This window comes from Oncorhynchus gorbuscha, linkage group LG11, assembly GCF_021184085.1.
Source record: "Oncorhynchus gorbuscha isolate QuinsamMale2020 ecotype Even-year linkage group LG11, OgorEven_v1.0, whole genome shotgun sequence".
Taxonomy (NCBI): domain Eukaryota; kingdom Metazoa; phylum Chordata; class Actinopteri; order Salmoniformes; family Salmonidae; genus Oncorhynchus; species Oncorhynchus gorbuscha.
The window spans coordinates 57,482,677-57,543,624 of NC_060183.1; the positions used below are offsets into that span (position 1 = coordinate 57,482,677).

A 60,948-nucleotide genomic window follows, 5' to 3' on the forward strand; every position below is an offset into this window, starting at 1 on the left:
ATATACCACACCATTAAATATACAGCCTTTTCTTGCTCTGTTCTAAATGCATAGACAATTGTTGGTATGTATTTCTCTGTGTGATTTATTGACATGGAGAAGTACACAAGCAGTAAGATGGCGATGTGTTCACCCTAGCTGATCAGGTTCTGTTATGTTTTACAGTCAGCAACAGACAAGGAATAAACATCAAAAACATGTGTGTTTCATAAAGATTGCATGCATGTTGCCGCCCTGTCTTCTCCCTCTTCTTTTCACTGTAGAACAAATAATGAATCATTCCAGAACTAATAAGGACCTCACACAAGCATTGATCGAGGGAAAGAGAGCAAGGGCAAACATGAAGTAAAAGGCATATTCTAGTCGCTCCATTTATTTATATTCCAGTCACACTAAATGTAATCTCAGCGCTATATTTGGGATCCTTCTCAACGCCGGAGACATAGAAACAAAGGAATTACACTGACATCATGGTGGGGGTCTCACTCACTGCATAGTCTTAAGACAGCAGCCACTTGACCGGAAACACATTAGTCATATTTATTTACGGTTGCCATGAGCCAATATATCAGCACACCTGCATTCAACTGTCTGGCTTGAGAATGCAACTGAATTGCTTTGCTCATTCCAGTTAGCCTTAAGCATTAAATCAATACTGAGCATAGGGAACACATATTCAAATATATTAAACTGTGCATTCCTCAGCCAAGCATTTTTATTTAAAAGTGTTTCCCATTAAGGACTCATAGATGAATAGGGGATGTCTCCCTGGTGATCAAGCAATTTATTTATTGTCTGTGTGTGTGTGTGTGTGTGTGTGTGTGTGTGTGTGTGTGTGTGTGTGTGTGTGTGTGTGTGTGTGTGTGTGTGTGTGTGTGTGTGTGTGTGTGTGTGTGTGTGTGTGTGTGTGTGTGTGTGTGTGTGTGTGTGTGTGTGTGTGTGTGTGTGTGTGTGTGTGTGTGTGTGTGTACAGTATGTCAATAAAACCTGCATTGATTTGGGATCTTTCCATTCATCACTTCTTCATGTGTCATTCACTAGGGTACAAACTCCACCTACCACTACTGACACCAAGCAGGGAGGGAAATGCCTTTAGTGTGATTGACAGCTTTGGACTTTATTTTGACTGATGGTAATGGTCCCCAATCAACTGGAGGCAATAAACACTCCAAAATATGGTTCAATAGCCCCAGGAATAGAATGTCACATGGGAAATGGCATAGTAGGCACATCAATGTAGGCTAGGCAGTATATTTCCCCATGTGTCAAAAATGTCAATACACTATGAGAATATATGTTATACTTGCAAATAGTCTGGAATACTAAAATATGTTTAATACTGCCACCTACTGAAATGTTGGTGAATGATATCATATAAAAATATGTTTTAATAAGGACATAATGCATTTCAATTTACAACAATAAGACTACTGAACCTGTACTCACACCTCAAAAGCCTTCTATAAGTCCTCATCTAACCAACAACGCTACAGTCCAAACATTTGGACCTGTTCTATTGATTTCAGCATGATATCATGATATAGGGTACAAATAGGGTGGCAGGGTAGCCTAGTGGTTAGAGCGGTGGACTAGCAACCATAAAGGTTAAGTTAAGCAGAACTATACTTTTTGACCAAGCCATTGTCACGTGGACCGTCTCAAGGTATCTGGTTTGAGCGAGTTCACGTTAATCGGGATGAATTATTAATTGGCTAAGAGATGTAAATGATTTATCCAAGACCTCTAAAACCGATTTTGCGGTGCAGAATAAGAATAAGTTCAAATCCCTGAGCTGACAAGGTACAAATCTGTTGTTCTGCCCCTGAACAAGGCAGTTAACACAACTGTTCCTAGGCTGTCATTGAAAATAAGAATTTGTTCTTAACTGACTTGCCTAGGTAAAGTTAGAAAAATAATATTGATAATAATATTATATATATATATTATATATAATATTGAATATTGATATTGATGATGGTGTTAAAAAAAGTGTTGCTAGGCATGTCTACTTACCATGTTGGCAACCCACAATGCAACACTTCAAAATGTAGCTAGCTGTAGCCTACACATTATTACCAGATTCCATGTAGTTGTAGATCGGTGTTAGTTTTAACAGGACTTTATCTCCCCCTCGCGCAATTTATTTGAATGTGATATCAATATGAGTGATTGGAAAATAAGTGTTGCGTTTCTCTTTCTATTTTGGCGACCCCCAAATCAAATTGCCTCACTCCAAAATGTAGCTGTCTTCTGCAGGTTGTTCTCTAACCAGTGATGTAAAAAATATCTCCAGTTTCCGTGTTCTTTCAGTTGTGTTAGTTTCAACAACGCTACCACCTGACCCCCCCCCACCTAATCGATATCAGTGATTTATTGCCACTTGTCCAAACACCAGGGTTTTGATGCGTGTGCAGTTTATAAGGTGCTCATTTAAAAAAAATACAAGTAATATGATTACTGTTGTTGCACTTGTGTAGATAGTAGATTTTAGGTTTAGGTTTTCAATATATAACAAACTGTTTCTGCATATTGCTCATTGTTTTGGACACCAGGTGTCGCAGGAAGGCCAAGACGTTCCTCAGGGACCTCAGCCACCCGAGCCATGGCCTGTTCTTCCCGTTTCTATCACTCAGACGCAGGCAGAATAGGAGCACCATGGTAAAAAGTGTAAGACTGGCCAATAGCTCCTACCCCCAGACCATCAGGCTTCTACCACTCACCTCAAAGGACATTTCTACCCTACCCTCACCCCAATAGACATGTATTATGCTGAATGTAACTTTCAACATTAATTTCCAATGGTATTGTACGATTGACTTATTTAGATGATAGCCTATTCCAATAACAGAAATGTCCAAAAAATGTTATCCCTGCCGACAAGGAGCTCTTAAAATGGTTGCAAAACAGGATTCAACATGGCCATCTAGTGGTATAAACGTGTCTTGTATTGCTATTGCCTAGTAGAGTAGTTTGTAACCACCACACCGTGAGAAAATGGTTAGAAAACTTGCCAATTTACCCACAGACCGTGCACATTCGGAGTAGACATTAACCCTCGTTGAATTTATGAAAGCATCTGACTTAACATGTGATTTCAATTTAATTGAGAAACGAGAGAGTAGCCTAAGAAGTCATTATTACAATGCTAGTCAGCATATGACCACTGTGGCATAGTCATGGCCTTGTTCAAACTTGACTGAGTAGGATGGAGGAGCACCAGCATGGGACAATGTGGCATAGCACAAATCATCTTCACCTTCCTGTTATTGTAACAAAGGGATGAGGACAAATGTCTATTTGAAAGGAAACATCAAATCATCAAATCCTTTCAATAAACCACAATTCCAACTGTTACTCATTTATAACATGCTTATATGTTGTGTGCCAGCCCACTGTACTGTTTATGCACAGAAAACCAAAAAAGCACTATGGTGGCTATGTGGAGGAAAAGTGTGAGGCAGCTACATAAAAACATAATTATGTCATGGTATTGCCTTTTCTTCTTCTCTTCTTCATAATGACACTGGATGGTGACTTTTGACCACAGCACTCTGGGCTTCCACCCAGGCAGCTCTGACCCCTTTACTTGGAGGGAGCATTGGTTGTGGCTGGCATTTGATCGACCAAGCTCCTTGAGTTTAGAATCCACATAGAACAAACACTGCTGACCCTCTACAAAGGCAGAGGACTCACTGCTCAGCTCAACCACTTCAGTCAGGGTCACAAACTTCAGGCTTACTGAGATCTGGTGCTTCTTCTGGGTAATCCAAGTGTTTGTCTGTTTCTCCTTGTCCCCTTGAAGGATGAGGAAAGAGAGAGGTAGTTGAGGAAAGAGAGAAGTAGTTGAGGAAATAGAGAGGTAGTTGAGGAAAGAGAGAGGTAGTTGAGGAAAGAGAGAAGTAGTTGAGGAAAGAGAGAGGTAGTTGAGGAAAGAGAGAGGTAGTTGAGGAAAGAGAGAGGTAGTTGAGGAAAGAGAGAGGTAGATGAGGAAAGAGAGAGGTAGTTGAGGAAAGAGAGAGGTAGTTGAGGAAAGAGAGAGGTAGATGAGGAAAGAGAGAGGTAGTTGAGGAAAGAGAGAGGTAGATGAGGAAAGAGAGAGGTAGTTGAGGAAAGAGAGAGGTAGATGAGGAAAGAGAGGTAGTTGAGGAAAGAGAGAGGTGGTTGAGGAAAGAGAGAGGTAGTTGAGGAAAGAGAGAGGTAAATGAGGAAAGAGAGAGAGGGTTGAGGAAAGAGAGAGGTAGATGAGGAAAGAGAGAGGTAGTTGAGGAAAGAGAGAGGTAGTTGAGGAAAGAGAGGTAGTTGAGGAAAGAGAGAGGTAGTTGAGGAAAGAGAGAGGTAGATGAGGAAAGAGAGATGAGTTGAGGAAAGAGAGAGGTAGTTGAGGAAAGAGAGAGGTAGATGAGGAAAGAGAGGGGTAGTTGAGGAAAGATAGGTTTGATAACATCGTAGTGAAAAAACAACGATTTGTGTCTGTTCTAAAACAAATTCAACATGCAAGATTACTCCCTTCTTTAGAGCGCAACATTTATTTCCCAGCCTTTGATTACCATGCAAATCACACAAGTACATCCCTAATGTTGAATGACAAAACAAGCAAGAGAAGGGGAGAAACGTACCTGCATCTGTTAACTGTAGGTCAAGAGAGACGACAAGAAATGTCGTTCATTGTCATTCCGACCAAAAGTACAACTAGGGATATTGTTATGGAAGTCAATTATTTAACATTTTATTATACAGTACAATAATGATATTATGAATAATACATAACTCACACATAAGGCACCAGCAGCACATTCATTGGATCACATTTAAGAGTTCTTTAAACCTGCCACCTGTTATTATGTATAATGCAGAGAGAGAAGTGAAACAGGATATATGGAAATGAGAAATGCTTTCGGGGACGACTATCTTCACATGCTCTCGAAAATGTTTTTAAAAATATACACAGGATCTGTTGGCTGTAGATAATGACTCAGGCAATGCCACAGTAGTGAGTGTGAGAGTGACACACTGTATTTTGTGTCTCCCCTCTCTCCGTTTATGGTGAAACAATAGCTCCCACCTATGACCCTTCCGTGATGGTGCATCATTTTCATATACACTATCATACCTATAGCTGTCATAGGTTTGTAATGTGCTCCAATCTGGGTGGGCATATCTGTCCTATCTGTCCTAAGATCTGTAACGAACATGTTACGTCTGTCGGGAGCACAGAGGTTATGAGAGTTATGTTCATGCACGATTTTGTTCTGGGTATTCCAGATTAGGTTGGGCCTATACAGGCCTAACTGGTAGGAACTGCTTGTAATTGCAAAAAGTATATTTAAAATATTATTGAATTATTGCAATTATCATGTGGGTTTACAAATGGTCTGAGAGGAACAGATGTTGACAGACTACAGGAAGAGGGTAGCAGAAAATCAGAGAAAGGAAATATGAGGTAGTGTATCAACAGTAAAGTCACATACTGTAAGTAAACTGTGATATTAACAAAACATATTTTTTAAAGTAACAGTGGTGTAAAGTACTTAAGTAACAATACTTTAAAGTAATACTTAAGTAGTTTTTGGGGTATCTATACTATATTCATATTTGTGTCTTCTTTTACTTTTAGTTCACTACATTCCTTAAGAAAACATTGCAATTTTTACTTCATACATTTTCCTTGACACCCGAAAGTACTTCATTACATTTTGAATGCTTAGCAGGACAGAAAAATGGTCAAATTCACACACTTATCAACCGAACATCCCTTGTCATCCCTACTGCCTCTGATCTGGCGGACTCACTAAACTGACATGATTTGTTTGTAACTGATGGCTGAGTGATGGAGTGTGCCCCTGGCCTTCTGTAAAAACAAAAAAGAAGAAGAAAATGGTGCATTCTGGTTTGCTTAATATAAGGAATTTGAAATGAGTTATACATTCACTTTTGATACTGAAGTATATTTTAAATCAAATACTTATAGACTTTTACACAAGTAGAATTTTACTGGGTGATTTTTACTATTACTTGAGTCATTTTCTATGAAGGTATCTTTACTTATACTTAAGTATGTTTGTTGAGTACTTTTTACACCACTGAAAACTAATATACACCAGACATGGTTAAAGGAGAGAGATGTAGAGAGAGAGATGTAGAGATGTAACAAGCAAATTTTGATATGTGTTCTACCCTCTTGTTGCTTTGAGTCTATATTGACTCTTGTCAAGGAGTGAAATAGATTGGTGACTACTGATTGGTGACTGCTGACTAGATTCGGTAACTCAATTAAGGAAAATATTTATTTTATGTTTCAGACAGTGTACTTTTCATTTATTTCATTTAACCTAAAATGCAAATAGTTGAAGATGCTTGTTTTCAGAAAGGAGTAGATATCTTTAGTCTTTGATGTTGTGGCAGGATTTGTTTTTGTACTATGAGTAAATTATGGTCCAATATGAAAACAAAATATAGGATTGTAACTGTAAACTATGGCAAACATGTTATCCAGAAAAATTTATTCTTCTATGATTCTGCCAAGAGGGCGTACTCTCCAGCTATTTCAAACTTGATCTTGGTACGCCCAGGTTCAACTTGGTTACCGGTAGATGTCACTGTTGCATATTGATGACTAGCTCGGTCACCGGTATATGTCACTGTAGCGTATTGCAGACAAGTGTCCTCTTCCTGTAAGAGAGAGCTCAAGTCACTTTGAGCTGTGTGCACAGCAGGGTTGTCTTTGGTGCTATTTGCAATATTGCTTGATATTTTGGTAGTAAAGTGCATATTAGGCTACTTCACACTGCACTGGTTCAAACCAACTCACCTCATCCCTAGAAGGCTTTGTGATGACAGAATCTGTTTAATATGAGAGAATGAGGGAAAATAAAACACTGAACAAAAGGAGATAAAGGCAGTGGTGGTTTAGTTAACTCTCATACTCACAGACACATGCTGGGGTCTGGTCTTGCTGTTCAGGTGGGCTTCTGTTGAGACAATGCAGTACAGTCAGAAAGATATAGCCGTGCATGAATAAAGAAAAATAAAGCAAATCTAAAATGAATGAAGACACCAGTCTTACCCAGTATTTACAGGCCTGCCTTGAACCCCTTCAAAAGATACATAGAGATAATTTAGCAATTTTGAACATAAACTCAAAGTAGCATTTGGAGCAAAATAAGAATGTGTTATGAGTAGACCTATCTGAAAGCACGCACCACACTTGCTTTGGAGAACACACAGCACACACCCAGCTAGCAGAACCAGGAAAAGGGAACAAGTACCCAGACTGATGACGACGTGGAACCTTGTACCTGAAGAAACGGTTAGTGAATGAGGCTCCTAATGAAACTGACACTGAATCATCTGTACAGTATAACCTAACCTGACAATGACTAGTATGTTAGTGCAAATAAGCATTACTAATAGTGACTATTGAGATACTTAACAGTTTAGAGATGTTAGAAACGTATCAATAGCTGTACATTTCGAAGCAGAGTCATTCACTAAACTTGTATTTTGAAGTTCTTAGGACCACTAACAGCTCATTTAAAACCAAACCAATGATACTCACCTTTTCCTTGGGGTGTGACATTGCTGCTTGTCTTCTCCTGACCAGTTATGATTAAACTGAACGTTGGTGGGGAACTAGTAGCTCCTGGAGGATTTATAACCGAAATAAATAAAACATTGATATGTGTACAATAATAATATATTAGTCTTGCAGTACAACAGTAGACCAACAGAATATTGACACATTTGAAATCACAGAAATTGATGGGCTCTTGTCTTCCTCACCATCTATGGTGATACCTAGGGGTTCACTATGCTGTGATGTCACAGTATCTTCACCCTCTACCACCAGCTCCACAGCACAAGTGATGAAGATCTCTCCAGCACTGCTCCTCTTCCTCTGCAGTTCCTCTTCTGCCACTCTCCCCAAACAGACAACGTCTTTGTAGGGTAGTTTTTTAAAGTGTGAGTCACCATTGTTCAGATAAAAGTAGCAAGAGGTGCCAGCCTTGGCCTCACATCGAACAGTGAGGTATTTCCCAATCTTCAACACATGAACACTGGGCTTTCCAATTGGATCTGTTTGTAAATTGTGAAAGTAATTTATGAAGTCAATTAACAAGTGGGATGTGTACTATGGTTAACATGTGCTTTGGAGTACTGTAAAACTGCCACTTACCACTCACATTAAGTCTTCGAGCATCACTATGTTTTGAGGTTTTGATCGTTTCACCTTCTCTGTTCTGTAGAATTACACAGCTGAGATCTACTTCAGTCTTGTTCCACCTTTTGAACTCATTCCAGAACAACTTGAACTGGCAAGCACTCTGCTTGTAATCCAGTTTCCTTATAGGGTTGGGGTCGTGATCTTTGTGGAATTTGCACTCTGTGCCTTTTGGTGACTCACAGCGTACTGTAACAGGTGTAGCTACATTGATGTACCCAGGGGACAATACAATAGTGGGAGTGGGAACCAAATCTGTTAAGAGAAATAGAGAGAATCTATAAAATTATGAGTAATAAGAATCTTGATTCAGAATGTATTTGTATGTGGAGTATCACTTCCTTGTCTCTCTTATTGGCAACTAAATATATTTCTTAATAAAGATATGGCACTTTAAGCATTGTGCTACTCTACATTAGTTGTGAAAAGTAGTGTACAAATCTATCATCAAAAAAATACTTTTATGCCTAAAATAAATAAATAGCTGTTGAGCTGGACAATTAATGAAGTGACATTTGTTAATATGTACCTGCACAACTTTCTTTAACCGCAACACCGGCAGCATCTACGAACAAGATAAAAACAACTTAGTGAGACATTTTACAAGCCTTACTATAAGGCATAATAAAGGCTCATACATACTTAGAACAAGTTATAAAGCATACATTCAGTAACATACTACCAAAACTTAAAATCCATGTACAGAGATATTGATCCAAAGACCAAAATAACCGAATACTCACAAATGAGAAGAATAAAAGAAAAATACATATTTTCCACTTTCTTCCGTCAGTGAAGTGAACTCCACACATAGATTGTCATGTGAGAAAACTGATGTGTGTTTGGTAGGACACAGAAAAACCTACAGAGGAGGATATGGAGACTCACGAGTGATGTTGTGACAGATCACTAGTGACGCTGAAGAAAATGACCTAATTTTCATTGACCACTAAGGGGCTGTCCATGTGGTCCACCCTACATTAAACTTACTGAAAATATAGGTAACTACAGCACAGCTATTTAAAATATGAGAACTCCTGTGATTAATTGATCAAATAAACTTGTTTGTTGGTCACGTTATGTTGACAAATCCACCGGAAATAGCGGTCATGACAACGGCGAAAAAAAATCAAAATTATATCCATAATATCGACAGAAACATGGCAAACGTTTTTTATAATCAATCCTCAAGGTGTTTTTCAAATATCTATTAGATAATATATCAACCGGGACAATTGGCTTTTCAGTAGGAGCGAGAGGACAAATGACTACCTCTGACTTGTACGCAAGAATCACTCTGAGAGCCCTCAGCTGGCCACTTACGCAATGTAGTCGTTTATGCTCATTCTTCAACATAAAGGCGTGAAACTACGTCAAAATGCTGTAGACACCTTAGGGAATACGTAGAAAAATGAATCTCATTGATATCCCTTTCAATGGCCAATAGGGGTGCATAGGAACACAACGGTTTCAAAATAAGAGGCACTTCCTGATTGGATTTTCCTCAGGGTTTCACCTGCAATATCAGTTCTGTTATACTTATACTTTATACTTTTGACAGTTTTGGAAACTTTAGAGTGTTTTCTATCCTAAACTGTCAATTATATGCAGATTCTAGCATCTGGCCCTAAGAAATAGTGCCCCCTAGTTTCAAGAGGTTAGGTGACCTGACTTGACCTCAACCCCCCTCCATCAGTTATCCACGGCTCTCTCCCTTCATCAATACCTGCCACATGTATTTTGCTTCCCTGCACTCAACACATTCCAAGCTTAATTGCACACACTATATACCTTCCTCCTATAACCATTAACTTCTGGTGTAGACCCTCTAAACCTCAGCACTCCATCAGTGACATGAATAAGTATATTTTCATATTCTCCGAATCCAACACAACACACTAGTTGACATGATCAAATGAGTTCAGTTAGTGATGTATTGTGTTTATTTGAATTTGGATAATTTTATGGATAATTTCTTGTTTTAGATTAATTCACCCCACAACTTTTATAGCTTTGTAATGGAGGTGACTAATGCTTCTCCAAATGAGGAAATGGCAGATACCTTGATCCATGTCTGTTTAGTTAACATAATACATATTTCCAGTCAGAGTAACCAGTCTGTGCCAACTAAGTCATGGCTTGGATTGCATCCATAGATCACATTACTTTTGTGAATTTTTGGCAAACTTTGTTTTTTTTAGATGCAAATCTAAGCATTGAAGAAATGCAAAACAGGAATCAAAATATATTTTAGTTGTTTTTGATTTCATCACCAATAAATTGTTTCATGTTTTTTGGTAAATCACAGGAGGAAAGGTAATGGATTGTTTCTCAAATAATTAAGATTTCTGTGATAGTACTGGATAACATTGACATCAACTCCTTGTAAGACGCACCAGTTTCTTTTAAAGGTTGGAATTTTTTTACGTGAATCTGGCAATATATACAGAAATTATACAATTGACATGTTATTTATTTAAATTGTAGTATGATAGATATTGTTCTCATCCATCTGGGTTTGAGGGCTAGGGACAGAGTGTTAGAGGACCAGTTGCAGCACAATGTCTTATTGTAGCACATCTCAGCTTAGATCATGACCACAAATCCATTACTGTGTCTTTCCACACCTCTTCATGTTCTCTGACAAGTCATTTCTGTTGATGGATATAGACATGAGCTTCATACAGTATGAAGATGTGAATAGCAAGCCGTATGCTGGGTTGTTTGCAGGGGGGATGTTGGTGCTTCTCCTCATCTCTAGAAATAGAAGTGTACCTGTATGATCAGTACCCTCACTGTGGTCACATCTACGTGACAAACAGACTCGACACACTCTGCTAAATCTCAGGTACAACAGTGAACATCATGAGTCATCGGACCGTTGAAGAACGTTGAAGACCTTTGAAACTCAACTGCTGTGTAATCTGAACACAATGCTGTCTCCTCTCAGAGTGGCTCCTCAACTTCCAACGAAAATAAACATTTACAACAAGATTTACAATATACTGTACAAGCTTTATTTCCACTGGAAAACACAACATCCATGAGCAGAACAAAATGAAATGCTAATAAAATTTCTGTATTTTAGACATACAGTATAAACTCATTACACATGAAACACTTTTTTGTCTTGCTCACATTGAGGGAGAGGTTGTTGTCCCGGCACCACACTGACCTCCTCCCAATAGGCTGTCTCATTGTGGTCGGTGATCAGGCCTACCACCGTTGTGTCATCAGAAAACTTAATGATGGAGTCGTGCTTGGCCACGCAGTCGTGGATGAACAGGGAGTACAGGAGGGGACCAAGCATGCACCCCTGAGGGTCCCTGTGTTGAGGGTTAGTGTGGCGGATGTGTTATTGTCTATCCTCACGACCTGGGGTAGCCCGTCAGGAAGTCCAGGATCCAGTTGCAGATGGAGTTGTTTAGTCCCAGGGTCCTTAGCTTAGTGATGAGCTTTGTGGCCACTATGGTGTTGAATGCTGAGCTGTAGTCAATAAACAGCATTCTCACATAGGTGTTCCTTTTGTCCAGGTGGGAAAGAGCAGTGTGGCGTGCGATTGAGATTGTGTCATCTGTGGATCTGTTGGGACGGTATGTGAATTGGAGTGGGTCTAGCGTATCCTGGAGGATGCTGTTGATGTGAGCCATGTGAGCCTTTCAACACACTTCATGGCTACTGACGTGAGTGCTACAGGGCGGTAATAATTTAAGCAGGCTACCTTCGCTTCCTTGGGCACAGGGACTATGCTGCTTGAAACATGTAGGTATTACAGACTCGGTCAGGGAAAGGTTGAAAATGTCAGTGAAGACACTTGCCAGTTGTTCCGCACATGGTCTGAGTACACGTCCTGGTAATCTGTTAACAACACACATTGACATGATCAATTGAGTTCAGTTACTGATCTATTGGTTTTATTTGAAATTGGACAATTTGATGGATATTGTCTTGTTCAAGCTTTTTCACATCACGACTTTTATAGCTTTGGTGGCTAATGCTTCTCCAAATGAGGAAATGGCAGATACCTTGATCCAAGTCTGTTTAGTTTACATAATACATATTTCCAGTCAGAGACACCAGTCTGTGCCAACTAAGTTATGGCTTGGATTGCATCCACAGATTACATTACTTTTGTGGAGTTTTGGCAAATCCAAGCATTGAAGAAATGGAAAACAGGAATCCAAATATATTTGAGTTTACCAACTGGGCCACATAACAGAGACATGATCAAAATGAGTTCAGTAACTGATTAATTGTGTTTTATTTGTAGTCGGACGCTTTAGATACTTTCTGTTTCAGCACCCAACTTCTCTCCAGTCATGTTACGCAAGTGACTAAAGTTTCTCCAAATGAGGAAATGACAGATACCTTGATCCCTATCTGCTTAGTTTATATAATATATATTTTTAGTCAGTGTAACCAGTTTGTGTCCGGTAATGGCTTGGATTGCATGCATTGAACACATTACTGTTGTGTATTTTTGGAAAACTTTGTTTTTTTGGACTCAAATCCAAGTATTGCAGATTTGTAGACAAATGGAAAACAGGAATCAAAAAAGTTGTTTTTCATTTCATGACCACCAATGAATTGTTAAATAAAAAAACCCAGGTGGAAAGTTTAAAAGTTTTCTGTTCCCCAAATAACAGTTATGTATTGGTTAACAATGACAACAACTCCTTGCAGGTTGCACCAGCCTCATGTTAGTGTTTGGAAATGTTTGAATTTTGCTATATATACAGCACTTACCATTATGTTATTTATGTTAAATGATGGTTTTGAGGGCTAGGGACAGTGTTAGGGGACCAGTTTACAGCCCAATGGCTTATTGTAGCACATCTCAGCTTAGATCATGACCACGATTCCACTACTGTGTCTTTCCACAACTCTGCACCTATGCATGTTCTCTGACAAGTCATTGTATATTGATAGATATAGACATGAGCTTCATATGAACAGATGTATTGAGAGCCCTTCGTGGTGGTGTTTTTTCAGGGGTGATGTTAGTGTAGATGTGGGTCCCCCATTTCTACTCTGCCATCTCCTCATCTCTAGAAATAGAGCTGTATCTGTATGAGTGTAATGAATACTCAGGGAGGAAAAAGGTGTAGATTCACGCGCCGAGCACGGGAGATGTTTATTAAGCCTTCGCAGAAGGCAGGAATCGTGGTCACAGGCAATGGTCAAACACAGGTAGGCAGTCAAAAACAAACAATACCTCACAACCATACAAACAGAAAGAACTGAACTAAATATGGAGCTGATGAGACCAGGTGAGAAACGAACACAGGTGAAATCAATGAAGAAAATTAAAGTCAGGGCTATGTTCCAGAACACAAAGAAACAGGGCTACGTTCAAGAACACAAAGAAAAAGAGCACAAGGTTGACTAAAAAAAGTAAAGCAGAACCTTACAATGAGCAGTACCCCCACTGTGTCCATGTCTACATGACACAAAACACCCAGCTAAAGCTCAGGTAGATCAATGACCATCATGAGACAGACCGTTGAAACACAACGGCTGTGTAATCTAAACACAATTTCTCTTCCAGAGAAAAGAAACAACATTTCCAACAATTATTTACAATATACTGTACAAGCTTTATTTCCACTGGAAAACACTAGAGCAGAAAAAATATACATTAAACACTGTGCATAGTATAAAATACATTACACATTAAACACTGTGCATAGTATAAAATACATTACACATTAAACACTGTGCATAGTATAAAAATACATTACACATTAAACACTCTGCATAGTATAAAAATACATTACACATTAAACACTGTGCATAGTATAAAAATACATTACACATTAAACACTGTGCATAGTATAAAAATACATTACACATTAAACACTGTGCATAGTATAAAAATACATTACACATTAAACACTGTGCATAGTATAAAAATGCATTACACAGTAAACACTGTGCATAGTATAAAAATACATTACACATTAAAGACTGTGCATAGTATAAAAATACATTACACATTAAACACTGTGCATAGTATAAAAATACATTACACATTAAACACTGTGCATAGTATAAAAATACATTACACATTAAACACTGTGCATAGTATAAAAATACATTACACATTAAACACTGTGCATAGTATAAAAATACATTACACATTAAACACTGTGCATAGTATAAAAATACATTCACAAGGTGCATGGAAATTGCAACTTGTTCAAATTGAATAACTTCTCCTGCTATTGACTTCTGGTTTATAAAAACATTGACACATCATACTCTCCAGCCATATCCAACTTGAACTCCCCAGCAAGGTCACATCCTTATAGCATAGTGCAGACTTGAGTTCTCTTCCTGTAAGAGAGCGAAAACATACCACAATGCACCATAAGCAGTGAAGAGTTACACTATAACCATAGTGGATAGTAAAGAGTACAGTTATACTCTAACACACTGTTTGCAGCTCATTTGGGTTTTGCCAGTCAAGAGCAGTTTCCAGTACATCCAAACAGATGATATGAAAATGTTCAGTTAAATAAATAGATCACCCTCACCTCCTACTGTTATTTCCTCGTTCATTCATGGAGGTGGGCTGCAGAGGTTTTGTGGCAACATCTACAACCAGACTGCTTAGAGACCTGGGAATTAAGGGCCAGAGCCAGCGTTCGGCAATCAAAGCTGTATCAGAGGCGGCAGAAGGCAGCAGTCAGTGGCTCTGGATGAAGAGGAAAGACCCCAGCTGGGCCCCGAAGTGAGAGGGCCAGGAGGTATGCGGTCAACAATGATTGACTCAGGGAGGAGGACGCCCCTGCCATGCATAGTCCCATGGGATGTTTGCTATCAACAACAAGGCAACTCCTATGACTAATTGGGAATGGGACGCAAGCGTAGGATTGATCACCCTGTCGCTGGCCGCCTTTGAGGAGGGTGTATAGTGTGAAAGGCCGAAACACCCTAGGAACCAAAGGTACACTACTGACGATGCGCTCCCCAAATTTCACCACGCTCACTGTTCATTAACTATTGGAAGTGCTTGCACAAAGGATAGTAACATCTCATCCTGTGTTCTTGGAATCTGAATATCTGGACTTGTCCAGTGACTGCTGAGAAAGATCAGCTGACAACAGGGGAAAGTCCTTGTGGCGGCACGGAGAGACGGCTGACAGGAGGGAATAGACCCCACTGGGACAGTCATGGGGTAGCTTCCCATTTCTGTAGTTTCCCATGCTTCGCAGTATGTTGGAAACACCCGCTTTAGCTACAGAAAGTCAAAATACGAGAATACCCCTAGAGTCTGCGAGAGCGGGGCGGAAGATGACTCATCGGCTGACAACATGGTAACGACTGGACTGGAAACGACTACGAGTAATGAGAGCACAGCACAAGAGAACACCACAGCAACTGTCACAAGTTCTGCTGCAACAGTGGGCCATAAACAGATGCAGGTATGTGTCTGTGGTTGGAGGAAAGTTACATCACACCATGGGTTGAGGATCCACCAGGGGAAGAAGGGGTGTTTGGGTAAAGAGAGACAGAGAACTCGCATTGATTACTTTCTGCGAAAGCGATCAAATCAGTCGAATGAAGCACAGCAACTGGACGCAAACCATAGTTTGCAGTGCATCAGTACCACTGTCATGGAGGACGTAAACTCAAGCACCGAAGTAGCAACTGAGGTGGAACCAACAACAGGAGTGGAACTCACCCAGCCTCCCAGACCTGCAGTCGAGAGGAGACTACCAGGGCACAGACCGTATGTGAAGTGGCCTGGCGCCAGTGACAAGAAGTTGTGGGAAACAGTGAATACTGACCTTACCTTGACCCTCGAGAAACTTCGAGGCACAGTGGAGAAGAAGTTGGAGAGGATGGGGGACATCATCTATGAGTACGGGACAGAAAGATTTGGAGTGGAAGAGGCAAAAGGCGGGAGAAAGGTTCCAACCCCACCAGTTTCCAGAAGGCAACAAGAAATCAAGCGCCTCGTTCAAGAAAGGCGGCAGCTTAAGAAACAGTGGAAGAAGGCCTCGGAAGTGGAAAAGGAGGGCATAGAGGCACTTCAAGCTGACATCAAAACCCGGTTGGCATCCCTCCGTAGAGCAGAGAACCTACGGAAACGCAGAAGGAAAAAGAACAAACTAGAACTCGATTCTATAAAGATCCCTTCAAGTTCCTTAAAAGTCTCTTCACAAAAGAAAAAAGTGGAGCTCTAAAAACAACAAAGAAAGACCTAGAGGAGCACCTGAGAATAACAAACGTTGACTCAAAGCAACATGAACATCTGGCCATCCCATCAGATATCCCACCCATTGAACCCCCGGAACATCATATTGAGACCAGCCCTCCGACATGGAAAGAGGTGGAAGACACAGTTCGACGGGCAAGAACAGCATCAGGCCCGGGGCTAAATGGAGTCCCGTACAAAGTGTATAAGAACACACCAGACGTCCTGAGGTTCCTCTGGAGGCTTATGAGAACAACATGGCAGAAGAAGATAATACCCAAAGTGTGGCGTAGGGCAGGCGGGGTCCTGATCCCTAAGGAGAAGGATGCAGTGAACATCAGCCAATTCCGCCCAATCTCCTTACTGAATGTCGAGGGAAAAATCTTCTTTAGGGTCATTGCCCAGAGGATGGCCGAGTACCTACAAAGGAATACGTACGTCGATGCATCTGTACAGAAGGCAGGAATATCAGGGTTCTCTGGCTGCTTGGAACATTCCAGCATGATCTGGCATCAAATCCAAATGGCCAAGGTGGAGAAAAGGGACCTCCATGTAGTCTTCCTCGACCTCGCCAATGCATTTGGCTCTGTGCCCCATGAACTCCTGTGGTCTGCCTTCAGATTTTTCCACATACCGGACACCATCACAAACCTGGTGAAGTCGTACTTCCAGGATCTGCAGTTCTGCTTCACCATCTCAGAGTTCACCACCTCATGGCAGTGCCTGAATGTAGGTATAATGGCGGGATGTACCATTTCTCCGTTGGCATTCACAATGGCAATGGAGGTTATCATCAGATCCTCAAAATGGGTTGCTGGTGGACAGCGAGTCGACTCTGGTTTCCGCCTCCCTCCACTCAGAGCCTACATGGACGACATTACAACATTGACCACCACTGTCCCATGCACCAGGAGACTGCTCAGAAAACTTGAGGAGAACATCAGCTGGGCCCGTATGAAGATTAAACCATCCAAGTCACGCAGCATCTCGATTGTGAAGGGAGTACTCTCTGACCTGAAATTCTTCATCGGAGATGACCAAATCCCAACAGTGTCTGAGCAGCCGGTAAAAAGCCTTGGAAGGTGGTATGATGCAAGCCTGAAGGACAAAGACCAGGTGCAACAGCTGCGCAAAGACATCAGTAGTAGCCTACAGTCCATCGACAACACCCAGCTACCTGGAAAGTTAAAGGCCTGGTGTCTGCAGTTTGGTCTCCTACCCCGGGTGTTGTGGCCCTTAGCACTGTATGAGGTTCCAATCTCAACAGTGGAGAAGATGGAAAGACGAGTCACAGGATACTTAAAGAAGTGGCTTGGAGTTCCACGATGCCTTACCACCATAGGCCTCTATGGAGATGGTGTCCTCAAGCTGCCCCTCACCAGTCTAACAGAGGAATTCAAGTGTGCAAAAACCAGGCTCCAAATGACACTGAATGAATCTCGAGACCCAGTGGTGAGCAACAACGCACCGACCTTGGCAACTGGGCGCAAATGGAGGCCAGGAAAAGCAGTCCAGGAGGCAACAGCAGCCCTCAGACATGCTGACATTGTGGGTCATGTTCAGCAAGGGAGAGGAGGCCTTGGGCTAACTAGCCGTGCTGCTTGGAGTAAGGCCACTGCACCAGAGTGGCGGAAGATGGTAGTGCAGGAAGTACGCCATCAGGAGGAGGCTGCAAGGTGGGCCAAGGCAGTCTCTCTTGCCAAACAGGGACAGTGGACTCGATGGGACAGTGTGGAGAAGAGGAAGATCAGCTGGAAGGATCTGTGGGCCATGGAAGCGAGGCGGTTGAGCTTTTCCATCAGAGCAACATATGATGTCCTTCCAACACCAGTTAATCTTCACCAATGGTATGGTGAAGATCCGGACTGTGCCCTCTGTTCCATGCCAGCCAACCTCAGGCACATTCTCACAGGCTGTAAAACAAGCCTCGCCCAAGGACGCTACACTTGGCGTCACAACCAAGTCCTTAAAAACCTTGCGTCCGCCCTGGAGGACAAGCGAGCTGCCACCAACTCCCTACCACCCACAGCAGCATCACACTCCTTACGGACAAACTTTGTCCGCGAAGGGGCTAAACCACCGAAGAGCGGCTCTACACCATTAGAGCGAGACCAGCTGCGCTTGGCCCGCGACTGGAAAATGCTAGCTGACATTGGCCGGCAACTTGTGTTTTCTCCGGAGATCGCAACCACCACCCTAAGACCTGACATGGTGCTCTGGTCCCGTTCACTCAATAAGGTCTTCATCATTGAGCTCACAGTACCCTGGGAAAACTCAGTAGATGAGGCTTATGAGCGAAAACATCTGCGCTATGCTGATCTAGCTGCCGAAGCACGGCATCATGGCTGGAACACAGAAGTCCGACCAGTGGAGGTGGGCTGCAGAGGTTTTGTGGCAACATCTACAACCAGACTGCTTAGAGACCTGGGAATTAAGGGCCAGAGCCAGCATTCAGCAATCAAAGCTGTATCAGAGGCGGCAGAAGGCAGCAGTCAGTGGCTCTGGATGAAGAGGAAAGACCCCAGCTGGGCCCCGAAGTGAGAGGGCCAGGAGGTATGCGGTCAACAATGATTGACTCAGGGAGGAGGACGCCCCTGCCATGCATAGTCCCATGGGATGTTTGCTATCAACAACAAGGCAACTCCTATGACTAATTGGGAATGGGACGCAAGCGTAGGATTGATCACCCTGTCGCTGGCCGCCTTTGAGGAGGGTGTATAGTGTGAAAGGCCGAAACACCCTAGGAACCAAAGGTACACTACTGACGATGCGCTCCCCAAATTTCACCACGCTCACTGTTCATTAACTCTTGGAAGTGCTTGCACAAAGGATAGTAACATCTCATCCTGTGTTCTTGGAATCATCACCTTCAGAAACAAAAGTATAATGAGAGCGTAACTAACAGGCTGTGATTGTATAGCTGACAACAAGCCTTTGGAACAACATACAAATTGGAGTATTTTTGAAGCAAAGGGCACTTGCCATGTCTACACCAGAGAAAACACAGGAGAGATTCCACCAGAAGGATGAGAACATAGATACCGGCACGGAGACCGATGTAGAGGGGGATCATTGAGGAAGGGTCTGGAAGGGAAAAGGACATCATGTATCATATTAATTTCACATCAATGTTCATAATGTCCTGCATTTGTGAGCATCTATGTCTAAATCACCTAAATGTACATACCTTCTTCTTGGGTAGTTAGGCTGATGACTTTACTGACTGCCTTCTCCTCTCCAGGTGGGATGGAACTGAAGTCTGCTATGGAACCTGTGGCTCCTGTAGGATTTACAGCTGAAAATATGATTCAAATAGGAACAATTATTCATTAGACATGCACTGCAGCTGCAGCAATACATAGATTTCACTGAAGTGGATGGGGTCCTCACCATCTACGGTGATACTGAGGGGTTCACTGTGCTGTGATGTCACAGAATTCCCCTTTATCACCATCTCCACAGCACATGTGATGCAAATCTCTCCAGGGCTGCTCTTCTTCCTCGGCGTCAGTAGCTCCGTAAAATTGTCCATCACCACTCACATGAAGTCTTCGAGTGTCACTTTGTTCTGAAGATATCGTTTTCCCTTCTCTCTCCTGTAGAATAGCACAGCTGAGATCTACTTCACTCTTGTTCCAGGTTTTGAACTGATCCCAGAACAATGTGAATTGGCAAACACTGTTGTAGGCCACTTCTCTTATTGGGGTTGGATCCTGGTCTCTGTAAAAATAATACTCTGTACCTTCTGTTGATTCACAGCGTACTTTGACAGATCTAGCTGCATTGATGTACTCAGGGGATAATACAATGCTTGAAGTGGGGACAGAATCTGTTTGGATTTCAATATATAAATAGTACGAGAATTCAAATTGTTCAAGCTGTCAATCGTAGACTGAAATCTATGTATGTTTCTGAAACGGTTGTGGCTAAATAATGTACATTTAGAGAACGAGTTGTAGAAACGGTATCACCAAACTGCTGTAGTGACAAATCGTATATGAAAGACAATATCTCTAATATCATTCCACAACTAATGACATGATGTAATACATACGTGCATAACATTTTCTAACTGCAACACTGGCCACAACTTTAACAAGGATAACAGGAAGACATTTTAAACAAGGAATTTCAGTTAACATAAGATACACACTATACACTCTAAATATACATGGATTGAAATAAGGGACAATTGAATACTCACAAATCATTAGAAAATAAGATGGAGACATATTTTCCTCTTTCCGCAATCAACGAATACGTTTCTGAGGTAAGAGTTGATCTGTGCTTACGACAAAGAACAGCCCAAAAAGGATATGAAGATTCTGGGCAGGTCTGAAGTCACGTTGAATTAGAGCTGGGCGATATGGACAACAATCCCTATCAGCAGAAATGTACTGAATTATCACAATAATGGTCAATTGAACGATAAGTTTAGAACATAATGTGCACCACAGTCATTGTTTTATATTACCCTGTAAACGACTACAACTTTGAATGCACTTCATTTTAAACTTCCGATTTCTCTAGTAGGGCCCTATAGATTATTTATCGTAATGAACAATATCAGCTAAATGTCCACGATAAGTGTCAGTTTGGTCGGAGTCGATCATTTTAGGTTTATCATCCCAGCTCCTCATTGAAATGTATTACTTTTTTCATTGTCCACTAAATTGCTGCTCATGTAATGAACCCTCAATGCTGCTTACTGAAACTATAGATGATCAGTAAAGTGAAGAGTAAAGAATGCATTTTAACTAGTCAAAAGTTATTTATTGCATCCAAACTATTGTTTCGACACATTATTCAGATGGCTAATGCATCTCCAACAGAGAGAATTGAATAATCCATGGTGGGGGACCAGGGATATCTCTACGACAATTTACCATTGTGGATTCATTTCAATAGTTGAACAAATGATAAGTTACCAAGTCCAGATGTTCAAACTAACATACATGTTTCACATTTCAGGGACCCTGAACAGATTTTCCAGTTTCAGAACAGAAATAATTATAAGCAACTTTGAGTAGCGATTATTTGAAAATCAGGATCTCAAAATCATGACGTGGACTCGTAGATTTTAAAATAATCCTTCTCATTGGACAAAATGATATATCAATAGCTAATAAAATATCTGGTGGGGGGGGCAGACTTATTGGCTATGCAGTTTCTGGTTATCTGTAAAACTAAATGTCATTGAAAATGTTGGCTATTTTAAGAAGTGGGTATCTGGGTATGTGCTTTCCAGTGCCTTCAAAAAGTATTCATACCCCTAGACTTATTCCACATTTTGACAGAACTACATAGTTTCTTGGTTGAGATAGGAGAACCTGCCAGAAGGACATTCTCTACAGCACCAATCTGGCCTTTATGGGAGAGTGGCCAGACAGAAGCCACTCCTGAGAAAAAGGCACATGACCACATGCCTTTAGTTTGCCAAAAGACATGTGAAAGACTCCTAGATCATACCGCAAAGGATTATGTGGTCTAATGAGACCAAAAATGTACTCGTTGGCCTCCTTGGCAGCCCATAGGCCGTTTTGGGCGCAGTCTAAACTGCCACCACCATTTAAGAAAACATTCTTGTGGTTCCAAACTCACGCCAGATTCCACCTGTGGGCCAGGGATGGACAACATCATACAGCAGACAACAAAACTGCGCAAAGACAGAGAGATTTTTCAGGAGATCTTGGCAACTGTGCGTCCTAACGCCATCACTCAGAGGTATTTGATATTTGGTATTTAATAGGATCCTCATTAGCCACTGCAAAATCAGCAGCTACTCGTCCTGAGGTCCACATGAAACATGACATAATACATAGTACAGAACATTATTAGTCAAGGACTGAACGGCATACATTTACAACGTCACACATAGCCTACATATCAGTACATACACATTATATTTAGGTCTAATACATAGCACAGTGCAAATTACAATACATGGTGAATAAAATGGCTGTGTCTCTTCACAGTCCTCTTTGTGAAGTAAGCTATTATTTTATATGTTTTTTAAATCTGGTTTTATTGCTGCTTGAGTTACCTGGGGTGGCAGAGTGTTCCATGTAGTCATGGCTCTATTTAATACTGTGCATTTCCCAGCCTTTGTTCAGGACCTGTGGACTGTGAAGAGACGTGTGTTGTACTGATGAGTGTCCGAACTGTCTGCCAACTGCTTGAACAGACAGTTCAGTACTTTCAACACATCAATACCTTGAACAAAGACCAATTGTGATGCAGTCAATCTCTCCTCAACTTTGAGCCAAGGGAGATTGACATACATGTTACTGACACTTGGCCTCTGTGTACAGTGCATTCCTTTTTCCACATTTTGTTACGTTACAGCCTTATTCTAAAATTTATTTTAAAAAATGTCCCTCATGAATCTACACACCATAACCCATAATGACAAAGTGAAAACCGGTTTTTAGAAAATGTTTGCACATATATAAAAAAATTAAACACTTGAATAACTTATTTACAAAGGTATTCAGACCCTATGCTATTAGTCCCGAAATCGAGCACAGGTGCATCATGTTTCCATTGATCATCTCTGAGATGTTTCTACAACTTAATTGGAGTCCACCTGTGGTAAATTCAATTGATTGGACATGATTTTGCAAGGCATATATAATGTCCCATAGTTTACAGTGCATGTCAGGTCAAAAACCAAGCCATGAGGTCGAAGGAATCTGACACAGGATTGTGTCGAGGCACATATCTGGAGAAGGGTACAAAAAAATGTCTGCAGCATTGAAGGTCCCCAAGAACACAGTGGCCTCAATCATTCTTAAATGAAAGAAGATTGGATGCACTAAGACTCTTCCTAAAACTGAGCAATCGTGAGAGAAATGCGTTGGTCAGGGAGGTGACCAAGAACCCGATGGTCACTCTAACAGAGCTCCAAACTTCCTCTGTGGAGATGGGAGTGCCTTTCAGAAGGACAACCCTGTCTGCAGAGCTCCACCAATCAGGCAGGCCCTTATGGTAGAGTGGCTAGACAGAAACCACCGCTTGGAGTTTGCCAAAAGGCACCTAAAGGACTCTCAGACCATGAGAAACAAAATGATCTGGTCTGATGAAATCAAGATTGAACTCTTTGGCCTGAATGCCAAGCGTCACGTCTGGAGGAATCCAAGCACCGCTCATCAGCTGGCCAATACACTCCCTACAGTGTAGCATGGTGGTGGCAGCATCATGCTGTGGGTATGTTATTCAGCGGCAGGGACTGGGAGACTAATCAGGATCGAGGTAAAGATGAACGGAGCAAAGTACAGAGAGATCTTTGATGAACACCTGCTCCAGAGCGCTCAGGATCTCAGACTGCGGTGGAGGTTCCCCTTCCAACAGGACAACGACTCTAAGCACACAGCCAAGACAACTCAGGAGTGGCTTCGAGACAAGACTCTGAATGTGGTCCAGCCAGTGCCCACACTTGAACCCGATCGGATATCTCTGGAGAGACCTGAAAATAGCTGTGCAGCAACACTCCCCATCCAACCTGACAGCTGTGCAGAGAAGAATGGGAGAAACTCCCCAAATATGGGTGTACCAGGCTTGTAGCGTCATACACAAGAAGACTCCAGGCTGTAATCGCTGCCAAAGGTGCTTCAACAAAGTACTGAGTGAACGGTCTGAGTGCTTATGTAAATGTGATATTTATGTTTTTAATACATTTGCAAACATTTTTAAAAAATCTGTTTTTGCTTTGTCATTATGGGGTATTGTGTGTAGATTGATGAGGGAAAAAACAATTTAATTCATTTTAGAATAAGGCTTCAATGTAACAAAATGTTGAAAAAGTCAAGGGGTGTGAATACTTTCCGAATGCACTGTGAATCTATGTGCGATACGTGTTTGTTCTGGACTTTGTTCTGGACCAACTGAAATTTACCTATGTCCCTCTTTGCCACACATGACCACACAGCTGGACAGTAGTCCAGCTGCAACAAAACTATAGCCTGTAGGACCTGTCTGGTTGACTGAGATGTCAAAAAGGCAGAGCAACGCCCTATAATGAACAGACCTCTTCCCATTTTAGCAACCATTGTGTTTACAGTATGTGTTTTGACCATGACAGCTTTCTATCTAGGTTTACATCCAGCAGTTTAGACTCCTCAACTTGCTCAATCACCAGATTATTCAATAATAGATCTAAATTAGGTTTAGCGATTTGTCCCAAAAATGATGCTTTTTGATTTTGAGATATTTAGCAGCAGCCTATTGCTAGTTACCCATTCTAAAACTGAATGGAGCTCCATTTGAAGGGTGTCAGTTATTTATTTTACTGTTGCAGCCAATGTGTACTGTGTACCGTTGAGTCGTCAGCATACACAGACACACTGGTTTTATTCAAGGTCAGTGGAAGGCCATTAGTAAAAATAGAAATCAATAATGGCGCTAGCCGGCTGCCCTGTGGTACACCACACTCAACTGAATTTGCATGATCACTGGAAGACAGGGTCGAATGTCTCAAAAGCTCTCCAGCAATGTCTTGCCCCCTCCACCCCCACCGAAACAGCAGGGGAAGCGTTTTACACACCGACAGCGGGGACAGGTGCGTGACCAGCCTTACAGGCAGCAACACGCAGCTAAGAAGGTTGGGCCCCAACAGTCCACCTGATGTGCTGGCGGTCGGCCTTGACGTTTCTCCCAGGCCCAAAGGGCAAACTGGCAGAGGTGAGTGGAGTCCCCCTGGGTACTGGACACAGTCCTGGGGGGTACAAACTTCAGTTCTGAGGCAAACCGCCACCCTACAGAGGTATCTGGGTCACCTCAGTGACTGACGGGGTGAGAAAGGAGGCACTGTGGATGGAGATAGCCTCACTTCTGAAGAAGGATGCAATCAGAAAAGTAGAGCCACTAGAATGGCTAAGTGGGTTCTACTCCAAGGACAGTATTTCATTGTTACAAAAAAGTACGGCAGCTTCTTGCCAATCCTGGACCTGCACAGCCTCAACAAATATTTAACCTTTTTTGGGCGCATGAACCGCTAGTGGGACACTTACGACAACATCCGGTGAAATTGCGAAGCGCAAAATACAAAATACAAAAATCGTAATATTAAACATTTATGAATATACAAGGGTCTTATATCGGTTAAAAGCTTAAATTCTTGTTAATCTAACTGCATTGCCAGATTTCAAAAAGGCTTTACAGCGAAAGCATACAATGCGATTATCTGAGGACTGCGCCCCACACCAAAATACTTTTTCAACCAGCACAAAATCACAAATAGCAATTAAATAAATCACTTACCTTTGAAGATCTTCCTCTGTTTGCAATCCCATGGGTCCCAGCTACACAATGACTGGTCATTTTGTTTGATAAAATCAAATTTTATAGCCTAACACAAAACATTTTGTAAACCGCTCGTGTCGTGAATTCCGTCTCATTCAACTTTCGACAAAACATTTGATGTAATCACACACACTACACTACACGTACAATTATCCAGTCATGGTTAGTTTCATTGCAATCCTCTGGTTGTTAGTATCACAACTCTCCTTAGCCCCTCAATCCTTATCCCAGTCTGCTGTTCCCACATGCTTCAAGAGTGCCACCATTGTTCCTGTTCCCAAGAAAGCTAATGCAACTGAGCTAAACGACTACCGCCTCGTAGCACTCACTTCCGTCATCATGAAGTGCTTTGAGAGACTAGTCAAGGACCATATCACCTCCACCCTACCTGACACCCTAGACCCACTCCAATTTGCTTACTGCCCAATAGGTCCACAGACAACGCAATCGCAACCACACTGCACACTGCCCTAACCCATCTGGACAAGAAGAATACCTATGTGAGAATGCTGTTCATCAACTACAGCTCAGCATTTAACACCATAGTACCCTCCAAACTCGTCATCAAGAGACCCTGGGTCTCGACCCTGCCCTGTGCAACTGGGTACTGGACTTCCTGACGGGCTACACTGGGGCTCCACAAGGGTGCGTTCTCAGCCCTCTCCTGTACTCCCTGTTCACCCACGACTGCGTGGCCATGCACGCCTCCAACTCAATCATCAAGTTTGCGGACGACACTACAGTGGTAGGCTTGATTACCAACAACGACGAGACAGCCTACAGGGAGGAGGTGAGGGCCCTCGGCGTGTGGTGTGAGGAAAATAATTTCACACTCAACGTCAACAAAACAAAGGAGATGATTGTGGACTTCAGGAAACAGCAGAGGGAGCACCCACTATCCACATCGACGGGACAGTAGTGGAGAGGGTAGTAAGTTTTAAGTTGCTCGGCATACACATCACGGACAAACTGAATTGGGCCACCCACACAGACAGCGTTGTGAAGAAGGCGCAGCAGCGCCTCTTCAACCTCAGGAGGCTGAAGAAATTTGGCTTGTCACCAAAAAGCACTCACAAACTTCTACAGATGCACAATCGAGAGCATCCTGTCGGGCAGTATCACCGCCTGGTACGGCAACTGCTCCGCCCACAACCATAAGGCTCTCCAGAGGGTAGTGAGGTCTGCACAACGCATCACCGGGGACAAACTACCTGCCCTCCAGGACACCTACACCACCTGATGTCACAGGACGGCCAAAAAGATAATCAAGGAAACCAACCACCCGAGCCACGGCCTGTTCACCCCGCTATCATCCAGAAGGCGAGGTCAGAACAGGTGCATCAAAGCTGGGACCGAGAGCCTTCAATCTCAAGGCCATCAGACTGTTAAATAGCCATCACTAACACCTTAGAGCCTGCTGCCCTATATACATAGACTTGAAATGACTGGCCACTTGAATAATTGGAACACTAGTTATTTTAATCATGTTTACATATTTTGCACCGTTCCAACATTGCACTTCCAAATATTGATATATTCTTAACTCTATTCCTTTAATTTAAATTTGTGTGTATTGTTGTGAAATTGTTAAATATTACTTGCAGATATTAATGCCCTGTTAGAGCTAGAAACACAAGCATTTCGCTACACCCGCAATATCATCTGCTACACATCTGTATGTGACCAATCAAATTTGATTTGATTAAGAGAGCACAGGTGGACCTGTTTGCATCTCAGAATAACATTCGTTGCCCCAGCTGGTTCTCGGTGTCGGACCTTCCAGGCCCTCTGAGTCTGGATGCCCTCACTCACGATTGGCCAGCTATGACAATTTGTGTTCCCACCATTTCCCCTGATCACATCTATGCTAGATAAGGTCAGCTTGATGGGCCACCTGCTGCTCCTCATAGCCCCAAACTGGCCGAGACGACCATGGTTCAGCCTCCTGTTGTCCCTCCTGTCGGGGACCCCATGGCAGCTACCGCAGAGGCCTGACCTGCTCTCTCAGGCTCAGAGGACACTGTGGCATCCGGACCTGCACCCCTCCGGCTTTGAGCTTGGCCTCTGAGAAGTGTAAATGGGCCAGTCTAGGCATTCAGGACAATGTGGTGAACATGCTGCAGAACATCAGGGTTTCCTCCACCAACGCGTCATATCAGATGCTGTGGGACATATTATGTACTTGGTTTGAGGGTCATAATGTTGCCACCTAGTCGTGTGATGGACAAACAGTTAAAAAATGTTTTACAATCACTGCTTGATGCGGGCTGAGCGGATTCCACTTTGAGTGTATTTGGCCGCAATCTCTGCATGCCATGATGATGGCCTAGAGGGACCCATTGGTGGCCACCTATTGCTCTCCAAGTTAATGAAAGGAGTTCAACATCTGCTTTTTCGGTGAGTGTTATCCACTGGCCTAACCCCTCTTTCTTGCCGAAAGTCCTGTCTGACAGGCATGTGAACCGGCCCTTACATTTGTCCACATACGCCCCTCCACGGCTGCAAGTGAGCTACAGTATGTGCTGTGCCCGGTGAGGGCATTGGACACTTGAGTTACACAGACAAAGATAATAAGAGAGTCTGATCAGCTGTGCATTTGCTATAGTCAGAGAGTTCTGGGGAAGAGCCTATCGAAACTGAGATTCTCAAGTTGGATTGTGGACACTATACCTCAGCTGGCCGGGCGGGCTCTGCCATCTGCTGTAGTGGCACATTCTACTAGTGGAGTAGCTACATCGTGGGCCCTGCTCCAAGGAGTTCCCCTTGATGACATTTGTGCCTTGTCCAGTTGGGCATCGTCTAGCACCTTTGCTAGGTACTATCGAGTCAATATTGCTGCCGCCAATGAGGCCGGGACGGCCATGTTGGGTGTTGTCTCCACTTCCCTAGATGGGGACGGAGGGACACAGCAATCGTGACTGCCCTGAGCTCAGTCCTATGGGACTTTGCTCTTTGCATGGCCATGACTACTTCACCGATTTAAATCGGGAATTGTGAAACCATATTGGAGGGATCCAATATAATGCTACATAACGAAGTTTATGTATGTAACCACGGTTATGTGAGCTATTGGATCACTCCAATCCTTGTGCCTCGAAAAATACACGAGGTAGAAGTAGTGTGACAGCAGCTGTTTAAGGGGGTCAGCCACAGCACTACCCGGTACACGGGACTAATCTGAAATCCTTACTCGGAATGTATCCTGCTGCACGGAAGGGTAAGATATTCATACAGCCACTCACCATCTAAGTTAACAGTTTGACCAAATCTGCAAGGAATAATGGGAGAAAATCCCCAAATCCAGATGTACAAAGATAATACAGACATACCCAAGATGACTAAAAGCTGCCAAAGGTGCTTCTACAAAGTATTGACAGGGTGGTGAATACTTATGTAAATGAGATATTTCTGTATTTCATTTTCAATAAATTTGCTAACATTTATAAAAACATGTTTTCACTTTGTCATTATGGGGTTTTGTGTGTAGATGGGTGAGGGAAATGTTATTAATCAATGTGGATTTCAGGCTTTAACACAACAAAATGTGGAATAAGTCAAAGGGTATGAATACTTTCTGAAGGCACTGTACACCTCTAAGAAATTATCATGCACACAATGTTTTCTGAGAAGTCGTTTCATATGAGGTGTTGAAAGACTTTTGAGCTTAATTGTGGTTAAAACCAAAAATAGTTTATACTGCTTTGTTTGCCTCTCGTCTCTGGAAATACACAAGTGAGAGTGAACGATCAGTACACCCCCCATGTGGTCACTTCTACTTGACAAACAGAAGCACAAACATTCAGGCATCAAGAGACATCAGCCAGTTTAGTTACTGTGTTTAACATCACACTGTGTCACCACAAACTAGTGGTTAGAGTTTACCCCCATCTCTACGATCCCCCTTCTCCATTCCGAACCTCTGTTGTTTCTATAACTCACACAATCTTTCAGCCCCGTCTACTGGGCAAAAATGGTACCAACCATCCTGGAAAACAGAACCACAAATAGCAGCATAAAATGGGAATGCTGTAATACAATACATGTATTTAATTTATTCAAAACAGAGTTACATATTAAAAGCTGTACAGAAAAGGAAAATTGTATGCCAGTATGTTAAAACTAATCTACACAATCTACACGTTAAATAAATGTTTATTTGTCACATGCACAGAGTACAGAAGGTGGAATGGCACAGTGAAATGCTTACTTTCAGCTCTTCCTCAAAAGTGCAGAATAAATGTAGAGTAGCAAAACTATCAATATACAAAGTTGATCAAAAAGAGTAATAAAATAACAAAAGCGTTAAAAAAAGACAAGGCAATAAAAGAACACAGGTATTTACCCTTATATACAAACAATGTGAAACTTCAAATAGATCATGTCTTAAAACCTATGCATATCTATTTCTTGCCCAGTAAGATATTACACCATTCATCTGAGAGTAACAGAGGGTGTCAGACTACATGAAGAGCAGAGAGTGGCAGATATGTAAATCAGGAAGCAGAGAACGGATGTGGAGGAAGTTCATCAACAGGTGAACTGTTACCACTTACACTTAAACTAGTACAACGCAGCATGGTCACATCCCCCACATTCAGACCGCCTTGTGGAATTAATTTGCATTCTGTTTCAAATAAGAGAAAGGTGAAATGTAGAGCACTGAATATAACCACTTTTCTGAGAAATTAATATGTTGTGGTAGGTTTCCTTTCATACTTACAGATAACTTCTTTGTTCTGGTTCCATTGCGATCTGTTGAGACAATTTACCCAGTACATTTAGATATGACACTGTATAATAATATAATAATAATAATATATGCCATTTAGCAGACGCTTTTATCCAAAGCGACTTACAGTCATGTGTGCATACATTCTACGTATGGGTGGTCCCGGGGATCGAACCCACTACCCTGGCGTTACAAGCGCCATGCTCTACCAACTGAGCTACAGAAGGATGTGTATGAAGACAAATATAATGTAATTATAATACAAATAGATCACTCACTTACCTATTGGCAGACCAGTCTTGTTGATCACCTTCAAAAATAAATATTTCACATGTATAATACACAAATAACTCAAAATGGACATTGGAACAAATTAAGCCTTGAAGTATCAGTATTTGAATGCATGTACCTCGCTTGTACCGGAGAAAACACAGGACAGATACAACCAGCAGAATAAGGCTAAAGGCCCCAACACTCAGACTGATGTAGAGAGGGAACTCTGAGGAGGACTCTAAAGGGGGAGATGACTTTCAGGTCAAGTTGAAACTGTTTGTTGAATTAGATTAAACAGAACAGATCATTAGCAACAGAATCAGTCAATGTTATCTTGAAATGCTCTTAGGTGGGTGGGTCTATCAACAGTAAGTTTAAAAATATTTGAAGGTTACTCACCTTCTCCATTAGTTACACTGGTTTTGTTGGTACTGAATGTTGATAAGGAAGTGGTGGGCCCAGGAGAGTCTACAATTGGAGGAAGAATATGACATATGCATCAGTATTGCAATACAGACATGATTGTCATGTTAGATTGCACAATAATTTAATTGATGGTCTCACCATCTATGGCAATCTTGAACGGTTCACTATGCTGTGATGTCACAGTATCTCCACCCTCTACCACCAGCTCCACAGCACAGGTGATGAAGATCTCTCCAGCACTGCTCCTCTTCCTAAGCAGATCCTTTCCCGATACTTTCCCAACACAGACGTTGTCTTTGTAGGGCTGACTTTTAAAGGGGGACTCGGTGTTGTTCAAGTAATAGTAGCATGAGGTACCAGCATGCTTGGCCTCACACCGAAGACTTAAGTGAGTTCCTGTATTTTCCACAAAAATCCAGGGTATTCCAATGGAATCTGAAAAAATGATGTCGTCAATCAAGCAAATGTGATACTGCCTGGTAATAAAATGGTCACTTACCACTTACATGAAGTCTTTGAGCGTCATTAAATTTTGGGATTATTTTAACAATAACTGAACATGTTCCCTAGGCCCTAATTTAGGCCCTAGGGTATAATTGTCACTCACCACTCACATGAAGTCTTTGAGTGTCACTTCGTTCTGAAGATATCGTTTTCCCTTCTCTCTCCTGTAGAATAGCACAGCTGAGATCTACTTCACTCTTGTTCCAGGTTTTGAACTCATTCCAGAACAATATGAATTGGCAAACACCGGAATTCACTTCTCTTATTGGGTTGGGGTCATGGTCTTTGTAGAAGTGGCACTTTGTGCCTCTTGTTGACTCACAGCGTACTACGACAGACATAGGTACATTGATGTACCCAGAGTCTAACACAATGGTGGGAGTAGGGACAGAATCTGTTTAGAGTTAAAGAGAGAAACTATGAGAAGACACATTTTAAATGGTTAGAAACAGAATGATTCAGGAAATATTCTTATGTGGTAATACATTCCATACCTGCACAACTTTCTTTAACTGCAAGAGCAGCCATACCTTTAAACAAACATGGCAAAACATTTTTAAAAGGCTTTTATGTGAAGTCCTACATATTAAACCTACATCATCTAAATGAATTACTTTGTTACAATTAATTCATAATATGAATATAAGAGATAATTGAATACTCACAAATGAAGATTAAATAAGATGGAGACATCCTTTCAACTTGTTCCTTTCAACTTGTACACTTAGATAAAGAAGTGAAAAAAACTGACAGCCTATGTTTAGGAGGCAGAACAATCTAGAGGCGCCGATCATTTACAAACAGGGCTCCTGAGTGACACAGCGGTCTAAGGCACTGCATGTCAGTGCAAGAGGCATCATTACAGTCCCTGGTTCAAATCCAGGCTGTGTCACATCTGGCCGTGATTGGGAGTCCAATAGGTACAATTGGCCCAGCGTCGCCTGGGTTTGGCCAGGGTAGGCTGTCATTGTAAATAACAATTTGTTCTTAACTGACCTGCCTAGTTATATGAAAGGTACATTTTTAAAAATTAAATATGGAAACTGGCTGCCTATGTTTAGGAGGCAGAACAACCTAGCGAGGCAGATATGGAAACTGGCCAAGTTACAAATTACGCTTTAGAAAATACGAATAGGCTACTGCACCCTTTCTGGAAATATAGCCAATTATGACAAACCAGAGAGCTGTTTACAGTTTCTGTGAAGATACAACATTTGTCATTGGCTAATATCCATTTAACAATGTATTGCCTACTCATTGGACAGTTTAAAGACACACTCCAACTATTTTTTAACTGTTCCCGTTGAAAAACAATAGAGGAGCAATAGAGGACAAAAGAGGAAAGGTCCACCCCCCACGTGTGCCATGTCATGTCATACCTGGACCACCTTTTGAGATGTGCTTTTTGTGAAGTAAATTAGGTGAAAATGAGACTGCGGTAGGTCTTTATGGTATACATTGTTTGGCAAACATCTTAAACTACATGAAAACCTACTGTTCAGGTAATCGGTCTGCTTTCAGTCTTACTTTCTTGAACAAAGGTAGTAGCACACTTCCATGACCAAAGAATTCACATGTACAGTGCCTTGCGAAGGTATTCACCCCTCTTGGCATTTTTCTTATTTTGTTGCTTTACAACCTGGAATTAAAATGGCTTTTTGGGGGGTTTATATCATTTGATTTACACAACATGCCTACAACTTCGAAGATGCAAAATATGTTTTATTGTGAAACAAACAAGAAATAAATAAAAAATAGAAAACTTGAGCTTGCATAACTATTTACCCCCCCCAAAGTCAATATTTTGTATTTGTACCTTTTGCAGCAAGTCTCTTGGGATATGTCTCTATAAGCTTGAGGGGTTGTAGACTCAGTCTCATGCTACCACTAGAGTGAAAGCACCGCCAGCATTCAAAAGTGACCAAAACATCAGCATCAGGAATTGAGAAGTGGTCTGTTGTCCCCACCTGTAGAACCACTCCTTTATTGGGGGTGTCTTGCTAAATGCCTATAATTTCCACCTGTTGTCTATTCCATTTGCACAACAGCATGTGAAATGTATTGTCAATCAGTGTTGCTTCCTAAGTGGACAGTTCGATTTCACAGAAGTGTGATTGACTTTGAGTTACATTGTGTTGTTTAAGTGTTCCCTTTATTTTTTTGAGCAGTGTATATATATTCAAAGCCCTTCGGTTGTAGTTGGTCTTGATTTGTGTTCTCATCTCTGGAATTAGACATCTGTGTGAATGATCAGTAACCCTAGTGTGGCCCCTTATGTGCTGACATTTTATTTTTTTAACCTTTATTTAACTAGGCAAGTCAGTTAAGAACAAATTCTTATTTACAATGACGGCCTAGGGAACAGTGGGTTAACTGCCTGTTCAGGGGAAGAACAACACCTTGTCTGCTCGGGGGTTTGAACTTACAACCTTCCGGTTACTAGTCCAACGCTCTAACCACTAGGCTACCCTGCCGCCCTGAATAGCAACAGGAAATACAAGCTGGTTGATGCTCAGCTACAAGTGTCCTGTGTGGCTCAGTTGGTAAAGCATGGCGCTTGCAACACCAGGGGTGAAGATTTTAATTCCCACGGGGACCAGTATGGACAAAGAAAATATGAAAACGTATGCACTCACTACTCTATGCCACTCTGGATAAGTGTCTGCTAAATAATGTTAATGTATTGCAAACGCAGAAAGAAAAGTAATTGCCGACTAAATGGTTACAGAATATCTGATTTTACCATCCTCTTACTTGTGTTTTGCCCCATCTAACAGGTCCACTGTTAGATTTTTCCCTTCCCCTGTTCCCTTGAATTTTTTTCAGGCACTGAGCAAATGTTTGTTTTGTGAGCAGAAACTTGACCATATTGAGAATTTTGTGCAACTTCCAGCACATTTACATTGAACACCAAGGCTATACCCTTACAGTTTTAGACAGGAGCCAATAGGCTATTGTGGCTATTTGAGCATAATGTAGGCCTACCAACAAAACCAATGGAGCAAATCCCATAACATTTTCACATGGAAATAGCTTGTGATTTCTATGATATAGACTACAGTAGCATATATGTGGTGTTTAATGCAGGCCTACATTGCAAACTAATGCAGCGAACTCAGTGAAGTTCAATCTCTTGCGTCTCTGGGCTGCATGGCATTTCTGGAGGGGCGCAGTTTAGAGGAAACATTACTGGTACGGTAGGACTATCAATCACAGATTCATGAGATTTACTTTGTTACTCTGCAATACCATGAACCCATGTGTTGTCCCTATTTCTTCATTCATATCTCAATGTCCAGCCAAAGACTAGGGAGCAAAAAGTGCTTTTTGAACCAGGATATGTGACTGGTCATTGGAAAGCAGATCACAGAACAGAAAAACATGGGAGTGCTGGAGCAAATGTTATTTATTTTAGAAGTAAAAACAGAAAATACAAAATAAAAACACGATAAAGGTACAACATGACAATTGAAATTGATTGGTAAAACATGTGGCAAAAATTATCTATACAGTCTTTACGCATTCAAGGCTTTTCTGAACCAAATAACCTCTCTCTTTCTCTGTTTCTGCTCTATGAAATGCCAGTTCTCTCTGTTAGGGAAGACAACTATTGCCACATTCAGCAGACTCAGTGTTCCATGGACATGGTGCTGTTCTGAATGACCAGATGAAGAATGTTGTGATTATGGTGGCCCAGAGGGTGATTGTGTATGGTGTGCTGCACAAGTTGAGATTACAAATGGTCATAACCATATTAATCAGGCCACAACCCTCCTACCAAATGGTAGCAAACATACCACAAAGACCGTTGAAGCACTGTGCGCTCCGTTGTGGGTAAATGTGTCGTTCAGTACAAACCGCCACACAACGTAGCAAAACGTTTAAACTGAACACACTATGACTCTTCCCGATTGGTTGAAATGTCCATATTTGAAAGGGCTTCATCCAATGGAAGAGAGGGGGAGTCCTCTTTGGCCAATAGGTTGTTCTTGCGTAGTTGACAGGCCTGCTGGTAGGGTGGGCGAATGGGGGGCTGGGTGGGGGGCGTGTACTTGTATTCCTTACTGGCATCCAACTACGAAGAAAAATAATATTAAGTTTAATGTGCACAGCACAAAAGTTTCATATGAAGTAAGTCTGTCTCCAACAAACACAAATGTTGGTTGACTGAAAGTCAACTGTTCTTTCGACCAATCGAACGCTAAACATTTTTAAACCTGTATTATTCCATATAGACACACCCTATGTGTTGTAATAAAATCAACTAGATACATTGAGCTTGTCTGATGCTTTAAGATTAGTTTGATGCCTCAAGAGGGTGCCAGAGATTTAGATAACCAGAAGATAAAAACCTTAACCTGACCCATCTATTCTCCTCCCACTCCTGCTGGCTTTCGCAGATTCTGCTATTACTCTCCTGAAGTTGCCGGTAATAGGCTACACGGGGAGTCTGCAACCTTTCTCATGTGGAATGCTAATTTATCTTACAATTTCTACCGATCTGCGCGTGCGAGTTATGGTTTTCATATGCACATTTTTGTGAAATACCCTATAAAATGTACTTCATTTGCAAACTTTCTCAAAATAGCCTACATAAAGCCAACAAATAAAAACATAGCAGCCTGTAGATAGAAAATATCCAGAAAAAAATAAATATCCTATAAATCACATTGGCTACACATGGCCTGTCTGCAACGAACTTGAAACATTGTATCAACTATTAACTTGGGTCCGGCCCGAAAATATTCTGGGCCCTCAGTTTCCCGCGTCAGTGAGCTCTGGACAGAAACAGCTGTAGGTGATTTGCACAAGGGATTAGAAGCAGTGCTCGACTTGGGCAGGAACTCACCAGAGCTGAGTACAGCACCTCAAATTGTATACTGCTTGAGCTCCTGTTCCTCTTAAAAAAAAAATATTAGCTCAAAAGTATTGTGGCGCTCTTGCACCTAAATATAAACTGTACCAGCACCCAAAATGAGTACGGAACCTATTTCAAGTCCAACAATGATAAGCCTATTTTATGACGTTTCCACTGGATCAGAGCATGACAATTTTCAATTCCACGCTGAGTGGTTATCGAAAGGGAGAGAGCGAGAAAGATTTCTTCAAATACGTCGAGGAATTATTGTCATTCTCAATGGATGTAAAAACAGAGTTTGTTTGCTTGCTGTTTGAGGTGAATAAAACATTACTTTGAGAAACTTCACAGGACATTAGGGGTGGTGCAATAAGCAGAAATACTATCCGATCACCAATTGGACACAGGTAGGCTATAGGCCTACTTCTATGCATGCTCGTCCCTCATTAAAAGAAATGAACGGAAGCAAAGTAACAAACATTGTAGATTAGAAATTATAGGAATGAACAGAAAATGTACTTCTGGTGATACATGTCATGAGGAATTGATATACACTAACAATCAAATGCAAACAATTCACACAATGAAGTTATGAAACAATGAAGGTGCACAAATTGGCAGGAGAGAGAAGTGCATTGTGCATCTGGGCACATGGTCAATCTGACATCTGCATTGGCCATGAAGCATTTACGGTGATATGGCCTCAGCAGAAGCCAGGGCGATCATACTGTTGGGTTCTAGCTTGAAATATACTTATTACTGCATTGGAGCAAGACAGACAAGCATTTTGCTACACCCACAATAACATCTACTAAACACTTGTATGTGACCAATAAAATGTTATTTCAATGTTACCATACTAGAATTTCTTGATATGTATAATGAATGTATGTATATGTTGGGGTCAATGGAGGATGGATAAGAACTAGGTATATGGAAAGTTACTTAGCATGACAAGTGGGGAGGCAGGGAGTTTACATTCTGTCAAACATGTTACTGTTAAATCTCATGGATCCTATAGAGGACGGCAAAGGACAACAGTCTGGTTTCAGTCACTGATAAGGTAGGACAGCCATGGATTAGGGAGGAGTGAGGAATTTGGTTCGAGGTCAGATGAGGTGAGAAGGAAACGGAGGTGGGGCCATGACTACACCAGTGAGAGCAACCAATTAAGTTCCTGACAAGCAACAGAGATGTATTGGCTTTCTAGGTGAGCAAGGTGTTGACTCCTCCTAGTAGGAGGGTATAAATATGCTCTGCTTTTTCAGAACCTAAGAATACTTATTGCACTTCACGGAGCAGTGCAGAGCTGTTGTCAAGGAAGTGAGTTTGCACTTATACAGGATGTACCGCCCCCACCTACTGTCAACCATGTCAATGTGGCCATGTTAAAACATTTGGGAGGCGTATGGCGATGCGGTATAGAGCTCGATTTGGCCTTTGTATACCTCCGCAATTGCATCCCACCCTCCGTATGGAGCCTGTGACCACATTTTCAAATCAAGCATAAATTGGCTTTTAGTTTGGGCCTCCGCAATTAGTTCACTGAGATGGGTGCAAATACAGTGCCTTCGGAAAGTATTCAGACCCATTAACCTTTTCCACATACGGCCTTATTCTAAAATTGATTACATCGTTTCCCCCCCTCAACCTACATGCAACACCCCATAATGACAAAGCAAAAAAAGGTTTTATTTTATTTTTAAAATATAAATTAGCAAAACAAAAATGTACTTAAATATTACATTTACATAAGTATTCAGACCCTTTACTCAGTACTATGTTAAAGGACCTTTGGCAGTGATTACAGCCTTGAATCTTCTTTGGAATGACGCTACAAGCTTGGCACACCTGTATTTGGCAGGGATGAAAACTTGTGAGGGCCCAAAAAGGTGACACTTTTTTTTGTTGCACTGAAACTGAAAAAATCCCTGCTAGGGGGAAATGCAGGTTTTAACTAATTAAAACAAAGAATATGATCTACATGATCAGTCTCTGTGTAAAATAAGTGGTTAACATGAACCAAACGCACAGCTAAAGAAATTGAAAAAAGCAATCCAATGTTATTTGTTGCCTAGACTTTACTGCAAATGACACTCAAGTCTTGAGAAAAAAACAAATACACTAATGTTACTGTCAAGTTTAACACAACAAAAACAATATATTTGGGCTACACAGCACATTATTACATTGTACACTTTCTGCCTGTGGACATCTGTTCTACAATGTGCCAGCAGAGCATGATACCCGTTGGCATAATGGATCTCTTTCAGGCAGAGAGTACACCTGGGATACCCCTTTTATCCACTGTGTTGAGAAAGAGGGAACGTGTGTGGTGTTCCTTTCACCTCTATAGTGGCATACAGCTTAAGCCAGGCCCAGCTAAACTTGATCCCTGAATCTACTTGTTTAAACAAGCAACTCCTCATTTTCACGTAATTCTCTCATTCTGAAAATTAACCACATACTGTAGAGGGAAAACGGTTAATAGATAGTGGATAGTTCGTTAGCAGGTTAACATTTCACACAGTTTGCCAGGGTCCAGTAAGCAACTAACGCATTATAAGTTTAGGCACGCAAGGAGTCGTATACCAGTAGCAACAAATCAAATCTTATTTGTCACATACACATGTTTAGCAGAAGTTAGTGGGTGTAGTGAAATGCTACACCCACAATAAAAGTGTAGTAATATCTAACAATACACACAATCTAAAGTAAAGAAATGGAATTAAAGAATATATAAATCATTTGGACGAGCAATGTCAGAGTGGCTAATCAAATTGTAGAAACATCAAGGATGATCAATGGAAACAGGATGTACCTGATTTCAAGCAAAGGGTCTGAATACTTACATAAATAAGGTATTTCTGTCATTTATTTTGAATACATTTGCAAACATTTCTAAAAACTTGTGTGTTTCGCTTGGTCATGATGGGGTATTGTGTGTCGATTGAAGAAGGAAAAATATGATTGAATACATTTTAGAATAAGGCTGTAACATAACAAAATGTGTGAAAGGGGTCTGAATACTTTCTGAATGCACAAGAGTGTGCAAAGCTGTCAAGGCAAAGAGTGGCTACTTTGAAGAATCTCAAATATATTTTTATTTGTTTAACGCTTTTTTGGTTACTGCATGATGCAACGTGTTATTTCATAGTTTTGATGTCTTCACTATTATTCTACAATATAGAACATAGTACAAAATTTTTTTAACCTGGAATGAGTAGGTGTGTCCAAACTTTTGACTGGTGCTTTAAGTATGTACATACAATACCGTTCAGAAGTTGGGGTCCCTTAGAAATGTCCTTGTTTTTGAAAGAAAAGCTCATTTTCTGTCCATTAAAATAACATAAAATTGATCAGAAATACAGTGTAGACATTGTTAAAGTTGTAAATGACTATTGTAGCTGGAAAGCCTCCAGTATTTATGCTGCAGTAGTTTGTGTCGGGGGGCTAGGGTCAGTTTGTTATATCTGGAGTACTTCTCCTGTCCTATTCGGTGTCCTGTGTGAATCTATGTGCGTTCTCTAATTCTCTCCTTCTTTCTTGCTCTCTCTCGGAGGACCTGAGCCCTAGGACCATGCCCCAGGACTACCTGACATGATGACTCCTTGCTGTCCCCAGTCCACCTGGCCATGCTGCTGCTCCAGTTTCAACTGTTCTGCCTTACTATTATTTGACCATGCTGGTCATTTATGAACATTTGAACATCTTGGCCATGTTCTGTTATAATCTCCACCCGGCACAGCCAGAAGAGGACTGGCCACCCCACATAGCCTGGTTCCTCTCTAGGTTTCTTCCTAGGTTTTGGCCTTTCTAGGGAGTTTTTCCTAGCCACCGTGCTTCTACACCTGCATTGCTTGCTGTTTGGGGTTTTAGGCTGGGTTTCTGTACAGAACTTTGAGATATCAGCTGATGAACGAAGGGCTATATAAATAAATAAAGATTTGAATTTGATTTGATTTTTAATGCAATATCTACATAGGCATAGAGGCCCATTATCAGCAACCATCACTCCTGTGTTCCAATGACAAGTTGTGTTAGCTAATCCTAATTTCTCATTTTAAAAGGCTAATTGACCAATAGAAAACCCTTGTGCAATTATGTTAGCACAGCTGAAAACTGTTGTTATGATTAAAGAAGCAATAAAACTGGCCTTCTTTAGACTAGTTGAGTATCTGGAGCATCAGCATTTGTGGGTTCGATTACAGGCTCAAAATGGCCAGAAAAATTACTTTCTTCTGAAACTCGTCAGTCTATTCTTGTTCTGAGTAATGAAGGCTATTCCATGGGAGAAATTGCCAAGAACCTGAAGATCTCGTACAACGCTGTGTACTACTCCCTTCACAGAACAGAGCACACTGGCCATAACCAGAATAGAAAGAGGAGTGGGAGGCCCCAGTGCACAAATGAGCAAGAGGACAAGTACATTAGAGGGAACAGAGAAGAGGCGACTCCGGGATGCTGGCCTTCTAGGCAGAGTTCCTCTGTCCAGTGTCTGTGTTCTTTTGCCCATCCTAATCTTTTCTTATTACTGGCCAGTCTGAGATATGGCTTTTTCTTTGCAACTCTGCCTAGAAGGCCAGCATCCCAGAGTTGCCTCTTCACTGTTGACATTGAGACTGGTGTTTTGCGGGTTAAAATAAAAATAACATAAATGTGATGTTATTTTAAAGGACAAAAATAAAATCTAGGTGACCCCAAACATTTGAACGGTAGTGTGTGTATATATTTGTTACTGCTCGACTAAAACAATCTCTGTCGACCAACAGCCTAACGACCAAACAATTGATCAGTCGACTAATTGGGATCAGACCTAATATGACGCATCTTATCTATGGAGTAACAGCTTTGAGACTAGTAAAGAAAAGCATTGGTCTACAATACATGTATCAACAGGGACATGTATCTGAATATCAATACCTGGAGAGGGTAGGTCCGGTCCGAGTCAAAGGCACTCAGGTCTCCACAGGCCAAGAAAGGAACTATGATTCTGTTTGGTCCCTCCAGCTGGTTAAAATCTACATCTGAAACAGACAGAAAAACTTGAGTACCAGTGTATATGCAGTCGAAACATGAGGAACATGGGAAACATTACTGTGTTGTTACCATATGAGTGATCCAGTAGAGGATTGGACATGTTGGGCACATATCCTACTGGAGGAGAGTAATTCTGACACATCACAAATGCCTCTGTAGAAATGAGAGAATGAAGCAAACAAATATTAGACTCAAGCAGCACATCGCCTACTTAATCCTTCAACCCTTCTGTCAAAACCAGGCATTTGAATGGAAACCATCTATGATCTGGGGTGTGACCAGTGTCAGCAGTGGTCTCCAGCTCACCTATGCTGGAGTTCCTGCTGCTCCGGGGCTTAGCACAGGTCACACTACTGAAGAATATCTTAAGCTGGGAGTACAGGAGGGTCACGTCCTTCCCCCGGAATATCTACACAGTAACCAGAGCATAAGATAACTTATACATGACATAGGCTTCTTCGCTCATTTCTCTACACAATTTTAAAAAACAAACAAAGTGCAGAACTTGTTACATCAACACACACATGCATTGTAATAGTGTTGGTATTATTCATTTTGTATTGTAGATATGTAGTAGAGGTCGACCGATTATGATTTTTCAACGCCGATACTGATTATTGGAGGACCAAAAAAAGCCGTTACCAATTAATCAACCGATTTTTATATATACAGTGGGGCAAAAAAGTATTTAGTCAGACACCAATTGTGCAAGTTCTCCCACTTAAAAAGATGAGGCCTGTAATTTATCATAGGTACACTTCAACTACGACAGACAAAATGAGAAAAAAATCCAGAAAATCACATTGTGAATCCCATTTATTTTCTCATTTTGTCTGTCATAGTTGAAGTGTACCTATGATGAAAATTACAGGCCCTCATCTTTTTAAGTGGGAGAACTTGCACAATTGGTGGCTGACTAAATACTTTTTTGCCCCACTGTATTAATATATATTTGTAATAATGACAATTGCAACAGTACTGAATGAATAATGTACACTTATCTTAACTTAATATAAAACATTAAATATTTAGTCTCAAATTAATAATGAAACATGCTCAATTTGGTTTAAATAATGCAAAAAGAGTTTTGGAGAAGAAAGTAAAAGTGCAATATGTTCCGTGTAAAAAAGCTAACGTTTCAGTTCCTTGCTCAGAACACATGAAAGCTGGTGGTTCAATATTCCCAGTTCTTCAATATTCCCAGTTAAGAAGTTTTAGGTTGTAGTTATTATAGGATTTATGACGTGTCGACTATTTCTCTCTATACCATTTGTATTTCATATACCGTTGACTATTGGATGTTCTAATAGGCACTTTAGAATTGCCAGCCTAATCTCAGGAGTTGATAGGCTTGAAGTCATAAACAGCGCTGTGATTCAAGCATTGCTAAGAGCTGCTGGCAAATGTAGTAAAGTTTGAATGAATGCTTACGAGCCTGCTGCTGCCTACCACCGCTCAGTCAGACTGCTTTATCAACTATCAAATCAGAGACTTAATTATAATATAACAAACACAGAAATACAGGCTTTTGGTCATTAATATAGTCAAATAAGAAACTATAATTTCGAAAAAACACTTTTATACTTTCAGTGAAATACAGAACCGTTACATATTTTATCTAACAGGTGGCAACCCCAAGTCTAAATATTGCTGTTACATTGCACAACCTTCAATGTCATAATTATGTACAATTCTGGCAAATTAGTTCGCAACGAGCCAGGCGGCCCAAACTGTTGCATATACCCTGAATGCAAGAGAAGTGACACAATTTCCCTAGTTAATATTGCCTACTAACATTTTTTTTTTAAACTAAATATGCAGGTTTAAAAAAATATACTTCTGTGTATTGATTTTAAGAAAGGCATCGATGTTTATGGTTAGGTAAATTCGTGCAACGATTGTGCTTTTTTCTCGACTGCGCTTTGTTAAATCACCACCCGTTTGGCAAAGTAGGCTGTGATTCGATGATAAATGAACAGGCACCGCATTGATTATATGCAACGCAGGACAAGCTAGTTAACCTATTAATATTATCAACCATGTGTAGTTAACTAGTGATGTGAAGATTGATTGTTTTTTATAAGATAAGTTTAATGCTAGTTAGCAACTTACCTTGGCTCCTTGCTGCACTCGAGTAACAGGTGGTCAGCCTGCCACGCAGTCTCCTCGTGGAATGCAATGTAATTGGCCATAATCGGCATCCAAAAATGCTGATTACCGATTGTTATGAAAACTTGAAATCGGCCCTAATTAATCAACGATGGCGATTAATCGGTCGACCTCTAATACGTAATGGTGTAATAATGTTATATGATGTACTGTTTTATCTTTTGTTTTATGTCTGATGTAAGTGCCTGAATCTGTTTGGACCCCAGGAAAAGTAACTGCTGCCTTGGCAGTAACTAATGGGGATCCCTAATAAATACAAATACAAACAAGTCCTCATCCAACATACAGCCTACCTTTGCAACAAACGTTCCTCCAGGTTTCAGGACGTGTGTTGTAATGTTTAGGGCCTGAGACGGGATATTTAGAAATTGATTATAAAGGATAAACAAAGATAACTGATCAGCCATTTGGGATTCAACTCAATATTACACAGTATTACAGTGTGATACTCACAGCCAATAGGAGCTGAGCTTGGATGTACTCATCCACATCATGGAGTCCTGTCACTATGTAGACAAGCCAGAAAATGACCAATAAGGAAAAGCCATACGCATATAGTGCAATGAAGAAAACAAAACAAACCCCACAGTGGCAACTAAGAGAAGAGTATGCAACTAAATGCAAGAGGACACAAACCAAACTGAAACCAGAGGGAAGAAAACACTCTCACACTCACCGTCTGGGGCTCCATCACACACTACCAGGTCTGCAGGCTGTCCTTCAAAATGCCTGATTATCTCCAGGGCAGTGGAGATCTAAAAGCAATAGATATATTTGACCCGCCAGCTTTGTTGAAATAGAGTTTGAGAATCTGATCCAAATCTGTTATACAATGTCTGCCTTCCAAACCAAACATTTATTATCCCCTTTACTCTGCCCTTGATGACTTGTACTTCATTCTCTGAAAGGAATCAGGAATGAATTCAGTGTTCAGTGTTCCAGTATAGTGTGTTGGTATTATAGTTTCTCTATAACTCCATGCTAGTTACCTTGGTGATGTCTCCCTGGATCTGTGTCACCCCAGGGAGAGGAGCCATGGCCTGTAGGTCCACCGCCACTATCTTTACCTCCTCACTCTTCTCCTCCTTTCCTCTGTCAAACCGTCAGATAAACCGACATAACATATTAGTGTTATGCACACTATTTCTTAACACCCCATACTAATAGACACCAACTATGCTTCAAGTAGAATTTATTTAACCTTTAATTAACTAGGCAAGTCAGCTAAGAACAAATTCTTATTCACAATTGTGAGCCGCCCTATGCGACTCCCAATCACGGACAGATGTGATACAGCCTGGATTTGAACCAGGGACCTCTTGCACTGAGATGCAGTGCCTTAGACCACTGCGCCACTAGGGAGCCAAGGAAAGTAAAGAGATTGAAACCAACCTGAGTTTACGGCTCAGGACCTGGCTCCAGCTGCCTGGGGCAGCACAGAGGTCGACTGCCCTTTTTACACCTGGGGAGGGAGAAATGGATGTCAGTCATATTCAAGTGACATCAGAAATGGATGATCAAATTCATCTCCCTTTTTCCTTTGGCATAATGTTATATTTTACAATGGCCATAGCCAATAACATAAGCCATTGATGTCTGATGTTGACCTAGGGTAAAACAACCATGGCCAAAAATGTTAACCCAAGGGGCCTTCTTGCCTTTGAACAGGCCAAACTCCTCATCCAGTTGCAGTAGTTTGAAGGCGCTCCTGGCCCTCCAGCCCTCCTCCTTGGCAAGACGGTAGTAGATATCCCGTTTGTCTTTGGAGGAGCGGCCCATATTCACCTGCACAACAAAACAGATTTCAGTCACATTAGGTTAGTTAGGCCAGAGCAGTTTAGATGTCAGTAACGTAAGACTAGTCCAGAGCCCTTTATTGCAACACGATAAGTCATATTCCTTTCAGGTGAAGTTGACTTGGCTAAATTAGCCGTTAGCTAAAAGTCTAGCAATCCCAAGCTAAGTCTATTTATGGAACCGTTTGCTTAGCTTCCTGACAAGCTAGCAAACTGAAAACGTGCTAAATGTGTTCACATTCACCTTCAGACAAACAAATATAGAAATTCAGGACTAATGTGGAAGGGAAATATGTTTATTGTGTGCATACTCACACTTTTACTTCCTCGCTGTGCTTTACTCACGTAAACGTTGACGTTGTGAGGACCCAACATAGTTGCCTCGTTAACGCCGGTACAAAATTCTAAGCGTTAATCTTCAATCGATGGTCAAATTAGCTACTTTTTTTCTAATTACTGTACACCGTCGAAGATTAAGCTATAGAATGATATTTCCCATGTATACTGTAACATGCTATGTGTGCTAACTTACTGCCACCACGAGAAAAGGTGAGCAAAATGTATGCACAAAAAAAAGTTATTTAATCACTGTTATGAGGAGTACTGGTCACATAGTCAGCGATGAGCAGTATGTCTGTTACATGTATTTTAAATAGGTATTTCAATTACTTCTGAGTAGTTTGTAATTTATATTACAATGGGCTGAACAAGATACTTTCGAGAGCTGTCATTTGTATTTTTGTACATTTTCACCATTTTGTCACCCTGCATTGGTATCAGAAGTCTGATGGCACTATGGTGTGATAAGACTGTCTGCTAAATGAACGAAATATACATGTATATCAGAGGAGGCTGGTGGGGGAGCTATAGAAGGACGGGCTCATTGTAATGGCTGGAATTAAATACATTAAACGTATCAAACATATGGAAACCACATGTTTGACTCTATTCCATGTATTCCATTCCAGCCATTACAATGAGCATGTCTCCTATATCTCTTCCCACCAGCCTCCCTTGATCTATATGCAAAAATGAACAATTGCAATCAGAGTATTATTCTAATGAGCTCTGCCCCGAAGCAAGACCAATAATAATACCCAGTATGCTTTGCAGTTCATTTTGGTATGTTAATTTTCACATATACAGTAACATTTTGGTCATTTAGCAGACACTCTTACCCAGAGTGACTTACTTCAACTAAGGTAGATAAACAACATTATAAACTATGGATGCTGATTGGCTGACAGCTGTGGTATATCACACCGGGTATGACAAAGCATTTATTTTTACTGCTCTAATTACATTGGTAACCAGTTTATAAAGCAATAAGGCTCCCCGTTCCTGAGAATGTTGTTGCTGTTCTGGCCAGATACTTGCAAATCTATTTCTGTATTTTTTGTTGTTTATTTTCATACATTGATCTTTATGGTATTTTGTAATTGTATTTTATGTTGTATTTTGTCAGTTTGCCCATCCCTGAATAGTCCAACATTAGTGTTTATTTTTCAGGTGATTCAACACTATAGCTCTAGGTGGCACTAAAATAATGAAGAAAAGGCTACAAACAGTCTCTCAGAGGTAGGACACATCACCTATTAAAAAACTATTAAATAACATTTGCTGTAACAAATGCAGCCATATACAACATCCAACAAAACATACAAACATACAAATACAACATATAGGCCTACAAAATATTGCCAAATTTGAAAATGAATGTGCAAAGCGATGGGAGAATCCACCAGCATAGGAATGAACCTACACAAATATTTTGGCCATTAGTTCAGCTTTATGGGTTCTTGGTGCCATTATCCATTGCTTTCCAACATATTGTTTTAGCTTGGTTCAGTTTATCTGCGGAATTGATGGAAATTCGTAAATTACTGAATATATGTTAGGTTAATTTGCATTGTCATCTGGGAAATTAGTGTTTTTACCGAGGCAGCAGAGCTTTGGGCCAGTAACCGTAAGGTCGCCGGTTCGAATCCCCGAGCCGGCTGTTTTTTCCTTGAGCAAGGCGGTAAACCCCAAACAACAATTAGGTATCCCCTTTCCCCTAACTCAAATAAACAATCTCAGTCTTCCTTTAACTCTGATGCTGCTCTTGACTACCTGTCCATTAGGAGCCATTAATCATTACAGTCTGGCCGTGGTGTAGCCACTCTGTGAGTGTCAAAGTGCTTGGAGGCAAAAAGCCCTTGGCAAACGCTCAGAATTTATCTCAGAGTCACCCCTGTCGAAGCCAAGATCTTAATACTGCAGTGCTGCTTCCTGTCAAGGAGAAGAATAATGCAAGCTTTCTCTCTTTCTGTTTGAAATGCTGATGAGAGGACTATCGCCATGCGCTGGGATTCTGCATCACTTGTAATCCTGTTTCCTTTTTCAATGTAAAGCATTTTTAGTGAGGGTTGTTATACATATGTATGAGTCTGGTACCCCGTCATCACCCCCACGGTTTATGAGAAAACCATCCATCCAAGGTGTCAGGGGCTTGCAGGGTGAAGTAAGATTTTCTTGGACCCCGTATAGGCCCGCGTTGCAGAGTGGCAGTGGCTGTTATCGAGTGGCTTCTCCCTGGTCCTGCCAGGAAATGTGCTGACCTCTGAGGGTTAGATTACCCTGCCTCCCCAGAACAGCTCCAGAGCACTTGAGTACAAGGCCCACATCGTTGCCTGCAGATCAATACGCATCGAGTTGCCTTTTTACAAGAGGTACATTACCGTAAATGTGTTTGCTTTGCAGTGATTCTGCAACCGGGGACTACATTGTTCTATAGATTAAGCCGGAATGTATCTGAGGTATCTTTTATCAATTAGACATGATCTCTTTTATCAATTGGACCTGATGGACACTTAAGGATATAACAAATAGAGCATGATGGGATATCAAACCTAACCCATTGCTGACTTCTCTGGTGCATATGTGCTCAAAAATATGATCTGTAATCCCAGATGAGTATGACATTAAATTCAAACGTAATGGTATACCTCTGTAAATCTCCTATTTCCCTTGTTCTGAAGAGGCTCTCCTGCTGCTCTCTGCCATTAGTTAGATGTGCAGACACACAGATGTGCATCCTGGGATAGATCTACTCTACAGAGCTCTCAGTCGCGGACCAAGGCCTCTGAAGTCTGATGGCTTTGAAGGATTGAGTGGATACCTTTTTATCATTGCTCCTGTAATAACTCCAAATCTTTTCCTCCTCTCTTGATGGCTCTATCCTCCCCGCTGAGGCAATTTAAGCATGACCTCTTCCCAGGCTTATTATTCTCCCCTTTCCAGACTAGTTTTATATTACATCACATTAAAGAGCTAATAATGATGGCTGGCCACAGACATTGTGTGGGAGGGCTGGGGTTGTTAAGTCCATAGGTGAAAGAGTGGATTAGTGAGAGAGCAAGTGGTTAGATCAGTTAGCGAATGTTCAGATGAGTGAGTGAGTTTGTGAGTTCTTAGTCTTTAGATAAGTAATTGTGAGTTACGGTATAGGCAAGTGAGTAACAAAGGTTTTGAATAACCCAAAATCTGCAAGGTAGACTTACTATGTGCATTTTTTTGTATAACTTAAGTACACTGCAGCATTGAGCTACTGAAGGACACAGTGAAACTCTTGTCTCCTCTCTTCCGTCCTCCCCATCATTGCAGACAGACAGAGGGGAAAGGAGGGGTGTTAGAGAGTTTGGGAAAGGGAGGAGTGCAGAGAGTTTTTGGAAGGAGAGAGATTGCGCAGCACTGCAGAAACTGGGGCGTTGGCTGCACATTAGGAGCGATGAAAAATAGAAACGAGGTAGAGCGAAAGAAAGAAACAAGCGAGAGCTGCAGGAACATAATATACTGTATGTTATTTTGAGAAGGCTTAGAGGACGGGCAGAAGAGAGGGAGTGTCTGTCTGTCTGGTTGGAATTTAAATCATGGATAGAGGGGAAGTGAAACTAAAAAGGAGAGGATAGGGAGGTTTTACCAACAGGTTATTGCGCGAATGTTTATTAAAAGTTAAAAACATTGCTAACAGGGAAAGAAAATCAAATAGTGCAAATGTGTCAACGTTTGTATGAATGAGTATTACGTTATTCTGTGTTGACTTTTTTGTTAGCAAAATATATTGCTGCTTTTCGGCTCAAAGTAAATAATGACCATTTCATGAGTTGCGTTTTTGAAAATTAAAGTGCTTGTGTGTGTGTGTGTGTGTGTGTGTGTGTGTGTGTGTGTGTGTGTGTGTGTGTGTGTGTGTGTGTGTGTGTGTGTGTGTGTGTGTGTGTGTGTGTGTGTGTGTGTGTGTGTGTGTGTGTGTGTGTGTGTTTGCCACTGAGGGAGTTTGAGTTTTGCCCTTAGCCCAGCACAGGGAAGCAGCTGCTTCATTCTCTATCAGGGCCAAGGAAGAAGGCTAGAGCATCAGCTCTCCCCTCTCATTTCATATGAATCAAATAAAATACAATTTTATTAGCCACATGCGCGGAATACAGCAGTGAAATGCTTACTTACGAGCCCCTAACCAACAATGCGGGGGGGGGGCAATGCAAATAGTCTGGGTAGCCATTTGATTAGACGTTCAGGAGTCTTATGGCTTGTGGGTAGAAGCTGTTTAGAAGCCTCTTGTACCTAGACTTGGCACTCCGGTACCACTTGCCGTGCGGTAGCAGAGAGAACAATAGGATTAGGGTGGCTGGAGTCTTTGACAATTTTTAGGGCCTTCCTCTGACACCGCCTGGTGTAGAGGTCCTGGATGGCAGGAACTTTGGCCCTAGTGAAGTACTGGGCCATACGCACTACTACTGTAGTGCCTTGTGGTCGGAGGCCGAGAAGTTGCCATACCAGGCAGTGCCCTTGATGGTGCAGCTGTAGAACCTTTTGAGGATCTGAGGACCCAATCCAAATCTTTTCAGTCTCCTGAGGGGGAATAGGTTTTGTCGTGTCCTCTTCACGACTGTCTTGGTTTGCTTGGACCATGTTAGTTTGTTGGTGATGTGTACACCAAGGATCTTGACGCTCTCAACCTGCTCCACTACAGCCCTGTCAATGAGAAAAGGGGTGTGCTCGGTCCTCTTTTTCCTGTAGTCTACAATCATCTCCTCTGTCTTGATCACGTTGAGGGAGAGGTTGTTGTCCTGGCACCACACGGCCAGGTCTCTGACCTTCTCCCTATAGGCTGTCTCATCGTTGGCAGTGCAGTTGTGGAGGAGGAGACTCAGCCTTGGAAAAAGGGTTAAATATCAGTACTTGGGTGAAATGTTTTTTTTGTCTGAATTACAGCTGTATCGATCCTTTGAGAATAATTGAACTTGGTTAAGCTTCTCTAGTGTCCATGAGTTATTTACTCAAAATTAGAACCTAACAGTCCTTAGCTTATTGATGAGCTTTGAGGGCACAACGGTGTTGAACACTGAGCTGTAGTCAATGAATAATGAATAGCATTCTCACATAGGTGTTCCTTTTGTCCAGAGGGGAAAGGGCAGTGTTGAGTGCAATAGAGATTGCATCATCAGTGGATCTGATGGGGTGGTATGCAAATTGGAGTAGGTCTTGTGTTTCTGGGATAATGGTGTTGATGTGAGTCATGACCAGCCTTTCAAAGCACTTCATGGCTACAGACGTGAGTGCTACGGGTCGGTTGTCATTTAGGCAGGTTACCTTAGTGTTCTTGGGCACAGACACTACTGTGGTCAGGGAGAGGTTGAAAATGTCAGTGAAGGCACTTGTCAGTTGGTCAGCGTGCAGTACATGTCCTGGTAATCCTTCTGGCCTACATCAGCTGTCTTCCAGAACAGCTGGTGCGCTCATGCATGTTTCAGTGTTATTTGCCTTGAAGCGAGCATTGAAGTAGTTTAGCTCGTCTGGTAGGCATGTGTCACTGGGCAGCTCTTGGCTGTGCTTTGCTTTGCAGTCTGTAATGGTTTTCCAGCCCTCCCACATCCGATGAGCGTCAGAGCCGGTGTCGTACAATGTGATCTTAGTCCAGTATTGGCGCTTTGCCTGTTTGATGATTCTTCGGAGGGCATAGCGGGATTTCTTATAAGCTTCTAGGTTAGAGTCCCACTCCTTGAAAGCGGATTCAAGTTTCCCTGCATTAAAGTCCCCGGCTACTAGGAGCGCCGCTTCTGGGTGAGCGTTTGCTTATGACGGAATACAGCTCATTCAGTGCAGTCTTAGTGCCAGCATCAGTCTGTGGTGGTATGTAGACAGCTATGAAAAATACCAATGACAACTCTAGCGCCGCTTCTGGGTGAGCGTTTTGCTTATGACGGAATACAGCTCATTCAGTGCAGTCTTAGTGCCAGCATCAGTCTGTGGTGGTCTGTAGACAGCTATGAAAAATACCAATGACAACTCTCTAGGTAGATAGTGTAGCCTACAGCTTATTATGAGATACTCTACCTCAGGCGGGCAAAACCTCGAGACATCCTTAGATATTGTGCACCAGCTGTTATTTACAAAAATACATAGTCCGCCGCCTCTTGTCTTACCAGACGCTGCTATTCTATCCTGCCGATACAGCGTATAACCAGCCAGCTGTATGTTGATAATGTCATCGTTCAGCCAAGTCTCTGTGATGCATGAGATATTACGGTTTTGAATGTCCCATTGGTAGTTTAATCTTTTGCGTAGGTCATCGATTTTATTTTCCAAAGATTGTACATTTGCTAGCAGAATGGAAGGAAGTGAGGGTTTAGGAAAGTGTTCAGACCCCTTGACTTTGTCCACATTTTGTTACGTTACATCCTTTTATAAAATGTATTAAATTAATGTTTTTCCTCATTAATCTACACAAAATACCTGAAAATGACAAAGTGAAAACAGACTTTGTGAAATGTTTGCATAAGTATTAACCTTTGCTATGAGACTCGAAATTGAGCTCAGGTGCATCCTGCTTCCATTGATCTTCTTTGAGATGTTTCTACAACTTGATTGGAGTCCACCTGTGGTAAATTAAATTGATTGTACATGATTTGGCAAGGCATATATGAGGTCCCACAGTTTACAGTGCAAGTCAGGGCAAAAACCAATCCATGATGTCGAAAGAATTGTCCGTAGAGCTCCGAGACAGGATTCTGTCAAGGCACAGATATGGGGAAGGGTACCAAAAACATTCTGCAGTATCGAAGGTCCCCAAGAACACAGTGGCTTCCATCATTCTTAAATAGAAGAAGTTTGAAACCACCAAGACTCTTCCTAGAGCTGGCCGCCTGGCCAAATTGAGCAATCTGGGGAGAAGGGCCTTGTTCAGGGAGGTGACTAAGAACCCAATGGTCACTCTGACAGAGTTCTAGAGTTCCTCTGTGGAGATGGGATAACCTTCCAGAAGGACAACCATCTCTGCAGCACTCCACCAATCAGGCCTTTATGGTAGAGTGGTCAGACGGAAGCCACTCCTCAGTAAAAGGCACATGACAGCCCTCTTGGAGTTTGCCAAAAGACACCTAAAGGACTCTCAGACCATGAAAAACAAGATTTTCTGGTCTGATGAAACCAAGATTGAACTCTTTGGCCTGAATGCCAAGCGTCACGTCTGGAGGAAACCTGGCACCATCCCTACGATGAAGCATGGCGTTGGCAGCATCATGCTGTGGGTATGTTTTTAGCGGCAGGGACTGGGAGACTAGTCAGGATCGAGGCAAAGATGAACAGAGCAAAGTACAGAGAGATCCTTGATGAAAACCTGCTCCTAAGCGCTCATGACCTCAGACTGGGTTGAATGTTCACATTCTAACAGGACAACAACCCTAAGCACACAGCCAGGACAACGGAGAAGTGGCTTCGGGACTAGTCTCTGAATGTCCTTGAGTGGCCCATCCAGAGCCCGGACTTGATCCCGATCGAACATCTCTGGAGAGACCTAAAAATTGCTGTGCAACGACGCTCCCCATCCAACCTGACAGAGCTTGAGAGGATCTGCAGAGAAGAATGGGAGAAACTCCCCAAGTACAGGTGTGTCAAGCTTGTAGCGTCATAACCAAGATGACTCGAGGCTGTAATCGCTGCCAAAGGTGCTTCAACAAAGTACTGAGTAAAGGGTCTGAATACTTTTTTAAAAGTAACCTTCATTTAAGTAGGCAAGTCAGTTGAGAACAAATTCTTATTTACAATGACGGCCTACACCGGCCAAAACTGGGTGACTCTGGGCCAATTGTGCGCCACCCTATGGGACTCCCAATCGCAACCGGTTGTGATACAGCCTGGATTCAAACCAGGGTGTCTCTAGCACTGAGATGCAGTCCCTTAGACCGCTGCACCACTCGCCACTACTTACAGTACCAGTCAAAAGTTTGGACACACCGACTCATTCAAGGGTTTTTCTTTATTTTTTATATTTTCAACTTTGTAGAATAATAGTGAAGCCATCAAAACTATGAATTAACACACATGGAGTCATGTAGTAACCAAAAAAGTGTCAAACAAATTTTATATTTGAGATTCTTCAAAGTAGCCACCCTTTGCCTGGATGACAGCTTTGCACACTTTTGGCATTCTCTCAACCAGCTTCATGAGGTAGTCACCTGGAATGCATTTCATTTAACACGTGTGCCTTGTTAAAAGTTAATTTGTGGATTTTCTTTCCTTCTTAATGTGTTTGAGCCAATCAGTTGTGTGGTGACAAGGTAGGGGTTGTATACAGACGATAGCCCTATTTGGTAAAATATGTGTTATTTCATAGTTTTGATGTCTTCACTATTATTCTTTTATGTAGAAAATAGTAAAAACATAAAGAAAAACCCTTGATTGAGTAGGTGTCTCCAAACCTTTGACTGTTACTGTATGTATATGTGGGGGCCCAAAAATATAAAAACCTGTTTTTGCTTTGTCATTATGCGCTATTGTGTATAAATTGATGAGGGGGAAAAAAAACAATTTAATACATTTTAGAATAATGCTGTAACATAATAAAATGTGGAAAAAGTCAAGGGGTCTGAATACCTTGTAGACAGAATTGTAGACAGAATGGGCATAGGAGCAGAGGGAGGGAAGGAAGGAGGGAGGGAGACATTGTGCCCAGATAGAGATGACTCACCACAATTGGAGAGGTTCAGATGCAGCGCCTTGGCACCAGAGTCATACCTCCCACCCACACCCTAACCTGGTCTCCGCCCCAACTATACCCCCACCGTCGTCCCCACCCCCAGGTAAAAACATTTGATTTATTCATCTGGTAAAACCCATATGATGAAATAAGGACAAACTCATTAATTACGGATTCACATTTATTCAGATACACCATATACAGTAACATCAGCAGAATCTCATCAAACTTTTACATTGCCCCACTGGGAGAATGTCATACAATTCATAACAGGAGGGGGGACATTTATTAGTTCAGAAATACCATACAGTAAACCAACCATACTGTAGCTCTTGAAACATTCATAACAGGACAGAAGGGTCTTTCAAATGAGTTTACTGGCATGTCAGTAGAAAGGAACTCTACTATAGCTCAGTCAGTCAGTGGCCTGAATATCAGAGCGGCATCAGTGTTAGGGACAGGAAATCATGCAGATGTAAGTGACTGGTGACTTATCATCATACATATTTGATGAAATTAGACAGAAACTGCAGTGACTGGCTAAATGGCTGCTAGCAGTGTGTGTGAGGTCTTCAAATCTAAAGGAGTGCCAAGCTCATCAAAGCCAACTGGACCAGATACATAATCTTTAATATTACCATTGTGAAATGACTTGGGAATAGAGACACACAAACAGATTCTAGTAACCACAGCCCATTGTTTCTGGTAGTCTGTGAATAAAAGCAGAAAGCTCTTTGGTAGCTACACCCCCTCGGTTGCCACATTTACTTTGATGCCCAAAACAGAACCGTGTTGTAATGCTTCGTCTCTGGATACCAGGGAATAGTCTTTGGCCTTTTCAGCATATCTTAGTCCCTTTGTCAGAAGGGAGAGGGTGTGAATGTGCCAAACCTTCCGCTGAGAATAGAATGGAAAACTAGCCTTTTCTCCAAAGGATACGAAGGTAGAAATACCAGAATGTATGTTTTCTTTGTTACTAAAGGTTGGGCTGACGTGTGTTTCTGTCCCACCCACACAACCATATAATCAACATGTTTTACTCTTTACTATTTATTCCACTTTTGTTTCATCATCACAACATACAAGGCCAGAATGTTGCTCTGATGCCCCTGCTTCAAATAACATTAAACATGCAAACAGAAAACGCCACACAGACACACTACCGTGACGGTTGACTCTTTCCTTACCCTGTGACTTCTTAGCTTGTAAATGTGCTCGTGCGCCTTATGAGTTTGCATTTCATATTACATCATTTAAATAAGGGGCCACAGAAAGATATCATCAATATTTCCGTCACATAGTCAGTGGTGAATCAGTGTTGTTGCAGTCGGTCAGTGATGCTTCCCTTACAGGGAGGAAACAGCAGTATGCTGTCCACTGAGAGACAGTGTAGTACCCACTTACATTCCTTTTTAGCTTTGTCACAAAGGATCCAACAGACAAGCAGTTTAAAAATGATTTTGCAATGCTGTGATGGCTATATGCAGGAAATGGACATCAACATTTTTAAACAATAACACTGTATACAGATATACATTAAGGGTAATGCACCGGATTCAACCTTAATAAGTATTTAAATCATCTACCCATTGAGTTATACATTCAGCTAGATTTAACTCTGCATTTTCAGAAGTACTTTCTCTACTGCTGTGTATTATACACTGGAGTAGAGAAACCTGCACTGTGTGCGACCGATCCAGCAGCAGAGGGCAGTGTGGAAACACACACCTTCTTAAAGCATAGATTGCTCTCCTGTGTAGAGGCTGCACCATAATCAATTACTCCCCGACTCCTGCACCAAACACCAGGCAACCTCCCTGCATACGCAGCACATTTCTCTGGAAGAGAGGGAGTAGCCAACACCAGAGTGCTTACAGTATTAAACAGCCTGTTTAATGTATCCACTGAGTCACAGGTGACACAGGTACACATTACACCAAATCCTTCGAAACAAAGCTTTATTGTCTCCTTTACACAGAGGCAGGTTAATTCAAATCCTCTCCCCACAAGTGTCATGTGGGATGAGGGATTGTGTCTGGGACATTGCTACGGCAGGCGTGTCCCTGCTGTAAAAAAACAGCCTAGACAAGCATAGGCTGGTGACCAGTATTCATTGTATTTTCACTGGTAACCAGCCTTCGTTGTGTTTTCACTAGTGACCAACCTTCATTGTGTTTTCGCTGGTGACCAGCTTTCACTGTGTTTTTGCTGGTGACCAGCCTTCGATGTGTTTTTGCTGGTGACCAGCCTTCGATGTGTTTTTGCTGGTGGCCAGCTTTCACTGTGTTTTTGCTGGTGACCAACCTTCGATGTGTTTTTGCTGGTGACCAGCCTTCGATGTGTTTTTGCTGGTGACCAGCCTTCGATGTGTTTTTGCTGGTGGCCAGCTTTCACTGTGTTTTTGCTGGTGACCAGCCTTCGATGTGTTTTTGCTGGTGGCCAACCTTCGATGTGTTTTTGCTGGTGGCCAGCCTTCACTGTCTTTTGGACACACCTGCGTACCAGCATATGCTGGTCACCCGCAAAACCCACATCAAGTCACATTATGCTGGATTGCAAAGTGATGTCTAATTCCTATAAGTGATGTTACGTTTGATACCAGAGCTCTGGGGAATGTGTGGAAATCCCAAATCGGTTTACTTAAAAGTAGTGGGTCGATGCCTGTATCACCTTATCAGATGCACGTCATTAAAGACATCCGAAGCTTCATTTGATCATGTGCTTTTTCTAACTGTGTGTTGCAAAATGCAATATCCCACTGATTTCGACCAGTAGCTTAGCAGGTAGAGTAGGGAACATTGGAACAGTGAGGGTATGGGGTTGAATCCCGGTAAAGGCACACTATTTTGAAAATTGTTTTATGAGAAACAACACATTATGCGCATTGATGTTCAAATAATGAATTGAATTTAGTATAGTATAAGTTTCTGTCTTAACCATCCTAAATGATGCCATAGAGTCACCGTTTTTGAAAAAGGGAAGCATGCAAACCTGTTATTCTAACTGATTCTAGGCTACAAGAGCCAACAAACATGGAGTTTTGAGGAAAACAGTGGAAAACACATACAGTAACACCATCAAACGTTGATACTTATTGCTGACCGGCAGATGTCACTAATATACATTGTGAACCGATAATGAAGCTCAGAGTAATGAACCGTTTTCGTGCACAATTTGGTGAACCCTCCAATGCCTTCAGAAAGCCTGAGTTTCCTATCGGACTCCAGCCTGAGTGTATTATATTCACCCATAATCTGCATTCAGAATGACTGACAGGGTCAGAATGTTTTATGAATGAGACTACCTAAATCATTTCACCTGGAACAATCATTTCAGTCATGGGTGCAATAAGTTCAACTACCAGATTGGATTAGTTTAGAAAAGGTTTGTTATTTATCTTTGTGTAGCTTTAGATAAATTAATTGATTAATTAATCATGCAAGAACATAGATATTGAAACAAACAGTTCTAAATATCTAACCGCAAAAGAGCGTGCTAGAAAATGTGATAATGACGGGTGTGGTTTTGCAGACTAGCCTGACCAGCTAGCTCAGGAGTAGGCCACTCAGATCACTTCATGATCTTGATTTAACCCAGGTTGATTTAACCCAGGTTGATTTAACCAACCTGGAAGCCCAGGTGTGTTGAATTTATGCAATTTACTGAACTGATCAATTAGCTCAGTTGGTCAGGTGGGGTACCTAGTTGGGGAAAAATAGCCACGGCTCTCCAGGAACAGGGTCGTCTACCCCTTAGCTAGACCATGCTGGACCAGCATACACTCTTATGGGTTCTTTACTGCTGTGATGGTTGTGAAGAACCATCCTGTTCTTTCCCTTTCCACCATGTTTTCCTTTTATGCCATGAAATGCTACTGTTAAAGAGTAACTTTTGCTGTACACGACAGGCTACTGGTTGCAGTGAAAGTATGGTAAACAACAACCAGTTCATGTATTTTTTACAGCTGAATTAAGGTGTTATTGCTGTAATGGAAAGTACTTGAGACTACACCTCAGTTGGGTTTTGAATTTACTGCTACCTTATTGGTTGCTAAAGACCTGAATTTCCTGTTACACCACCAGGTCCATGTGAATGACAGAGCTTTGTAAGTTGCTCTGGATAAGAGCGTCTGCTAAATGACTTAAATGTAAATGTAATTGGCTACATATATAATGGAAAGAATAGTATCAGTAGTTTGCTAAGTCAATAATAATTATTGCCAGAATATCTGAAAATCTGACAACACCAACATAAATATAGTAGTGCTCAGGGACATTTGATGTAAAGTGTGCATAAATGCTTTGGTGATTTGAACTTGAACGTTTTTGGGTGGAAGTGCATTAATGTTTCAGTGCCACTAGTTACATCTTTATTACCAAAAATATATATCCACACACTCTCAAAATTAGGGTACAGTTGGGGTACAAAAATGTCAAAGGTACACAAGGAACCTTCAGAGGTACAGAGGGATACTCAGATGATACTGGCCGGTTCCTTTTAGGATACCCAACAAACAGGCGTGATCATTCTACAGTGGTCCCTGCAGCGCACGCTCAAACCGGTGTGATTAGATTGCTTATTTAGTTTCGATTGATGCAACAGTCAGCATTTGAGCTAGGCACACTGTTTCTTTCACAGAAACATTTTGCACAAACACAGTCCTTACAAAGTTATGTCCTGAATGTGAAGAGAAAATGTAGGCGACATTAGTCCTAGCGCTAACTGATAAAAGATTGACATAACATAAGTGAACCATTCCTTCACCTCATTATAACATCTTTGGTCTGACAGACGTTTACGTGACACCCAGAATGCATTGTATAATGTCAACAAACATGGCACCACACATAGCTGGCAAATAGCTTAGCATTAGCTCATTGTAATCAATTCAACAAAATACCCAAAAAGTATTTTACACACATCATAGGTGTTTATGCAATAATCTGAATGCATTATTTGTCATAAGTACTTGAAAACGTGAATAAAACTGTAATGACTTTATGCTCCATACATACACTACCGTTCAAAAGTTTGGGGTCACATAGAAATGTATTTTTTGTCCATTAAAAAAACATCAAATTGATCAGAAATACAGTGTAGTGTCACGCCTTGGTCATTGTATCTTGTGTTTTTGTTATATGTTTGGGTAGGCCAGGGTGTGACATGGGTTTATATGTTGTATTTCGTATTAGGGTTTGTATTAATTGGGAGTGTGTATTATTAGGGGTGTGTCTAGTTAGGCTTGGCTGCCTGAGGCGATTCCTAATTGGAGTCAGCTGATTCTAGTTGTCTCGGATTGGGAACCGTATTTAGGTAGCCTGAGTGCGCGTTGTATTTCGTGGGTGATTGTACCTGTCTTAGTGTTAGTCACCAGATAGGCTGTATTAGTTTCATTCGTTTGTTGTTTTCTTCTTCCGTTATTTCATGTACCGTATTAGCTTCATTAAAAGTCATGAGTAACCTACACGCTGCATTTCGGTCTGACTTTCTACAAACAACAGACGAAGATCATTACATGTAGACATTCTTAATGTTGTAAATGACTATTGTAGCTGGAAAAGCTGATTTTTTAAAATGGAATATCTACATAGGTGTACAGAGGCCCATTATCAGCAACCATCACTCCTGTGTTCCAATGGCACGTTGTGTTAGCTAATCCAAGTTAATAATTTCAAAAGGCTAATTGATCAATAGAAAACCCTTGTGCAATTATGTTAGCACAGCTGAAAACTGTTGTTATGATTATAGAAGCAGTAAAACTGTCCTTCTTTAGACTAGTTGTGTATCTGGAGCATCAGCATTTGTGGGTTCGATTACATGCTCAAAATGGCCAGAGACAAATAACTTTCTTCTGAAACTCGTCAATCTATTCTTGTTCTGAGAAATTAAGGCTATTCCATGCGAGAAATTGCCAATAAACTGAATATCTTGTACAACGCTTTGTACTACTCCCTTCACAGAACAGCGCAAACTGTCTCTAAACAGAATAGAAAGAGGAGTGGGAGGCCCCGGTGCACAACGGAGCAAGAGGATAAGTACATTAGAGTGTTTGAGAAACAGAAGACTCACAAGTCCTCAACTGGCAGCTTCATTAAATAGTAGCTGCAAAACACCAGTCTCAACATCAACAGTGAAGTGGCGTCTCTGGGATGCTGGCCTTCTAGGCATAGTTCATCTGTCTAGTGTCTGTTCTTTTGCCCATCTTAATCTTTCATTTTTATTGGCCAGTCTGAGATAGAGCTATTTCTTTGCAACTCTGCAAAGTTTTATTGCTTCTATAATCAGAACAACAGTTTTCAGCTGTGCTAATATAATTGCGAAATGGTTTTCTAATGATCAATTAGACTTTTGAAATGATAAACTTGGGTTAGCTAACACAGCGTGCCATTGGAACACAAGAGTGATGGATGCTGATAATG

The 60,948-nt window shown here is 41.5% G+C and overlaps 3 protein-coding genes across 5 annotated transcripts; all 3 read right to left on the minus strand.

Annotated features, from left to right (window-relative positions):
* Positions 1 to 6,266: 6,266 nt before the first annotated feature.
* On the minus strand, positions 6,267 to 9,335 carry LOC124047890. 2 transcript variants are annotated; one of them, XM_046368218.1, is made up of 10 exons: positions 8,962 to 9,335; positions 8,748 to 8,783; positions 8,174 to 8,473; positions 7,780 to 8,073; positions 7,556 to 7,639; positions 7,266 to 7,295; positions 7,064 to 7,091; positions 6,928 to 6,968; positions 6,809 to 6,840; positions 6,267 to 6,669 (listed from the first exon to the last, which is right to left on the minus strand). In XM_046368218.1, exons 1-10 carry the CDS (start codon positions 8,987 to 8,989, stop codon positions 6,508 to 6,510), a joined length of 1,035 nt encoding a protein of 344 aa, XP_046224174.1. In that variant the 5' UTR covers positions 8,990 to 9,335; the 3' UTR covers positions 6,267 to 6,507. The 2 variants fall into 2 exon arrangements, with proteins under 2 accessions (XP_046224174.1, XP_046224173.1); XM_046368217.1 differs by having other exon boundaries at positions 7,200 to 7,295; positions 8,962 to 9,333.
* Positions 9,336 to 29,801: 20,466 nt separating this feature from the next.
* On the minus strand, positions 29,802 to 32,181 carry LOC124047687. Its single transcript, XM_046367994.1, has 6 exons — positions 32,148 to 32,181; positions 31,976 to 32,047; positions 31,288 to 31,584; positions 31,123 to 31,191; positions 30,733 to 30,961; positions 29,802 to 30,473 (listed from the first exon to the last, which is right to left on the minus strand). The coding sequence occupies exons 1-6, from the start codon at positions 32,179 to 32,181 to the stop codon at positions 30,407 to 30,409; spliced, it is 768 nt and encodes a 255-aa protein (XP_046223950.1). The 3' UTR covers positions 29,802 to 30,406.
* Positions 32,182 to 35,041: 2,860 nt separating this feature from the next.
* ftsj1 (FtsJ RNA 2'-O-methyltransferase 1) lies at positions 35,042 to 45,984 on the minus strand. 2 transcript variants are annotated; one of them, XM_046370266.1, is made up of 11 exons: positions 45,832 to 45,984; positions 45,379 to 45,505; positions 45,113 to 45,182; positions 44,710 to 44,812; positions 44,397 to 44,475; positions 44,174 to 44,226; positions 44,014 to 44,067; positions 41,858 to 41,960; positions 41,621 to 41,704; positions 41,435 to 41,538; positions 35,042 to 35,728 (listed from the first exon to the last, which is right to left on the minus strand). In XM_046370266.1, the coding sequence occupies exons 1-11, from the start codon at positions 45,889 to 45,891 to the stop codon at positions 35,549 to 35,551; spliced, it is 1,017 nt and encodes a 338-aa protein (XP_046226222.1). In that variant the 5' UTR covers positions 45,892 to 45,984; the 3' UTR covers positions 35,042 to 35,548. The 2 variants fall into 2 exon arrangements, with proteins under 2 accessions (XP_046226222.1, XP_046226223.1); XM_046370267.1 differs by lacking the exon at positions 45,832 to 45,984 and adding an exon at positions 45,761 to 45,826.
* Positions 45,985 to 60,948: the final 14,964 nt, after the last annotated feature.

Bases quoted from the DNA above. Each gene is read 5' to 3' on its own strand.
- LOC124047687 (XM_046367994.1), bottom strand. From the start codon at position 32,181: ATGGCTGCTCTTGCAGTTAAAGAAAGTTGTGCAG. The intron at 32,048-32,147 runs GTATGGAATGTA...AACTCTAAACAG, and splicing joins AGTTAAAGAAAGTTGTGCAG to ATTCTGTCCCTACTCCCACC. The intron at 31,585-31,975 runs GTGAGTCAACAA...TCATTTTTTCAG, and splicing joins TATGTCTGTCGTAGTACGCT to ATTCCATTGGAATACCCTGG.
- LOC124047890 (XM_046368217.1), bottom strand. From the start codon at position 8,989: ATGTATTTTTCTTTTATTCTTCTCATTT. The intron at 8,474-8,747 runs GTACATATTAAC...TTCTCTTAACAG, and splicing joins GGTTAAAGAAAGTTGTGCAG to ATTTGGTTCCCACTCCCACT. The intron at 7,296-7,555 runs GTGAGTATCATT...CCGTTTCTTCAG, and splicing joins TGTCACACCCCAAGGAAAAG to GTACAAGGTTCCACGTCGTC.
- ftsj1 (XM_046370266.1), bottom strand. From the start codon at position 45,891: ATGTTGGGTCCTCACAACGTCAACGTTTACGTGAGTAAAGCACAGCGA. The intron at 41,961-44,013 runs GTAGGCTGTATG...GTTACTGTGTAG, and splicing joins GAGGAACGTTTGTTGCAAAG to ATATTCCGGGGGAAGGACGT. The intron at 35,729-41,434 runs GTATTGATATTC...TTTTCTTCGTAG, and splicing joins ACCGGACCTACCCTCTCCAG to TTGGATGCCAGTAAGGAATA.